The following is a 65015-nucleotide window of genomic DNA, read 5'->3' on the forward strand; positions in this document are numbered from 1 at the left end:
ACCTCCTTGAAGTCCATTGGGCCTGAATTTTGGCCAATAGAAATGGATATTTTATCATCCATCTCCATTCATCCATATGATTGGCCTAACTACTCTTTTTTACACAAAAAAACCTTTCTTTAATCCTTTTCCTAATAAGTTTTAATAATTTATTTATTTATTTAATTTTAATCATTTAAATTAAAAATATAAAATAATAATTTATTTTATGATAGTTATAAATTATAAATTATAAAAATATATTTATTTAATTATATTATTGAAAATTTTAATAATAATAATTTTATATACCTTTTTTAATTTTTAAAATTTAAATTCTGCTTATATAATCATAAATATATTAAAAATATTAATGAATTCTATTATATTAAAATCTAAATCTAAAAATTCTTCTATAATATAATAAAAATAATTTAATAATTTTTAATAAAATATTCTTTTACATATATTTTTATTTTTATTTTTTAGACATCTTTTTTTATTATTATAAGATTAAAAGTGATATTTTTAGGATATAAAATTTATACACTACTATAACAACTATTCTTTATAATTTATAAAATATTATTTTACTTTTGAATTTCTACGCTTATTTTAAACTTTTTTACAATCAATTTAAATATTAATACATGTATATATATTATTTATATAAGAAGACATTATTTATTAAAAATATGTAGAAAATAGTAGTTTTTAAACTAAAAATAATAATGGAAATAATCCACCATATAATCTATTAAAGAATATAATTTGTTAACAAAACAAATAGAAGAAGAAGAAGATTAACTTAATTAGAGCATATACCTATATATTGGCATTATGAGTTGGTAGAAAGAGGTTGGACTCCACCTCTTCCTTATTCTTTTGAGGAACATGTAATTATGATAAGAAGTATTTATTGATAAAAACTAGTTATTGTATTCACTTTGTTGCCTCTCTCTCTTAACAGTTTTAGTATTTCTTGGCTTGTATTAATATTGGATTATTTAACAAAAAATACCTTTGATTATTAAATATAATAATTGTTTAAAAATAACATTGTAATTTATTATTGTGCACCAATAAAGTGGATTTTATATAACTAAGTGGTAAAGTATTTAATTTTGCTTATCATGGTGGTTTATTTTGGTCAAATTGTGTTCTTTATAACATATTATTTTTAGCATTAGTAGAGGTAATTCAACATTATTAACAAAATTAAAATACTATAAATATAATTTTATTGCTATTGAAATTAATCACCTTTTAGTAATAAGTTTATTAAAAATATTTTTAAAAAATTACAAGTTTAATATTGGACTGTAATTTTAGGCATTATAGACTCAATTCTCTATCAAATTATAATCTCTTTGTAGGGCTTCTTTTCATCATCTCTCCATAAAATCAATAACTTCTTTTAAAACACATCCATTGGAATTAAAAAAAAAATGGATATATATATATATAAAGAATTGTGGCATTAAAGAAGAAAATATTTATATATAAGTAGTTATATTTATTTTTTGTTTTTCTAAAAAGTAATTAATAAAATAAAAGAAAAGAAAAGAGAAAATATAGTTGGTTGTAGTTATGGAGATAGAGCTAATAAACTTGTATAAGTATTTGGTACAAGCATCTCTATTTTAAACAACATGCAATACATATTATTCAACTTTTATACAATTTTTGAAGAACTCAAAAATTTATATTTAAATAAATAATATTAGTGATTTCAAAATGTGAAATTTACTTCAAAAAATACATACCAAAGGATGGTAGAGAAGATGGATTTGATTCTAAAAATAGTGACCTTCATAAAGGAGATAAATGTTAGAAATTAGGATTTTAATTATTAATCTTGAAAGTTGATATTGTAAAATACTATCATATATATATTGGAGAATGTTAACTAGATCCGATCTTTTACTAAATTGATCCATCCATGCTAACCATCATGGAAAAAAACAAATAACCTCCATATTCATTTCTTTACTACTAGATCCAAAACCAATGAAAATTAACCACATTCATCATGATTACCATATTCTTCATCATGGATAAGTCGATTTAATAAAAACATGGGTCTATTTAATATTCCTCTACATATATATATTCTTGATAATTGCAAAATTACCAACTCCCAACTCCCATTCTTACTAGCATTATTTATTTGAAGATAAGGAGCTTGTTATCATTTTCCTCAAACAATTTCTCCAAACCCAGGTAAAAGTAGCCCGTCCACTCACAATTCAATCCATTAACGTGGAAAACAGACTCCATCCACGTGGCCGACGCAATTCCACGTCAACCAATTCCAGTGAAAGCGCCAACGTGGCACCGACCCCACCCCGATGGACTCGCCCTCCGCTCCTCACAAGCTCCTCATCCTCGAAAATACTGCGTTTTCTCGACACTTGGGCATTGTTATTGATTCACTGCTGAATTCAAGAAACTCTTCATTCTTTCACTGGACTATGAATTTGAAGTTCATCATGCGAAAGGACGAACTCATGTACTATTATCTGCGATGTAAGAAAACCTAGCTATGAAATGGTGATTGAAAGGGCTGGGCCGAAGAGTCATCTGTATCATGCAAATTTCTGTCTTTTCCAGGAATTTTGTGACGAGACTATGTTTTGTACGTACCAGTCGGTGTAACGATGTCTACAAACATAACCTGGTTCCTCAATAGGTCAGACCTCGAACGGATACTGTGCCGCTTAGCTCTCCCCCATCGTTAGATGCTTCTAAAATGTCGATCAGTTTAGGAAGACCTAAACTAAAACTGCCAATTCACCAGTCCACAAGGTATCGACATCGTGAACATGCAAACCCTGAAGTGGGCACCTGAAACTTTATCATAGTAGTATTTGATGCTCTCAAAAATTAAATCGATTTATGGTCAAGTGAATATTCTTAATAAAGCACAAAAGTGATGTGCTGCTTGTAGAATAAGTTTTTCAGTGTTACTTCATGTCCGGCTCATATACATAACCCTACTTCGAAAAATTTCTAATCTAGGAAAGCTAAGTGCATCCCTAGAACAGCATTACTCCAAGCACAAGGAAACCCCTCTGCATTGCGCACTCAACGCTACGAGAGTGGGAGCACAAAAGAATGACAAATTAACCGAGATCAACTCACTGACCCTGCGAGAACAGCGACAGTGGCTCACAAGCCCCACCCTTGTCCATTATCAGGACGTTGACTGTCATGCGTTCCATGAGGCAACAAACCACCAAAACCTACACAAAGTGTAAAACAACCATCTCCCTCCATCGAAAGTGCGGTAAAGCCGCACCAGTGTTCACTTTAGTGCAACAACGCAATTGTGCGGGTTTTTGCTGCGACTGGCACTGGCCTGCTCGAGGAGGCACGTGGACAGATAGACCACGTAGGACTTAGAAGTATCAACAAATTTAGGAATGTATTGATTTTTTCCTTTATGGCTTTGAAGTCCTCATCCGGAATCGTTGAAGGCGAACGCCGCGTGTTGCGGGGCCTTGCCAAATCCTCACCACAGAATTCCAGTGGCTGTGTAGGCATTTATACAGCCTGCGTTTTGGATATATTTTGTTCTAGGTTTGATTGGATTAGATAAAGAGGTTGGGTGGACGGGCTACTTTTACCTGGGGATATACTTCCTTGTCGCGTTCGGGTTGTGCTTTTGCAGTAGCTGTGGTCTAGTGTTTTGAAATTGATCCGAGGGGTTTACTTGCGGCTTTTCAGTAAGCTTTACAGAAACTGGGTAGAAATTCGATAATGTTACAGTGCTAGAGTTGTTGTTGTTATTTTATTTTATTTTTTCAATGAAGCATCACAACTTAGCCACCCACAGCAGGTTTGGGAGCTCATTTGTGAATCAGAAACTCATCATCCATGGCTGTGTCCCGTCTTGGTCCCGCTCCAAGTCCATCGGCCGTTCAATGGAGTCTCTCCAGCAGGCCTCTCCCTCTCGCAACGAGTAGGTTCAGTGTGGTTCCAGTTCGCGCTTCGAAAAATGTAGAAGATGGAGATACTAGTGGTGGGTGCGCGGCTCTATCACGTCGAGCTTTGATTGCTTTGATAGCTCTGTCTACTCAATTGGGTGGTGTTGCGTCGGCCCGAAACATTAGTGGTGCGATTTCTTAACCCCTCTATCATATTCTCGAAGTTGTTTGAGACATTTGTAGAACCATACTGCCGTATTCTCATATTATCTATTCGCAATTGAAATAAAAGGAAATTTGTAAGGTTTCCTTCTCGAGCTTCGACCATAGGGCACGTGCAAGTGGGTGTTTAGTAAATTTCCGAATCAAATTTCACGGATGTTGTCTCGCTTGTTAAAGGAGTCGAGAGTAGTGTACGTTCAAGCTTGTGCTTACATGAATCGATTCATCTTGACGTTGAATCGTCGATGGCAGCTCCTTCATACCACGCTTGGATTATTCCTTCAATTTTATGAAGATTACTCTGCTAGTTATCGTTGTTATTTGCTGTTAGTTACTTCTAGTCGTAACAACTGTCAAGTACCACATGTTGTTCCTACCAGGACTGCTGTACGTTTTCAGCAGTTATCGCTTTGAGATGTCTGTATGGGTTTTAGATCTTCAATTCTCTTTCTAAGTGAGATTTTACAATTGTCAGGATAATGATTAAGTTGGCATTGAGAATCAATGTATCAAAGGTCTTACAATCAATCTCCGCCCCATTTCGCCAAAATATTTGGATTGTGTGTCTTTTAGGGTACACGATATTTTGAGTCTAGCACGATCTTGCAATGCAGAAATTGCAAAGACTTCTCGTCAAGTTTCGAATGAGTGAGTTGTTGCATTTGGTTAAGTCGTAATTACTTTCTATTGCAGTTTGATCAGCTGATCTACCCTCCAAGTAAAGGAAAGACTGTCGAGAATATCAGTCTGATTTGCGAAAGTTTGCCGTCTTTGTGAAAGATCTAGTGGATGATTGAGGTCTGCAGCCATGAATGAATCGAAAGTGTGTCTGTCTTATCAAGGTCTAATTTCGTCCACCTTGTTAGTGGCTTACCCTCAGAATTTTAAAAGTCGCTGAATGCCAATTTCTTGTTTACTACAGCGACTGAGAGGAGTCGGCTTGATAATTTGCGCAATATCCAGAAACAAAGAAGAAATGTACCTGCTGACGATTCGGGTTTGGATGTTTCCTCTCCTGCCATTGCTGCGGACGTTTCAGGTCTCATAGAGTCTTCAGTGGGCGAGGAGGTGTCCTCATTATCCCTGAGTGCAGTTGAAGTACCGAACACGCCTAAAATCTCTCCAATAAGCACTGACCTAGGGATTATAAATGAAGTGCCAAGAGCTCTTGCGGACAGTGGAGTTGGTGCAGTTGAGGAAAAGATAAACCAGTCAGCATCTGAGGTGAGCAGCTCTCATGCGAGTTACATTATCTGGTCCCTGCAAGTCTCTAGTATTTACAGTTGCAGTCTTGGCTTCGTGATTAACAAATATCTTGATACTCTTAACGGAAGTCAAATCTTCCTGACATTATGTACAAGCCCTCATTTGTGTGTTGAAGGATACTGGTTGTATATTCACGAATCCAATAGGCGCGCAGGGAGAGATTTGTTTTGGAAATTTTGCATCTGGTTCTTCTAATGGGTTGCGGAATTTTCCAATGTATGCTCCAATATATTTGAAATATCCAGAGGATGGGACTTTCTTGATCATTATAAAATTTAAGTGTGTGTCCTCTTTGGGATGCTACTTTGAAGCAGTCATATTTTGAATTGATCACGCGGCTTGAACCGAGAATGGATGTTGGAAATTTTAGAAACCTAACAACTACTTCAAAATGTCTTCGCGCAGGTTTCATCTGGTGGGAGTAATGGGTTTGGACCTTTAAGTCTTGGGGGTATCTTAGGAACCGGTGTGGCGGGGGCGTTGTTTTATAGCGAGCGACAATCTAAAGCTCAGGCTGAATCTGCACTTGATGCTGTAAGCTCTATGTACCAGATTCTTGTCTAGACCATTAATCCTGGTAAGTCGATTAGGTTTGGCCATCCTCATTGGGCGTGTCAAATGAAAACAGTAACCTTGAAGAGTGATTGTCTGGACAGTTGAGACGGATTTGAGATGTTAGTGCTCTCCCAATAGCTTCTTGCTAAATGAACTATATTCATCTTTGTAGAACAAAACACTATTGATGTTGAAGCTCGCATGATTGGCTGAGGTAGTGGCAGATTAAATTTCATCCACGAAGGTCCTGATGTGATCTTTACAGGCGAAAAAGCAGCTCCAGGAGCTTAGAGAGACCTCAGAAGGGCAATTACTTGCAGGTGTGCAGCTGCTCCTCTGTTATACTTTTTCTTGTTCGATTCAGTCTGTCTGACATCTTTTACTAGGATATTTGATTTCAGAACAAGGGAGAGTCTAGGTTATCGATACAATACTTTTAGATTGAGTCTCGCTGTATTGAAAGAATGATATCTTCGACATTTTTCAAAAATTCAAGAGTATTAAGGGCTCAAGTTGTAAAGGTCAAATCAGCTGAAGATTTGAAATGCTCTATTGTGCAGTAAATTTACATGGCGATTGCTCAATGAATGGTCGTCTCTTTCAATAACCATCTGGGTGGTTCGTAGCATAACCTGACTTTAGTTGGTGATTGCTTGCAGAAAAGCAGCTAGCACAAAAGGAGGCGAGCAAGGCCCAGGAGCAACGCACAACGCTTACTAATGAGCTCATGGCTTCAAGATCCTCGGTTACTGATCTGGAAGGTAAGCTTCAAATGGCAAAAGCTTCAGTGGTCGATCTTCAGGAAAGGGTTTCAAGTCTGCAAGTCACTCTCGCGGACCAAGAGAAGAATTACAGTTCACTGAATGGAAGATTTGTAGAGGAAAAAGAAGTAAGTGAAAAGCTACGGAATGAAATTACAACGTTAAAATATACGCTTTCGGACAAAGAAAAGGATTACACATCACTCAATGAGAGATTTGTGGAGGAGAAAGCAACTGCTGAAGAGCTGCAGGAGAAGATTAAAGTATTGAAGATGGACATCGAGGCTAAGGAAAATGAAATTAATGTTCAAACTGCAAGGATCAAAGAAGAACAGGACTCTGTTGCATCGTTGCAAAATGAGCTTCAAATTGCAGGAACACAACTTTCTGAAGAGCGCAGTAGACTGACTGAAGTGAGCAGTAAACTTGCAACTCTTGAGGGTAGTTATGCTGCTTCACAGGATTTAAATACACAGCTGGATCTTTCGATCAGTGATTTGAAACAAAAACTACAGACTACAAACAGTAGAAAGGAGGCGCTCGAGAAAGAGGTGACAAGCTTGAATGAAGTGATAAACTCGCTGAAAGGAACCTTGGCAGAAGAGAATGACAAGAAGGACACCCTGTATGGCCAGCTCAAGGTAACTTCAGGGGCTTTAGAGAAGGCAACATCGGAGGTGCAGTTGCTGGAGCAACGGTAAGTTCTTTATGAGTTTTTAATATGTTTGAATGATTACTTAGAACGTCGTGTGGGGTATGATAGCTTGTTTGAAACAGTGCTCATGCAATGCATCCTTGACGTAGAATAATTTATCGACCTGTGCATACGTGTTAAAGGTATATCCATCTCTATATGTTTTCATGTTCGTGAAGTTGTTCATCCTTAACACCCTTAAATGTTTTTTTTTTTTTTTTTTTTTTTTTTGATTGTAGGGTTACGAATATGTCTGCAGCTGTAAAAGCACTTGAAAAAGAGAAAAATGGTGAGATCAATCAACTTACCAAGGAACTCCAAGAGAGAATTAAGTCACTTGATGTGGCCCAGCAAAAATGTCAAGCATTTTCTAACGAAATATCCACTCTCAAGAGGCAGCAGGCAGCTCTAAATGAAGTAAACTTTCTCGATGAACTTCTAATCTTCGTTCTTTTTCTGAGATTGCGTTTAATTCTGGACTATCCTAAATCCCTATGTTTTTTCCTTATCTGATTCCAAGGCTTCCCAAACGCAGGAGTTGGACAACACAAACAAAGAATTGGAGGCATCAACCGATGAATTTAAAACCATAAGTGAGCAGCTAACAGTCGCTGTTAACTTAAGTTTGAAGCTGGAAACCCAATTAAACGAGACGAGAGCAGCATATCAAAGCGCAAATGTTGCACTTGCAGAGGAGCGAAAGGTAACAGCTGCTGCTAAGAATCAGTTAGCTACAACACAAAGGTCTCTCATAGCGGAAAAGAACAGTGTAAAAGCTCTGCGAGGAAGTGTGGACCAAGCTCTCCAGGCACTTCAGGAGCTCAACCAAGATTCAGTCGCCTTAGCAGATGAGCTCGACAAAGCAAAAAAGAAAATCGCCAACTTGGAGGCAGAGAGTGCATCAGTACGTCAAAAGCTTGTTAAGGAGAAAGAAATGTCTGCTAATTTAAGATCAGGGGCTGCAGAAGCTGAAGGTACTATAGCTAGGCTCCTTAAGGAGAATGACGCCGGCAATAAAAAGGTGAAGCAGTTGGAAGGTGAGGTACTGAAGAGCAAAGGGGAGATGGCCAAACAGAAGGGAAAGCTTTTGGAACAAAAACGTGCATTGCAACAAGCTGAGACACGTCTGAAAATGATCCCTCAGGTTTGTTTACTCTTTATAGAAATTCTAAACCTAGACTATTTTCAAAACTCACATTGTTGTTGTCTCTATGTAATGCACTGTGCACAATCTGTGTCATGTCACTTTTGAGAACCCATGCGGTCACTCAGGCAAGTAGCAGGTATCAGTGTATGTCACGTATACGTCATATTTACCCAACTCAGTGCAAACTGGAGGTTTGCATTTGAAAGGTTAGCTTAACTTTACAACATTTTGCCATTCAGGTTCGTGCGGAGGCTGCATTATTGGTTGAGAAGTACGAGGATCTAGCTTATCAAGAAAAAGAGCAAAAGGAAGCTATAATGCGTGAGGTCTGGTTCTTAGCAGAAGTTGAAATGATGTGAATTTTCCTGTTTGGGCATTTGATAGATAAACCTTCCTCCCTTCTCGTGTTCTTATCGTATAGTCTGATCTAGTCCACCACATTTCTGAGAATCCTCGATGTGGATGGAAGGTTAGACGTATCACCGAGATGCTGTGCTTGTGTATTAAAGTTTTTGTGTGTACCACTTAATATTTTAGCTCAACAATGGTGCCTGTTTGACTGTGGATGCAGAATGAACAGCTGAATAAGTCTGGCAAGACGGTCGGTGCAGACCTCAGTGAGGTTAAACAGGTAAATATATTTTTCTTCCTTCTTCAGAAGAGCCACGAAGTTAAGGCCTCCTCACGAATTTTAATATATCAAAACGTCATGTAAAAGTTTGTTTAGCTGGTAGCTATCTGTTGCAATGTGGATTTGTGAAACGCACTATCACTATCTGTTATGTTTTGCTTGAGGTCCAGGTCTGCTCTACTGAAGCAATGATCTCAATCTTTGTCTGGATCAGTGAAAACGTCTTTCTCCCTCTCCCATAATGCTCCTCATATTCCCGGAGCAGTTTGTTCTAGCGATTAGACAAAGCAATACTTACGTACAAGTCTGATTATATCTGTAGATTATACTCTGGATGTGTCCTAACCTATTGTTTCTGCATGTCCTTGCAGAGCTTAGAGGACGGCAAGGCAGCACGATCTGAAATGGAAGCTGTTTTGTGGGCACTTCAGGAAGTCGTTGCGGATAATTCTAGCTAGATTTATTCATGCCTTGTATAAAGTTCAAGTAACTTTCTCATTAATACTCATCTTGGACAGATTTGCCTTCGTAGTGTTTCTCGAGAGGTTCACTAGATGAGTCGCTTATGTTGAGGTAATGAGAATGGTTGCACTGAGGACGTTTGTAGAGCGTGGAACTAGGTATCGAGGTATGTTTTGGCTAATGTCAGACCACGAAATCACCAGGAATAAGCATACGAGTGCAAGTATTTATTGAGTTCTACACTAAGGTATGCACCTAAGGAGCCTATAGCTCCATTTGCAGGTAGAAACCAGCTTCTGCTTCAGGACTGAAAATGTTTTCAGGAACCGACTTTTCACCAGAGTTGCGTTGCAATATATGTCTCCATCTTGACTTGTCTTCTCCAACTAAGATTTAGTGAAGTAGTGGCTATTTGAATTTGAATGTACTCTAATGTAACATGGTTACATGGGTTATATGGGCATTGTTATTGTAGCCACAATTTTTGCTACTACTAGTACAATCCCCATCCATCACATGCGACCTTTGTCCCAAAAAATTCAAATCAATCAAGTTTTATTTATTCAATACTTTGCTAACCATTTGATTGAACAATCTTTTTGATTGAAATAAAAGAAATTTATTGAATGAATGGCAGATTGTAGTAACAATAGCAAAAGCTTTAATAGTAGCAAAAATCGTGGTGGCCGTAGCAACACCTTTAACAATTCTCAGTTAGTCAACAATTAATGTCAAAGAGCTATAAAAGCTTGTAATTATATGGTAGATCTTAGATCATGCACTACCCACAAATCCATTGTTGTTTTGCCGATCGGCTATACTAGATTCCCACTTCTAATAGATGTACTAACATGTTTTTTGTAAAATTTTGGAGAATTTTTTCCTTTTAGCTTCAAATACCATTCTCATATTTGTTATCTATTAAAAAGACATTAAATTTTTCACAATGCCAAATTGATATTAGATACAAATTGATATTATATAAAAACATATTAGGTAAATAATATCTTTCTAAACAAATATCAAATAAGCTTCTCAGATGCAAATTAGATCCATATATTCTTTTATATATACTACTTGGCTATAGAAACTTTTTTTAAACAATTTTGACTTTTGAAAAGCTACTATTGAAGTGTATAAGTATCATCATACTATTTTATATATATATATATATATATATATATATTTTTTTTTTTTTATATTTGGTGGCATAATTAATAACTAGGTTAAATGTTTGAGGACTAAGTAAGTTATACAATAATTTATTTACATCATGTTAGGATTTATAAAAATATTATTGATAAGTGGGACATTTTTTAAAGTAACATCAATTATAAATTTTCAAGATTATGAGGCACAAACTATCACGGACATACGCATGTACGCCAATAATTACATGTATAAATAAGTAGAAGTAACTAAAAGTAGGTAAAAGTAAGTTAATTCTTTAATATTTACTATAAAAGCTTCCTAGAAGCTTTATAAACAGTACTTTGACTTTATATATGTCTTTAATTGACTTTTTGGATTAGAAACGTGGTCAACAAGTTGGCCATGTGCCACACATGTTATTAGCTTGAAGACAAAGCTAATTATGTGGTCCATATGTAGAAAAACTTGCCTTGTAAGTCAAGGCATGTGTCCTATAAAGTCAACACATATTGGAGGTCCTATAGAATGTCGCCACGTAGCCCCTAGTTAGATAGTATATATAGAGACAAGAGTAAAGCCTTCTTCACTCTTATCAACTCCTTTCTTACTTCTAGTCTACTTTCAAGGGTCTCTAATTTTCTTAGCTTTTGGCAATAGCCATTCTAGTTTCTTTCTTAATATACATATCAAATTATTTCTATTTTTTCATCTTTTTTTGAGAGAAGTCTTACTTATTTATTTATTTTTATCATGTTCTTGACCTTGACAGATTGACAAGAGTATATTTACAATATCAGAGCTTTGTCTAATCTTGATTAAGAGTGGATTACTCTTTTTTCTTGATAAGACATAAGCATATAAGAAGTTATAGATTACCCTCTTCTAAATTGATATTGTCCTTAATATTTTCTTTGTTCTCAAGTCCTCTCTTCTATTTGTCTTGAGTGATATTAGACATCTTCTCTTTTCTAAGTGTTATCATGGCAGAACTTGCTGAAATAAAGAGTGCAATGGTACAAATGCAAGAGTAATTGAAGGAATTAATGCTTGCGATGCATCAACTCAATTTACCACCATAAGGAGCAACAAGATTGGCAAGAAGTGAAGATATAGAAATGATTGGAGCTACTTCAACATTTGCACCAAATCATGTCCCTTCTCCTATAGTGGAATACCCTTTCAATGTTAGAGAAATAAGAATTGTCCTACCCAAGAAGTTTGATGGCACTAGATCAAAGTTTAGAGGATTTATCAATCAAGTACAACTTGTGATTGAACTTCAATCCCAAAGCTATCCAACTCCAGGATCGCAAATTAGATTCATTGGTATGTTTTTTTTAAGTTCAGTATTATCATGGTTTTCATCATTTCTTGAACGACGAGATCCAATATTTCATAGCTTCAATCCATGTATGGAGAACATGATGCAATTCGTGTTGCAACCAATAAGATCCGTATTTTACGGCAAGGCAATCGATCAGTAATGTTGTACGCTTCACAATTTTGACAACTTGTAATTGACATCAAGTGGGATGATGCTGCACTTATTAGCTAATTTCTCTACGGATTACAATATGAGGTAAAAAATTAATGCTCAACTTACCTGATCTTCAAACATTGAGTCAAGCAATTGACTTTGCTGTGAAGTACGACAATTGTCTTTTTGAATTTCGATCTGAGAATCATACAAGTGGACCTCAACAATACTATAATTCAATGGCAACACCAACATCTCTTCAACACATACATTTGAAAGTAGAGGATATGCAAATTGATGCGATACGTTTCAAACTTCTTATTGAGCAAGAAAAGACTCGTCATCATCAGGAAGGATTATGCTCATATTGTGGAGAACCTAAGCACACTGCTCAGAATTGTCCAAAGAAGCGACACAACCATAAAATGAGGAGTACGGTGATCAAAGAAGATAGCATGTTAGAAAAAAAATTTGTCCAGTTACAATAGTGATCGTGCGGCTGGAACCTTGTACAACGCCTAGTGAAGGTCCTATCCTCTACTTAGAACCCTCTCCATGTTTTACGATAAATATTATTCTAGGACCTAAACATCACAAAGCCTTTGCCTTGCTAGATTCAGGAGCCTCAGCATGTTTCTTAGTTGAAGAATTTGCTAAAAGACATAGCATATTTTTGTGAAGAAAACTAAACTTGTTCATGTAGAAGTCATAGATGGTTGTCTGTTGTCTTCAGGAGATGTTACTCATGAAATCCTTCCTATAGAAATAGCAACTAATGATCAAAGTAGCTTTGTAATATTTAATATCATTAGATCTCCTTCTAATCTAGTCATTTTAGGTTTATCATGACTAAAAAAATATAATCCTAAAATAGATTGGACTTCTCGTAGTCTTGACTTTTTTGAAAGTATAACTAAGAGCATAGTTAATTAAGTAGAAAGTCATAAGTCTAGTATAATTAAACCTAAATTTGTAGGTGTAAGAGCTTTTTTGCATGTTGCAAAAGAAGGATCACCTTGTATCATTTATGCCACACCTATTTCTATTGGTGGAAAGACTTCAAGTGGCATTCCAAGCCAATATTAAGATTTTAAAGATGTATTTGAGAAGAAGAATGTGGATACTCTTTCAGAACATCTTTTCTATGACTGCTCAATTGACCTTTAAGAAGGAGTACAACCCCCATTTAGACCAATCTACAATTTATCTCAAAATGAGTTGGCTGAACTCAAGGACTATATTGAAGAAAATTTGGTCAAGAACTTCATATGCCATTCCAAATCTCCAACAAGAGCTCCAATTTTATTTGTAAAGAAAAAAGATAGATCATTGCGGATGTGTGTCGATTATTGAGGACTCAACAAAATCACTATCAAAAACAGGTACCCACTATCTTTTATATTTGGACTCCTTGAGCAGTTGAATCAAGTTAAGATCTATATAAAAATAGATCTACGAAGAGCATACAATCTGGTACGCATCAAAGAAAGAAATGAATGGAAGACTGTATTTTGAACAAGGTATGGACATTTCGAATACAATGTCATATCTTTTGGACTTATAAATGCACCAGCAGCATTCCAACATCTAATGAATGATGTCTTTCAAGAGTTTTTAAATGATTTTGTTGTCTGTTACCTAGACGACATCTTAATCTATTCTAAGAACATATAAGAACATGAACTTCATGTTCATCATGTATTACAAAAATTAAGAGATATGAGACTCTATGCCAAGATAAAAAAGTGTATATTTCATACTACTCAAGTCGATTTCTTAGGATACATCATTTCAAATGATGGACTTATGATAGATCCTAAGAACGTTCAAACTATTATGGATTGGAAGATCTCAAATACGGTAAGAGATGTCTAATATTTTTTGGAATTTGCTAACTACTATCGCATCTTTATCAAAGACTTCTCTCAAGTTGCAGCTCTACTTACATGTTCGACTTGTAAAGACAAACTTCAATGGAATCAAGAAGCAGAAGTAGCATTTGAAGCTTTGAAGACAGCCTTTGTTTCTGCATCAATCTTGTATCATGTCAATTTCTCTAAGCCATTCTTTATGGAAACAGATGCATCAAACTTTGCTTTAGATGTTATATTATCACAAATGGAAATAGATGATAAACTTCATCCAATAGCTTTTCATTCTAAAATAATTTTAGCATCCGAGATCAACTACGAGATCCACGACAAAGAACTTCTTGCAATCGTGGATTCGTTTCAAGAATGGCGCTATTATCTAGAAGGTACTTCTAACCCAGTCACCGTATATATGGATCACAAGAACCTTGAATATTTTATGTCAACACATGTTTTGAATTGTCGCCAAACCCATTGGAGTATGTCTTCATCAAGATTCAAATTCAAGATCACTTATCGACTAAGAAAACAACAAGGTTTGTCAGATGTACTATCAAGGACAAAGACTCGATGAGGAAAAATATACACCAAAAGGCTATCTCGATATAATAAGTCAAAATATAAACAAGTAGGTATATTAAAAGGAAACTGGAATGGCTATTGCCACAAGACAAGAAACTAAAGACTCTTGAACCTGGACTAGAAGCAAGAAAGGAGTTGACAAGAGTGAAGAAGCCTTCACTCTTGTCTCTATATATACTATCTAACTAGGGGCTACGTGGCGACGTTCTATAGGACCTCCAATATGTGTTGACTTTGTAGGACACATGCCTTGACTTACAAGGCAAGTTTTTCTACGTGTAGGCCACATAGTTAGCTTGATCTTCAAGCTAATAACATGTGTGGCACATGGCCAACTTGTTGACCACGTTTTTAATCCAAAAAGTCAATTAAAGACACCTATGAAGTCAAAGCAGCGTCTAGGAAGTTTCTAGGAAGCTTCTATATTAAATATTATACAATTAACTTACTTTTATCTACTTTTACTTACTTCTACCTATTTCTATATGTAATTATTAGCTTACATGATTATGGCCGTGACATTACCCCCCCTTCTAGAGACGAGTTCCACGAGGAGCGGTCATCATATGTTGAGGAAATCTATGATGCGACGAATTATATTCGCCACATACTCTGATCTCTGTTCTCTTCGAATATGATTGATAGGGCCTCTCAACCATCGGTAGTGTCCCATACCAGGGCGGGAAGGCCACCCAGTTATTTGATCATTATTGAGGCCTTCATAACTTCCTTCGAATAGAATATTCGGAATACCATCAGGAGTTGTTCCTACCTCTAGCAAAATCACCAAACATTGGGAGTCCCTTCCCAAATCGTGATACCAAACGCGTTGTATCTCACCATCTGTTCGAGGAAGAACATGTCGTTCTTGAAGATCTTCATCTCGATTGCGTCGTCTTGAAGGTTGTGACAATCGTAATGTCTCGTCCGGCAGGTCAGCAAACGAAGGTTCTTGATTTGAATCTGCTGGTTGTTGGCTCTCCATCTAATTAGCGTCACAAATGCAAAGAAGTTACAAACAAGGATAGGAAATTGAATGTTATCTTGCCTCAATCTTGTCTCTTTTATAAGAGAGATTTTCATCTTGGTTTTGATGGATGTCGTTGATGAAAAACTTTGACTTTAGTTGATGCATTTGCTAGATTCCTGGATGGCTCCCATGTGCGTTCACTAATATCATATCCGCGCCAATGAACAAGATATTCCAGCTTATTTCGGCGCCGCCTTGAGTCTAATATCTCTTCCACCTCAAATTCTTCATTATTATCTACTTCTATAGGAGGCGATGGCATTTGTCTTCTTCCTTGTATATCTACTGTCTTATATGGTTCAAGAAGAGATACGTGGAATACAGGATGGATCTTCATTGACTCTGGTAGATGTAACCGATATGCAACTGGGTTGATCTGTTCAGAAACAGAAAAGGGGCCAAGCCTACGATAGTCCAACTTGTCACAAGGTCGAGTAGTCTTGATATTGCGACGAAGTAGCCATACCTTATCACCGACGTTGATCTGTGGTTGCTCCTTACGATATAGATCTGCGTTTATCTTTTGTCGTTCTTGAGCTTCCTTCAATTGTGTCTTCATTATTGCATGTAACTCTGACAACCGATTTGCCATATCTTCTGCTGCAGGATTATCAACTTTTGAAAAATCAAAAGTATCAAGTCGTGGATGATAGCCATAATTGGTAAAGAAAGGTGTTTGTTGCGTGGAAGAATGTACCGTATTATTATAAGCAAACTCTGCCAATGGCAGAAGGGTTGTCCAATCATCTTGTTGGTAGTTGATAGTACACCTTAAATATTGCTCCAAGACTTGGTTTACGCGCTCTATTTGTCCATCAGTTTGAGGATGAAAAGCCGAAGATAGTTTTATGTCCACTTTTAAAATCTTGAAAAGGGTCTTCCAAAATCTTGACACAAATTGAGTTCCCCTATCCGATATGATATCTTTAGGTAATCCATGATAGCGATAGATATTATCAATGAAAAGCTTAGTTGTTTCTTCACCTGTGATAGATTTTGTACATGGCACAAAATGTGCCATCTTGGTGAAACGATCTACTATCACAAATATAGAATCATAAGATCTTGAGCTTGGAAGATCTGTGATGAAATCCATAGAAACAGAAGACCATGGTTGTTCTGGTATAGGTAATGGCTGAAGAAGTCCGTAAGGTCGATGACGAGGAATTTTTGATCTTGAACAAATATCACATGATTGTACAAAGTCTTTGACTGACTTCCACATTTGTGGCCACCAAAAATCTCTTGATATGAGTTCCAAAGTCTTATTATATCCAAAGTGCCCTGCTGCTAGAAAGTCATGACGTGCTTGAAGAACACGTAAACGTGCTTCTCCTTCTGGAACATATAGGCGTCCTTCAAAATATAATAGATTATTCTTGAACTCAAACTTAGAAGGATCATGAGACTTGGAAGAATTATTCTCGATATCATAAACAAGAGGGTCTGAGGACATACTGGACTGGATTTGCTTGAGAAAAGTTGAATCAACAGTCAATGTTGATTTCATTGCTCGGAGATGAAATTGCTCCGGTTTCAAGAGGACCGTTCTTTGTTGCTCAAAAGCTGCATCTCCTTCTTTTGGTGCAAAATAAGAACGTCTAGATAGGGCATCGGATAAACCTTGTTGTTTTCCTGGCCGATAAGTGATAATGAACTCGAATCTTGACAAAGACATACTCCAACGAGCTTGACGACGATTCAACACGCGTGCTGACATGAAATACTCGAGGTTCTTGTGATCTGTATACACAGTGACTGGACTAGAAGCGCCTTCTAGATAATGACGCCATTCTTGAAAGGAATCCACGATCGCAAGAAGTTCTTTATTGTGGATCTCATAATTGATCTCGGCTGCTGAGAATTTTCTTGAATGAAAAGCTATCGGATGGAGTTTGTCATCTATTCCCATTTGTGATAAAACTGCACCCAAGGCAAAATCTGATGCATCTGTTTCCATAAAAAATGCCTTGGAAAAGTCAACACGATATAAGACTGGTGCAGAGACAAACGATGTCTTCAAGGCTTCAAATGCTGCTTCCGCTTCTTGATTCCATTGAAATTTATCTTTACTAGTCAAGCGTGTAAGTGGAGCTGCAACTCGTGAGAAATCTTTGATGAAGATCCGATAGTAATTGGCAAATCCCAAGAAACATTGAACATCTCTTACTGTCCTTGGAATCTTCCAATCCATGATTGTTTGGACTTTCTTAGAATCCATCATGAGACCATCATTTGAAATGATGTATCCTAAAAAGTCAACTTGAGTAGTGTGAAATACACACTTTTCCATCTTGGCGTACAATCCTGCATCTCTAAGTTTTTGTAATACTTGACGAACATGTATTTCATGTTCTTCGACGTTCTTGGAATAGATCAGGATATCGTCTAGATAGCAGACAACAAAATTGTCTAAGAATTCACGAAATACATCATTCATGAGATGTTGAAAAGCAGCTGGTGCATTCGTGAGTCGAAAGGGCATGACATTATATTCGAAATGTCCATACCTGGTTCGAAACGCAGTCTTCCATTCATCTCCTTCTTTGATCCGTACTAGATTATATGCTCCTCTTAGATCTATTTTTGTATAGATCTTAGCTTGATTCAACTGGTCAAGGAGTCCTGATATCAAAGGTAATGGATACCTGTTCTTGATTGTGATCTTGTTGAGTCCTCGATAATCAACACACATTCGTAAAGATCCATCTTTTTTCTTTACGAATAGAATTGGAGCTCCTGCTGGAGATTTTGAATGGCGTATGAAATTCTTCGCTAAATTCTCGTCAATATATGTCTTGAGTTCAGCCATCTCATCTTGCGATAAACTGTAAATTGGTCCAAATGGTGGCTGAGTTCCTTCCTTGAGGTCGATTGAACAATCATATGGACGATGCTCAGGAAGAATATCTGCATTCTTTTTCTCAAAAACGTCTTGATACTCCTGATATTGACTTGGAATGCCACTTGAAGTCTTTACGTTTTCAGAAATAGGTGCAGCATAAATAGCAAAAGTTGATCCTTCTTTTGCTGCGTGTATAAATGCTTTTGCACCTATCAGTACGGGTTTTACTGTACTAGACTTATAATTTTTTACTTGGTTCGTAAAACTATTAATAACGCTTTTGGAAAAGTCAAGTTTACGCGAATTCCAATCTATTCGAGGGTTATATTTTTCTAGCCAGGATAAACCTAAAATAACTGGATTGGACGGGGATTTAATTATGTTAAAAGCTATGTAGCTATCATGACCGTCTATTGTTACTTTTATAGGATGAGTTTCATGAGTGACATCTCCAGAAGACAAGGGACGACCATCTATGACTTCTACATGTACTGGTTTAGGTTTCTGTACATAGGGTATTTTACGACTTTTAACAAATTGTTCATCTAAAAAACATGCTAAGGCTCCCGAATCTAATAAAGCAGAGGCTTTGTAATTCTTAGGTCCTAAATATAAGTCTATTATAAAACAAGGAGAGGGTTCTGAGGAGAGGATAGGACCTTCATTAGGAATTGTACAAGGTTCCAGCTGCACGGTCCCTATTGTAGCTGGACGAATCCGTTTTCCGACATGTTGTCTTCTTTGACCGTCGTACCCCTCATTTTATAGTTGCGTCGTTTCTTTGGACAATGTTGAGCAGTGTGCTTAGGTTCTCCGCAATATAAACATAATCCTTCTTGACGACGACGAATCTTTTCTTGCTCAGTTAGAGGTTTAAAACGTACCGCGTCAATTTGCATGTCTTCTACTTCCGAATGTACGTTTGGCAAAGATGTTGATGTTGCCATTGAGTAATAACATTGAGGTTCCCGTGAATGATTCTCAGATCGAAATTCAAAAAGTCGATTATCACATTTTACCGCAAAATCGATTGCTTGACTCAAAGTTTGAGGATCAGGTAAGTTGAGCATCAATTTTTTTACTTCGTATTGCAATCCGTAAAGAAATTGACTGATGAGTGCAGCATCATCCCACTTGATGTCAATTGCAAGTTGTCAAAATTGTGAAGCATATACTGTTACTGAGCGATTTCCTTGTCGCAGAATTCGGATCTTATTTGTTGCAACACGAGTTGCATCGTGTTCACCATACATAGATCGAAACTCCGCCAAAAAAGCTTCCAAATTGTCCAATATTGGATTTCGTTGTTCAAGAAAAGACGAAAACTACGATAATGCAGAACCAGAAAGTAGAGTGCCAATAAACCTGACTTGTGATCCTGGAGTTGGATAGCTTTGCGGTTGAAGTTCAATTGCCAATTGTACTTGATTGATGAACCCTCGAAACTTTGATCTCGTACCATCAAATTTCTCAGGTAAGGCAATTCTTGGTTCTCTAGTGCTTATAGGGTGTTGTACAATTGGAGAAGGAACGTGATTTGTTGTAGATGTTGAAGCAGCTCCGATCATCTCTATATCTCCACTTTCTGCTATTCTTGTTCTTTTCTGTGTTGGTGAATTGAGTTGATGCATCGCAAGCATTAACTCCCTCATTTGCTCTTGCATTTGTGCCATTGCACTCTTCATTTCAACAAGCTCTGCCATAATGACACTAAGAAGAAAAATTTGTTTGATATTGCTCAAGACAAAAGAAAAGAAAGACTTGATAACAAAGAAGATACTAAGAACAATATCAGTTTAGAAGTGGGTAATCCGCAAACTTCTAATACGCTTATGTCTTGTCAAGAGAAAGGGGTAATCCACTCTTACTCAAGAAAAAACAAAGCTCTGATATTGTAAGTGTAGTCTTGTCAATCTGTCAAGGACAAAGACTCGATGAGGAAAAATATATACCAAAAGGCTATCTCGATATAATAAGTCAAAATATAAACAAGTAGGTATATTAAAAGGAAACTGGAATGGCTATTGCCACAAGACAAGAAACTAAAGACTCTTGAACCTGGACTAGAAGCAAGAAAGGAGTTGACAAGAGTGAAGAAGCCTTCACTCTTGTCTCTATATATACTATCTAACTAGGGGCTACGTGGCGACGTTCTATAGGACCTCCAATATGTGTTGACTTTGTAGGACACATGCCTTGACTTATAAGGCAAGTTTTTCTACGTGTGGGCCACATAGTTAGCTTGATCTTCAAGCTAATAACATGTGTGGCACATGGCCAACTTGTTGACCACGTTTTTAATCCAAAAAGTCAATTAAAGACACCTATGAAGTCAAAGCAGCGTCTAGGAAGTTTCTAGGAAGCTTCTATATTAAATATTATACAATTAACTTACTTTTATCTACTTTTACTTACTTCTACCTATTTCTATATGTAATTATTAGCTTACATGATTATGGCCGTGACATGTACTCTCTAGATGATCTTACCTTGTACCAAAGGAAAGAAATGTTGCTTTTGATCAACAATGAATAATTTTTTTGAAGCTAGAGCATCTTCATCTTCGAGCAATGAAATCAAAACTAACTGTTGATTCAACTTTCATTAAGCAAGTTCAATCAAGTATATCTTTTGATCCTCTTATTCATGATATTAAAGAAAATCCTTCAAAGTCTCATGATACTTCCAAGTTTGAATTCAAGAAGAATCTACTATATTTTGAGGGATGCCTATATGTTCTAGAAGGTGAAGCTCAATTACGTATTCTTCAAGTTCGTCATGACTTTTCAGCAGCAGAACATTTTGGATACAATAAAAATTTTGAACTAATATCCAAGAACTTTTGGTGGCCGCAAATGTGGAAAGTAGTCTAAGATTTTGTACAATCTTGTGATGGTTGCTCAAGATCAAAAACTCCTCGTCATCGACCTTATGGACTTCTTCAGCCATTACCCATTCCACAACAACTATAGTCTTCTGTTTCTATAGATTTTATCTTGGATCTTCCAATCCTATGTTCTTATGACTCTATATTTGTGATAGTAGATTGTTTTACCAAGATAGCATATTTTGTAGCATATACAAAATCTATCACTGGTGAAGAAACAGCTAAGCTCTATCTTGACAATATCAATTGCTATCATCGATTACCTAAGGATATTATATCAGATAGGGGAACTCAATTTGTATCAAGATTTTGGCACACTCTTTTCAAGATTCTAAAAGTGGATATAAAACTATCTTCGACATTCCATCCTCAAACTAATGGACAAATGGAGCATATTAATCAAGATTTGGAGCAATATTTAAGATGTACTATTAACTACAAACAAGATGATAGCACAACTCTTTTGCCATTGGTAGAGTTTGTTTACAATAATATAGTACATTCTTCTACAAAACAAACACCTTTCTTTACCAATTATGGTTATCATCTATGACTTGATACTTTTGACTTTTCAAAGTTGATAATCTTGTTGTAAAAGATTTGGCAATTCATTTGTCAAAGCTACATGCAACGATAAAGGCATAGTTAAAAGAAGCTCAAGAACAACAAAAGGTCAATGTGAATGTCTATTGAAAGGAACAACCACCATTCCACATAGGTCACAAGATATGATTACTTTGTCGCAATATCAAGACTATTCATCTTGTGACAAGTCGGACTATCAAAGACTTGGACCATTTTTTATTTCTATATAAATCAATCCAGTTGCATATCGTTTACATCTATGGGAGTCAATGAAAATCCATCTAGTATTCCACATGTCTCTTCTTGAACCATACAAGACAATGGACATATCAAGAAGAAGACAAGCTCCACCTCCTCCTATAAAAGTGGACAATAATGAAGAGTTTGAAGTGGAAGAAGTCTTAGATTCAAGGCAGCACCAAAATAAATTAGAATATCTTATCCATTGGCATGGATATGATATTAGTAAATATACATGGGAGCCAGTAAAGAATCTTGCAAATGTAGCAAAGGTGGTAGAGGCTTTTTATCGACGACATCCATCAAAATGAAGATGAAAACCTTTCTTATAAAAGAAACAAGATCTAAGCAAGATAACATTGTACTTTCAATCTTTATTTGTAGCTTCTTTGTAGTTGTGACACTGAGGAGATGGAGAACCAACAACCAATAAATTTGACTCAAGAGCCTACATTTGCTGACCTACCGGAGGAAACATTACGATTGTCATAACCTTCAAGACGACACAATCGAGATGAAGATCTTCAAGAATAACATGTTCTTTCTTGAATAGATGGCGAGATACAATACGTTTGGTATCACGACCTTAGAAGGGACTTCTGATATTTGGTGATTTTACTAGATGTAAGAACAATTCTTGATGGTATTTCAAATGTTTTATTTGAAGGAAGTTATGAAGGCCTCAACAACGATCAAATAACTGCATGGATTCCTGCCCTAGTATGAGATACTACCAATAGTTAAGAGGCCCTATTAATCATCTTTAAAGAGAAAAAAGATCAGAGTATATGGCAAATATAATTTGTCGCATCATAGATTTCTTCAACATATGATGACCGCTCCTCATGGAACTCGTCCCTAGAAAGGGGGGATAATGTCACGGACATATGCACATAAGCCAATAATTACATGTATAAATAGATAGAAGTAAATAAAAGTTGATAAAAGTAAGTTAATTCTTTAATATTTATTATGGAAGCTCCCTAGAAGCTTTACAAACAGTGCTTTGACTTTATATATGTCTTTAATTGACTTTTTGGATTAGAAACGTGGTCAACAAGTTGGCTATGTGCCACACATGTTGTTAGCTTGAAGACAAAGCTAACTATGTGGCCCACACATAGAAAAACTTGCCTTATAAGTCAAGGCATGTATCCTACAAAGTCAACACATATTGGAGGTCCTATAGAATAATGCCACATAGTCTTTAGTTAGATAGTATATATAGAGACAAGAGTAAAGCCTTCTTCACTCTTGTCAACTCCTTTCTTGCTTCCAGTCTAGTTTCAAGGATCTCTACTTTTCTTGGCTTTTGGCAATAGCCATTCTAGTTTCTTTTTTAATATATATATCAAATTATTTCTATTTTGTCATCTTTTTTTGAAAGAAGTCTCACTTGTTTATTTTTTTTTATCATGTTCTTGTCCTTGTCACAAACATACATAGATTATTATTTTTATTACATAAATATAATTATATTTTAAAAAATAAAATTTGATTAAAATACTTTAGCTTTTATTTTAAAAATTAAAAATATTTGTTATAATATATATCTAATTTTAGGCAATTATTATGTAGTAAAAAAATTTATTCAAGAAGAAACTTTTTTATATCAATAACTTGTTCTTTTCTAAATTAATTATCTAAAAGTAAAATTTGCAACTGTAATCTTTTGCTCTACAATATGCAGCTATAAATTGTGTTTTATGAGATGTTACAATGTAGTTAAAGTGCTTCATAATTTTGTAAATAGACAATAAATCCTTGAATCTAAAGAACAAGGTAAATGTTGTTCTAATTTTAAAATTCTTGTCATTTCTAACACTTAGAGAAACTATATTACTCAAGTATAAAGAAAGAATATAAGAGAGGGTTAAAAGACAAAGACAAAATATAATCTTGAATTAAATTAATAAGGACTAGAAATATTATATTTAGAGATATTAGTGCTAAGAAAAATAAAGGCTAAACTTATAATAGTGTCATTTAAGAATATAAGAAGATTAGAACATATATAGATAGTTATAAAGACGAAACTACTATAAAAATTTGGTTCAACCTTAGAGGTGCATAGTTAAAGTTGTTTAAAGATTACATTTATAAAAACCAAAATTATTTAAGACAATTAAAAGTTTGATTTTGAAATAAAATCAAAAAAATTGTTTAGAAAGGTATACATAATATTATAATTAATATGTAGAAATCCAAATTGAAAAAAAAGATGTTCAAATTTAGAATTTTATAGCTGAATTTGTACAAAGATCAATATGTATAACAACCCTAAAGTGTAAAATTTAGATACTTCACAAATATGTCATGATTTTTAAAATAATGGAACCAAAATAAATGTTTTGAAAAAAAATAACATGAAAAATCTTTGTTCAAAACAGTTGTATTGATTTCTTTTTTATAAAACCATTAATTTTGTTACAAAAACTAAAATTATTTAAAAGGTATATTAAAATTTAATTTTTATATTAAATTATATATAAATAAATAAAATTCATTAAAAGATTATAGATTTTAAAATCTCTATTTATAAAAAATCTTGATCCTATATATAAAATAATTAAGTTCTTATATTTTTTTATTATTATTTAGATAAAATTTAAATATACAATTGTAGAATATTAAAATAAGTAATTATGTCTAAAAATTATTAATCTATAAATATAAAACTTTTTATTTAAAATAATATTTTAAAAAAACTTCGTTTCTTCAAATTTTTATTATTTCTATAGATACTTTCTTCACAATAATGTAAAAAAAATTACAAAATTGTAAAATAAAATTTTAATTTGATATTTATAAGATTTTTTAAAAAAAATTATGAATTTTATGAATACTAAAATGATTAATATATCTAATTTATTAAGAAAATCAAAGAAAAAAATTAAAAGTAAAATTTGATATTTTAAATTAGAAAACATATTATTATTTTTAATATATTTTAATTAAAAATATATTTACTATTACTTAATTATATCTTAATTAAGATAATTTATAAAATAAGATATTAGTTGACCTTAACTTTACTAAAGTAATACACTATTAAAATAATTTTATGTTATCTAGGAATATTGTTTGTAAAACTTTCCAGCACCCTTCTTAGATATTTTCAGACTAGAACATATTAATATGATTTCTATGTAAAACAAATATAGCTAGTTCAGAACCTAAATTTTATCTAAACAATATATATTTCAAAAGATTTCGAATTTCGAATAAGATGAATTAATTATATATACAAAATTTGAATTTATACAATAAAAGTTTAAAGGTGTTACATACTTATGAGTTTAATATTTAACTATTCTGGATCAAAGAAAATATTTCAAAGAGTGAGACATGGATTTTAATATTTTGGAATATAAATTAATTGACTGATTACATCATTCCTGAGTTTGACCACAATAGAAGCTAGCAATGATACCAAAAAGTAAGTTTGTATTTGGAATCCACATAATTCAAAATGTCACTGTTAAGGTTTTTCTTTTTCTTATTATTAGCACAAAAATAAGAAAGTTTTAAAAAACTAATTCATTATTGTGTGTGCGTTTTTTTTTTTTTTTTTTTTTTTTTCTAATCTTTATAGTTATTTATATCACTTGTTTTAAAACTGCCACATATCTTGGTATACATTGTTTGTATATGTATAGAGATATCTGAACTTTGATCTTGCTTTGTGCAAGCTTTCCATGCACTAAAAACATTAAATAGTTATTCAAGAGCAATGAAACCTGGGTCCATGCATTACAAATTGTGTTGTTTATTATTATTATTATTATTATATTTTGATGGAATCTATTCACTGCATTCATTTTTATCTTTTTGAATGAGAGCTTATTTCTATATGATTATGTCACTTAAATTTTAGCGGCTAGCCTTTGTAAACTACTACACATAGGCTACCTGGTTTCTATACATTGATGTTTTCAAGGAATGAAATTTTTCTTGTTTGATGATTTTGTGACTGTGAGGCAGTTTTTGGATGTTCACAGTAACCAAAACTTTTAAATTGGGAATAATTCAACAAAAAGAAAAAGAGAAAGGAAATTCATATCACATTTCTTGTAACATAATGAATACTAGAGAATATGATATGAATCCTAACCACCTTTGATGGAAAAATTTAGATATTTTTTTCTTCAAGATACATTGGGTTTTCAAGGGGAAACTTTGTAATCTCGTTTATTTTATTTTTTTACGAATAAAAGAAATAAAAACTATTAATAAAAGCTTGTATTTTTATTAAATGAAAGAAAAAAGATCCAAACATCTTAATCCACAACGTCTCACAAACATCTTAGTCTTTCTCTAATATTCACAACACAAGAAATATAGATATACATATATATATATACACACACATACATACATATACACTAACAACCTTAGGCTGGTGTGCGAAGCAATCCTTTATCCACAAGAGATTATATATATATATATATATATATCTGTGTGTGTGTAACGATCATCTCCCTTCCTTGAAAAATTTGTACAACACCGTATACTTGAGTTGCCAGATTCACACATCTTCCTTACATGGAAAGCCTGTCGTCGCAAGACTCACTCGTTGCTCACGCATCGAGCCCACTCGTGGTTTGGCGATACGATCGAGCCATACGACCAGCGTCATCTGCAGAGACCGAGATATCCCACTAGACTGACACCCCAAATGGTGTGAAACAAAGAATGCGTGGGACATGAACTGGTGTGTGGAGATCGGTGTTTCTGGTTAAAGGATCCACCTGAGCTGCAGGACTCCTTCCTTGGTTCCTGGTGCGTCGCCACGATCAATGGCTCGATCCTCTTCAAACGTCAGAATTCCACCACCCCTAAAAGCCAGCAGTGCGTTGTCTACGACACCAACATCATCCTGAGAACATGGGACGAATCCCAGGGTCTTGATCAGAATTATCGATGCCATCCTCAAACACTAGGTTTGAGATTCTCCCCACCATGGCTTTCCTATGGATATGCAGTCAAAACAGTGGGAAGAAAATGCGAGGATGCGGAAGCTGGTGGCACGACGTTGATGGAGGTCATTGCGCCTCGCTTTCACTGGAATCTGTCGTTCATTCTAGCCATCCTGGGTTATGTGAGTGGGGTCTGGGTATTTTAGCGCACTCCTCCGTCTTGCGGGCTGCAGCTAAGCATGTGAGCTTAGAGTCTAGTCTCCCAGCTGGTTGCTCCTGCACCTCATCAGGTGGTTCGAGGAGAAGCAAACCTTGGAGCTGCTGGTGTGACACCCCTGTATTGACGCTGAGCTGGTCTACCGCAGCTCTGAAAACAGCTTGGTAACGATCTGGAGCTCCTAAAATGGGACACAGGAGACATTTGACTACTTATAAGGAGCTTCGCTTGAAGGGTGTCAAGTAGCACTGCTATCTATCTACTCGTGGGTTACATCCATCCGAGATCGCTTGCGAAGGTATAGTTTAAGGGCAATGAATAAGTACCATTGATTGTTGGACTACTAGCATCTGAATTTTTGGCTGTTGTCAATGAGTTTTTGATGTTGAGTACGCTGAGTAGCGTGCTCAAAGGGTGAGATTGAGCTACTGGAGATCGCTTGCACTAACTCATGATTGTTGACAATAGGATTGCTGATGGTGCAGAATGTTTTCCACTTTGTTGCTGAGTTTGTGTTTAACTAGTCTGTTGTGCAACTGGCGCTTGAGTACTCCTCAAATCATGCTACGTCCCTGCTCCAGATCCAAGTTGCTTCATACTGATCACCGCCATTCCGATGGCGTTACTGATATTTCCCTTCTCATCGCTGCCATAGATTTAAAGGATTAGTTTTATTATAAAATTTTCAACTTTGAACTTTTCTCTAAGTATTTAACCCCGTAATGGATTGGTTTTGTCGGGAAAAGGATATACTAGGAAAGCAGCTGCGACCATAAAATGCCTCAGTATTCTGCTAGTTTGCTTAACCACAGTGGTGACAGTTACCAGTGCAGCGGGGTCGCAGTAGAAAAATCCCTCGGCTACTTTCATATTCGGAGATTCCCATGTAGATTTGGGTAACAATTACATCTTTTCTTTGGCTGCCTCAAATCGTCAGCCATACGGAATTGATGGGAGTGATCGTCAAGCGACTGGCAGATTCTGCAATGGCAAAATTATACCAGATTTCGGTTGTAAATTGCTTCACTGCATGCTCCAACATGCATGACATCGTGTTTCTAGAAGTTGATCCATTGATCTGTACGTTGCGCAACTATGTGAAATCATCTGATGTGCTGTGAAGGTGAATACCTAGGGACGCCTTCCCCCCTTCCAGTGCTCTCACCCGAAGCACGAGAACTTTCTCCATGGTGTCAACTACGCTTCGGCCGGCGCGGGCATCCTTGAAGATACTTGCTCAATCTTTGTGCATATCCTTGCTCTTCACAATGCAGTTGCCCAATCTGTTGAGAAGATTACAACATTTCATTTAATTATTTAATTATTTATGTGTTTTGCCTGTTGAGAATTCTTGCGCCTTGGAACACTGTGCAGATTGGGCGAGTCACAATGAAACAGCAATTTTCCTATTTCGAGCAGACCAAGAAGCAGATTGCACAGATCATTGGGCAACCGGCGACTGACGATCTGATCCACAACGCCATCTACTCATTCACAATCGGGGGGAACGATTTCATCAACTACCTAGCAGGCGCAACAAATGCCAAGAATATGTACACGCCGCAGTAGTACCAAGATCTTCTCATCAACACCTTCAAGAGCCAGCTCAAAGTAAGCCCAACTCGATTCAATTCCACACAAGCTTCTGGAACGTGAATTGGGGAATTTCTTGACTTAATAATTTGCAGTACACAATTTTTAATTGGATTAAGGTCGCAATTGCAGACTGGCTACGATTTGGGGATGCGGAAGTCCATCATCTCCAACATCGGTCCCATTGGGTGTGCACCTTCAGTCCTGTCGCAGAGGAGCCAGAAGGGGGAATGCGTCGAAGAGGTGAACAATTACGCCATAGGATTCAATGCCGCCTTGAAGCCCATGCTGGAGAGCCTGGGAGCCGAACTTTCCAACTCCATCTTCCTCTACACTAATGCCTACGCCGTCGTCAAGGCCATCATCGATAACCCCTTGCAACACGGTAAATCCAAAAAAAAAAAAAAAAAAAAAAAAAAAACTGGTTTCCCCCCTGAAATGCAATTCTCAGACTCTCCTCCACGAACTTCCACACAGCCAACCATCATCCATCATCGTTTCGCTTTCTGTGTGCAGGATTCACAGATCCAGTGTCCACGGCCTGCTTCGGCGTGGGCAAATACAACGGCATCGACAGGGCGTGCCGCACCATCTCACGCCCGAGCCCCGACAGAACTAAGTTGGTGTTCTGGGACGCTTTCCACCCGAAGAAGGTGAAGAAGATTTGCAACGATCAGTTCCTCTTCGGTGGCCTGCACGCCATCAGCCCCATGAATGTGAAGCAGCTGCTGGCCATGTAACACGAAGCCCACAAACACGACCCACTTTAGGAAAAGAGGCTAGGATCGATCAGCGCATGGTGTATTACCGATTGAGCAATTCTAGATTGTGGTGCCCTCATCGCTAGCTGGTGGCGCCGTCATCTTGCATCCACGCTGGGCGCGGCGTTAGCTTTCCTCACCACCACGAATAATCTACCACAGTGGCCTTTTGGGAATGAGATTCCTTCCATACAGGTTCACATGTTGCCTCCCAGGCAAGCTCATTTGCAATAAAACAATACAAAAAACAGCCTTCGTAGTGTGAAATTCCATCTCTCGTTATGTTACAGAATAGTCAAGGTGGAGAGGATAATTTAGTTCAAGGTTTGAATGGAATTCAGTCTGGGAGTACTGTTTCGATATGAGTGAGACCCATGATTGATGCGTACTTACAGCAGAGTGATAACTTACCCAGTATACCACAATTCAGAATTTAATAATACAAGACAGAAGGATTTATTGGCACACAATTTTAGTTGATAGATCGGCACAGCACGAGTCCGGTGAGCCTGTCACGGGCTTTGATGTCTGTTCGTTAGCTGCAGATAACCCCACTACAGCCAAGTTTGCAGGTGACGCTTCTCCATCACAATTAGATGAGTTGCCGTTACTATTCCCACAGTATCCAACTGCCAGCTTCACAGCTTCATTTGTAGAACCACCTGAATTCGAATCCTTGCTTACTTCTGTAATAAGTGACATCACATTCCTGTTTGAAGAAACCTTGCAGCTATCACTTGAGCAACATATAGAGTATGTCGTAATAGAACTGGGGCTACTGCGTTGATTTGAATCCTCCCTGACTTCTAATGTAGATGGAGTCTTTGTGGATGAAGAATGTTTACAGCTCCTAATTGAGCAATATTCTGAAACTTGCTCCTTGTTGACGACGCCGGAATGGCCCATATTATCCCTTCGCTGAGATTTAGTTAAGAGCCTCCCCTCACAATTTTCTTCACAGAAATCTGCCTCAAGAAGAGCACCTTGAAATAGTGTGCTTCGGCTGTTGCAAGTGTCACTAGAACAGCACCCAGCATCTTTCTCTGAAGTTCGTGGCATCCGAATAAATTCAATGTTCTGGACTTCTATCTCTTCTGGCAAACACTTTTTGATAGGATCGCAATCTTTATGCATAACCTGAACCGTCGGATCTAACGGGACATTACTACAACTATGGCTCTCGCAGAAACCCGCACTTATTCTTTCACCCTTTGTCCTGTCAAACCCTCCAACATTGTTTCCATGCTTGTGCCCTTTCCCTCTAGAAGTAAGAACAATCTTCTCACATCTGGCACTAGAGCAACATGGAGGTCGGTATTCCTTATCTGCACAACAAAAATCGTCTTCCTCACATTTCTCCTTCTTTTCATGGTGTTGATGATGGAGGTGGTGGTGGTGGTGATTTTGTTGTTGATTGTGTTTGTGCAACCAGGAGAACCTTACTTTGGGCTTGTGTGAAATAACAGGGGCCTTTATGTTTGTACTTGTAAAGGCCTTTTCTTCCATATTTCCTTCCCCTTTTACACAGCAACCACTGTGATAGCTTTTGGTTTCCTTGTCAAACGCTAAATTTTCTGAAATACAATTATCTGCAGTAATCAAAAAATGAATTTTGTAAATTTCCAGGACTTGATACTACATACTTTTGCCTGTCACAATGTAACTCCACAAGTCTATCCATCATCGACTATAGAGCCATAGCCTCAATCTACGACAACCAGGCCGTGTTTAAAGAACACAAATTGGGCACAATAACTATCTAATATAACCTCGTGCAATTTACAGATGCATTCTGGCAGTGATTCCGCACTAGATTGCAGTCAGCATCAATGAATTTTTTTTATGGAGTACATGACATAATCACCGTGTCAATTTCAACTTTGAGAGAAATCGTGACAGATGCTGCTGTGAAGGAATTGGACAGATTACCTTGAGCCTGGTGCTCGACTTTCTTCAAGATACGTCTGCTGTTGAAGATGACTGCCAGACAAGTTCCTACATCTGCCACTACCCCACCCCACAAAGAAGCATATCCTCCCGCCACCAGACCGATAATAAGCAATTTAGTCGCGAAACTGAAGGTGATGTTTTGCGCAATCTTCCATCGACAGTCCAGTCCCAGCCGCACTGCAGCTGCCAGCTTTCGAAGATCATTTGTCATCAAAGCTACGTCAGCAGTTTCCATCGCAACAGCCGAGCCAGCTACACCCATTGCAATTCCCACATCAGCGGTTGCCAATGCAGGTGCATCATTGATGCCATCCCCCACCATTGCTATAGTACCATGATGTTTTAATTCTTTAATTATCCGAACCTTGTCCTCAGGTATCAATTCTGCGTATACGTCCATTTCACCAATCTGAATCGACAAGAGTGAACGAAGTCATTCGTAAGATTTTAGCGAAAAAAAACAGTCAGAAGAGGAAATTGCGGACGAAGCGAAAGATCACGACATTCAACACATGACTTCTCCAGCTTATAACAAAAGATCCAGAATAATTAGCACTTTACCAACAGCTTTACTTACCTTATTTTGTACTTTAACAGCAGCTGCATTGCTGTCACCAGTAAGCATTGCAACCCGAATACCAAGTTTCTGTAATCAAATACAATATCACAAAAAGTCACATCTTCGTTCGTCATTTAGGAAAGCATTGTATGAAATAAAAGCCACTTATGAACGAGACTCTTTGCGGGTTCAGTTCCCGAGTGCTCTTAAACTTCAAAAAATCTTTGATAATGATAAAATCGTTTTCTAGACTTCCATGAAGGTGAATTTCCGAACTTGTAATCGTATGTCGTTCAAATATATAATTTGATGTAAGTGTAAATAAGGATGTTTCATGGAAAAAAGGTAAAGACGCCATTCATGCAAGTACAAGATCACAGGTCTTACTTGACTGCTACTGAATTGAGATGGACCACCCTTGTTTTAGTCTGGTTGAAAAGAATGATGAAGAATAAAAAACAAATGGACCAGAGATCTCATGAACTGTGAAAAAGAGGACTTCAATTAATAGCTTCTTTTTTAGTCGCTTTTATCAGTTGAAAAAATGTCTTAACAAGAGTAAATCGACTACAGTTTTGAGCACCTTCAGTTCTCTGACCGCTTCGGCAGCTTCTGATCGTAGTTTGTCTCCGACACTGAAAATTCCGATTGCAATTCCGTCGAGACCTACCCAACCAACTGTTGCTCCAGAACTGCTCCAATTCGCTAGTGTTTCGACAGCAGCAGCTGCAGAATATTGACAACCTACCTCAGTATTGGTTAAATGAGAGTACAAATAACAAACGGATACTAAAACTGAAAGGAATGTACTCTAGTCTAAGGCGACACAAAATTGAAGCACAGACGCACAACAAAAACTGATGAAAATTACTAAAATTTGCAAAATAAAATAGATATTAAATGCAAACCCAAATAGAGAGGTTCCAGTGTACAAAGCAAAGAAATGTAATTCTCAATCTTATACTTGATTCAAAATAAACCGAAGGAGACGCTTACAACCGATTCAACTAGTTTAGTAAAGTTAACCGTCTTAAATAATCATAAGGTACAATGCATTGCACATTTTAAATGGAATTAGATTGTCATGACTCCCTGTGATTTCTCCTTGGACTACACACCTGTATCCCACCCAAATCGAGCTGCCATTCGCGCATTTCCTATGTGAATGGTATGCCCATCAACTTCTGCGGAAACTCCCTCTCCCGCAATCACCTCAAAGTTAGCGACATTTTCTGACGGTTCTACCCCCTTGAGGCGTGCGTAGGTAACAATTGCTGCTGCCAATGGATGACTTGCTTTATTTTCTACACTCGTTGTCCTGGGGAGTCAAAGTTAGAAGAAAACCATTTTCATATGGTGTTTGAGACCCTTGCAAATCAACCTTCGTAAAATTTATTTCCATTTCTAAAACCTCAACACACTAAAAGCAAGCAACAGGAAGCAGCCATATCTTAAATCAGCAGCTTGTGATGGACTTCATTCTCCACGTTAATCTTTGACTTTGGTTCAAAAGTCGAGGCTTAAGAAATAAATCGGCATTTCTTACCAGTACAAAACCTCTTTCAGAGTGGAGATACCATCAATAGGGAGCATACTGTATACACAAAACTGGCCTTCAGATAAAGTTCCAGTTTTATCGAAGGCCATAACTTTCAACCTGCCAAGTACCTCCAAATATGTACCACCTTTCACCAACAACCCTAAACGCGCAGCCTGGGCAATTCCACATGTGATAACCACAGGGGTTGATATGACCAAGGCACAAGGGCATGCCACCACAAGAAGAACCAGTGCGAGATACACATAATGAGTAGGATTGTGAACTCCACTCGCCCAGGGAGCGATTCCGATTACAAGAGCCGCTATGACAACACCTGCAAAGACGAAAAAATTAATCTTTGGTAACTCATGCATGAGTCAAAACGCCATACATGAATGAAGAATTCGACAACATAATGATAAGGTAGCTTAACCGCATAACAGCCCAAGCGTGAGGCTGTATTATTACTCAGCACCATTTTGCACCAGCGCATACAAGTTATGCACGTTATACATCTCTCAGGGTGGAACCACTTGGAGGAAAAAATACCGGGGGTATAGTACTTCGCTATTTTCTCCACCAGCAATTCAGTATTGGAGCGCTGATGTTGTGCCTCTTCCACAAGCTTCACCATTCTTGCCACGGCAGAGTCAGCTGACAGAGCTGTGGTTTTGATTGTCAGATATCCTGCAACAGTCAACCAGATGTCGATCTTCTTGACATCAGGAGCTGACACTAATAATATATTATAATCAATGAACTAAGATATTGCATAATTCATGCCAGAATAACAAGCTCAACATCAGTTTACAGAGAAACTCAAACCCTCAACCATTTTCAACAAAAAAGATCAGGTGTGAGAAAGCAACAGAGAATTAGTCACTAGGTCTCATTCAGTTTGTTGCCAAAAGTCACGAACGAACTTCAAGTATTTACTTCCCCAATTATCAACCCTTATTCGTGAGTTGGTGTTGTGTATATGTATCTCCCTTCTAGCACAGACCTGACAAGATCGTTGTTCCAGCCCATACAAAGGCTTCCGTCTCTTTCTCCACCGGTACTGATTCACCAGTCAAGCTACTTTCATCCACTAAGCCTCGACCTGATAGGACTTCTCCATCAATTGGGATCGCCTCTCCGGTCTTTACAGAAAGTAAGGTTCCAACTGCCACCTCCTCCACACGCACTCGCATCCCTCCATCTACCAGCATGGCATTCTGTGGTGCACGATCAACTACAGAAGCTATTGCCGAACGAGCCTGGATGATGCGGTTTTCAAATATAATCGCTTGTTATAGTCCCTCAAGACGATAAGGACTTTCATTAAATCCAATGGGTTATCACAGAAGCTCAGAAAAAAATTACAGTCCTAAGATTGTACCGTTTGATCACCAATATCACTTACTAGGGGCTGTTTCTATCATAAGCCAAGGTGTGTATGGCTCTATGTTTAGTGTTACATGTATCATCAATCGACGCCATTAGCAAACATCAAATCCAATGTCAGTTTCTAAAATGTACTAGAGCTTGTGTTGTTCAGAACTTGAGCTTGTTACAATTTATGAAGCATCAACATATTACCGATTTATGTCAACATCTTATCAATGCGCTTTGGGTTATATTCTGAGGGAAAAGAACCTTAGATGTAGATCTTGTTTCTAACCACTCTGCGAGCGTGAACAGAAAGACGATGGTGCCAGCCTCCAAATAATCTTGTAATGCAATAGCCCCACTTACTGCACATCATCATTCAAAACTTGGTTGACCGAGATATTGGCCTCAGACGTGCAGCTCATCTACAGAGAAATGCAGAAATTTTGCGCACCAAAAAAAAGAAAGATTGTTGAAATTGATAAGGGCCGTCAACTTATTGTACAGAGAACCTTTCTAATGATATAAGATGCTGACTCTTTTCCGGTTGCTGAGAGCGCGAAACAATACACTGGATCCGGAGAATATCCAACTGAATGAGACGTTATTTCAAGGCCTATGCGAGGAGTATTACCTGCAATAAGCATGAGAATGTTGATGTCGAGAAAAAACTTCCTTAGTGCGGCAATTGCCTTCACAACTATCGGTGGCACTCCCACAGCAACAGCCCCAAGAGCAACCCAATGCATCGGTTCGTATAAGTACTTGAAGAATGCAATCGCTAATAAGATACCAGAACCTAGGCACCATGGACTTGGCCAGTTGCGACCACCTTTCAATTCACCACGCTGATGTATACTGGCATCCAAATGTGCTCCGTTCAGAACCTTCACTGAAATAATCGGAAAACCAACATTCACAAATTAAAACCACAACGACAATCAGCAGCTGCAGATTGGTCGAGTCACACCGTTCGAAAGTTAACAAAAGTAAATGGGAAGCAAAGAGTTGCAGGGAAGCATAGGGTTAGATTTTGCACCAAGCTGAACGTCCGAGATTAACAATGGATCATGCAGAACAAGCACAGTCTTGGCTGTGACGTTTACAGAAACGTCCTCAACACCAGTTAGTGGGGCTAACAATTTCTTGATCAATGGAACTTCACTTGGACAGCAGATTCCCATGACATCGAGCTTCGTTTTACATAACGCACCACCAAAATTAACAGGAATGTCCACCTTCGTCATGCCTTCTTGAACTAGGTTTCGCCCTACACTAGCGAAAGGCATGAGTGTACATTTTTCGTCCAACTGTCCTTTCGCAATTGCAAAACCATCCCTCTCATGGGCTTGTACATCTTCAGCACATTGTGGAAGGCTCTCGTAACCTGTCTGCTTGGGACTTTCGTAGCTGAAGAGGTCCACAAGAGTCGGCCGCAGTTTCAACTTCGCTACAGTTTTACCTCTGTTGATTAATCGACCGTGTTCAATAAAACCGCGCTCATGTCCATTTTGAACTTGAGGGTGACTCAGAGAAAAAGAACCGTCGTTAAGAGGTACAAGCCAATCAAAATGGTCTCCGTGACGTATCTGAGAGTGTCCACAGCCCTCTTTATGCTCATGGTCTATGTCGACCACTGGTAGTACTGTCTGACATAGGTCTGACAGCTCGCGAAGTACAGGTAATGCACAACCCGACTTTTCCATGCAATGCTCGTCGATACACTGCAAATGTAACTTTCCACAAGTTAGCTCTCTAGAGCGTTCAGTCTTTGTTAGATAGTGACCATAAAGAAAATCTTAAATTCTTTTCTCGAGAAGTTTGTGACTCCTGTTCGGACATCTCAGATAATCTACTCTCGTAACATCTGAGACATGCTAGCAGAACAATCATGGAACTCCTCATCATTCAATTGAACACAGCACAGGGCCATTCACCAGAAACGAAGTTTGTGACTCCGTCGAAGTAAAATATCCGCAGGTGACGCGGGAAGCATAGCTAACACCCATATAAGACGAACCATGATGCCCTTGGAACTGTGACACTGTCATGAAAAGCCGAAGAGACCAACATTTTGCTATGGGCTAATCGTGAATGGCTATAACAGAGATGAAAAATTCTGAGGATTTGTAAGTGCTCATTAAGAACAGTGGAGCTATACAGTAGAATAGCAGCAATCTTTCGCGCAACCCCTATCAATAGGAATCAAAACTAATAAACGAGAAGAATCGATAGCTAGTGTACAAATCGGTCGAACCAAATGCCCAAATTAGAGGTTCAAATTTCAATCGTGCGGGTTGAAACCGTAATCAAATATTTTATTTTTTCTGTATTCAGAATTTTGTGGCAATAGCCGAGGCAAACCGTTAAGCTGTTGGTTAAGTATCGAAAGCATGGAATCTTGGCTGGTTCTACCAACATTTCTTCCCATTCCCTTAACATTGATGCAACCAAGGGCCTGATAAAAATAAAAAATAAAAAAAAATAAAAAAAAATACGATATCGGTTGACAGAATGAACCTGTTCCAATGGAATGTCCTGAATGTCCTCGCCACGGTGCACGTGTGGGTGGAAATACCCTGCTTCCTGAAGATAGCACACGCCAGCTGAGGCATCCTGTGTCCTGTGATCTTTAAAGCATAGTTCCGTACTTTTGATGGAGTCTGCGTATTCTTGTGGCAAAGAAACATGTTGAGGTCGTCCATTTTCGTCAAGCACCACAAAATGCTGACCCTCGTTGTAATCCTGCGACCCTCCCACAGAATCATTTACTAAGTTCAATGACGCCGATTCAATTCAATCCAGAGACGTACCACTAGTAACACAATCTAGCACGAAAGAAGCCATTCACAGGTTACGGGATCGAATTCCAACCAGCTGTCTACGTCAAAAACGAGACACAAATTCGAGAGCGTTCTAAAGACAGCAAAGAAAATACACCAGCTACAAAATTCTAAAGTCTAGCGACGCAATTTTCCTCATGGGGTCCGTAATCCATCGAATGTGGTGTCTCCATCTTAAAACTCGTAAACACGAGTTCAGTGCAAGAAATGAAGCAAAGAAAATTCAAATTCAAAAAAACAGACACGCACCACGCACGAAGGCAGCGGGAACTTCCCACCATCAACCAAGGCAACCGACTCCATCACCGTCACTCCGAAAACGACTCTGACAGAGCACCTCCTCGCAATACTTGAATGAAGCTTACGTTCCCCTCACCGTAGAGCCCCTGGACCTCAACGCACAATGAAAGGTCTCATGGATCCAAACTGTCTGCAACTATATATCAATGCCAACCCCTCGTCGTCTCCAGAACCAACTGAAATCATTACCCTTGCCATAATCGCAGCGCTTTCGTATTCACCAGAGTCTTCGCCGCTTTCTGAGTAAGATTCTCTATAGCAACCAAAACTTGGTCGCGTTCACGGATATCTCGACGAGACCGAATTGTACAGCTACTCTCTCAGATCAGGCGCCCATACTTTTCTCGCCGCAGTCAAAAGGCTTTTGCTCTCTCTATTATTTCAAAACACGTTGTCAAGAGTTCATACACAGCATGTGATTAATGACCAGCACACAACCCTAACCCTCAGCCATGCTGATCACGCGACACGCTGCAGCGGCATGGGCAGTGACAGCTGACACTCCCATGTCCAGTGCAAAAGGCGTGAGGAGCAACCTCGACAGCCCCGAGCAACACTCCAAGATTATCGTCCACGGAATCCCGCCCCACACGTATTGTGGGTCAACACCCCCCTTCGCCTCCCCCCCCCTTTGCCAACGTTCTAGCTTAACGAATAAAACGAAAACTGTGCAACTAAATGTCCCTTTCTCCACGCAGTGCCTTGAGCTTTTTTCGAGACGTGATTCCGCATCTTCTTTAAATAGAAGATTCCACGTCTGTGATACGTCTATGAATGGGACAGAGACATGGTTTTAGTGCATTCGTCCAACCTGGCGACTAAAAGGGAGGAGTCGACTTCTTCTGAGAGGAGGGAGAAGATGAAATTTCCTCCCATTCATTCTGAAGGGATTAATTATTGGAGGCCTGCAAGAAAGAGGTTGTTCTTAGGGAGTGGGACTGGGTGAAAAAGTTTTTATTGGAATCTATCCATCCATTGGAATCATACCCACACATGAGAGCTTTGCAGAAATTGCGTTAAAACTAGGGGAATGTTCAACCGACTCCAGCTTTTACTAAATCAACCCACCTATCAAAACCATTATTACATCCATCCCTTGTCTTTACCCCTCGTCACCAGTTTTTATTCCCAACACCCACCTCTTGTCTTGACCCCTTGTCACTTGTTTCCATTTTATATAAAATAATATACAACTTTCAAAGCAATTATTGTTTTTTGCTTAGGAAACCAACCTTAATCCCCAAAGCATTTAACCAAGGATTTTACACATGATGTCTATTTCAAAAGATTTGTACATTTAAAATTTCAGATAGAAAATTTTAGATTCCACATGTGTGGATAACACAATCAAGTAATCCACTTGTGTTCAAATTGAAATAAGATGTATTGTCTTTTAATTGCAATTAGAAGATTGCATTGCAACATCAACAACATTTTAGTCATAAAAAGAAATTACAATACAGCATCTAAGTTCAAGGCTATTGTTGCCATTCACAAATATGCAACATGAAACAAGGGGTCATGATGGAGGATGGGCACTAAAAATGGGGATGAGGACTAGGAATAAGGAGAACAGGGACAAGGGATAGGGGAGATAGTTCTGATAGGTGGGTTGATTAAGTAAAATCTGGTGTCAATTCAAACATTCCCCTCAAAATAAATATATAAATAAATAAAAATTTGTCCAAATTCCTTCTGTTTTGATTTTGGTGCACCGACTTGGACCAATTCCAGTGAAGCAAGATTGGATTGTCTAACTAAATTTTGTTGGTGGAAGTTCCTTTGAGGCATTCCTTCATTTGATACTCCCAATCAACTTTTGTAAATGTGAAAAGAAGAGCCCTATTCTATTGCAAATGGATCATTTAAAATATTGTTCTTCAAGAAAAGATATTTAGGTCTTACACTTGATTGTGTACAGAATGCATAGGGACATGGTGATGTTTCTGATGTGTATATAACCCTAACACAAAGCAAGTGCCATGCTTCAATTATTTGTCTCACAAATAAACAAACAAACCATAAAAATGAAGAGTTAAAACCCTAAATGAACCTGAAGTGTGCATGCATAGGGAGACCAGGAGGGTTGGATAGTGTGCCAGCAAGACAGGATTCTGCAGTGAATCTATTTGGCACATACAGAGATGGGACCAGGATGGATACCTGTGAACTTGGAGACTATGTGTGAGTCCCAAGTGTGCATAACTTGGAATTGCTAAAAGCAAAATGTTTTCCTTGCCTTGGGCCCCTCTCCTGCCTTTGCTTCCTCCATGCTTCTGAGCCATGGCACATGCAAAATGCAATGACCTCCATTGTTGGGTCTCCAAGGAGAAAAGGACCCTGCCCATTAGATATACTTCACTTTGCAAGCAATCCAGGTGGCAGAATTCAATCTACAAGTTAATGGTGTGTCTGTAGTTTATTTATTTATTTATTCCATAATTTGTGTGATTAAAAATACAATAAAAATTAATGACATTGGCACTCATTTGAAAAGCCACAAAATTTCTATGAAAAGTTAAGTACGAATTATTAAAATCATTGTCATTATTTTAGAAAAAAATATAATGCACAATTTTATACCAATCAATACAAGATAGACATTATCAAACTGCTTTTTCTACCAATTAATCTTACCTTATTGACTTTGTAAGTTACATTTCAACATTATGAATTTATATTTTAATTTTTGAAATAAAATTCTCATACGTTCATTATACATTGCAAAATTTCGTCAACGGTACTCATCAACTACTCGTAGTTGATAAATGACCAAATACTAGACTGAAATAATGAATGAATAAATATGCGACTATGTGACATATTCATCCAAGTACTTTGATCCATTCATTTATATAGTCGGTAGGGTTTGTAGGGCAAATGGTCATCCTCACCGATTGGACAATGCGGCTTTAGCGAGAGCTGGTTCAGCGCAACACCTTAAATAGCTAATATGCGACTGAAATGTGAGTAACACTTGTTTCTCGATTTAGCCGTCGAGCTCCGTGTCACGCATTTGAAATGAGTTCACTCTCGATTCCACAGAGTATTACTAACTCGAGTCATAGAGAGAGGATCTGCAAGATAATGCGAATGTTTTGGTGAGGTGTTATTAAGATTTCATGATCTGAAGAGTGCGAGGAGCGGAGAATAAAATTACATTGGAATGATTGCAGTTGCCAGCTTAATATAGCGCATCCAAGCACTGATATGGTTTCAGGCTGTCTGGGGAGGATCCCGATGACCTATCAGCAGCTGGCGTGATGCTGGCGACCAGAAGCGATTTTTGATGTGCTGCGCTTTGTTCGATAAATTAAATTAACCGCAAAAAGATTTTTTTTTTTTTTTTTTTTTTTTTTTTTTTGGCGCTCATGGAGAAAGTCGCAATGTTGATTTCTGTGCTGGATGCCGGGGCATGGCGTGCGAGAGATTGGAGTATGGAAAGGGTCTAGGTAAATGAAATTTACAAGCTGAATATGGCGTTGAGGATTGTATCTGGGGATTGTATTTAGATTCCTTCCTCTTTGTTTTTGGTTCCGAATGCACAATGCTGTTGTTTTAAATTTTCAGAAAATGAGTGTTGTGTTAAGTGACAATGAACGGTGTAGTTGTACTCGACAATGCGATGATATAAAGGCTCTCGAGGGAGCTGATATAGAAGGTCCAGGTTTTTCGAGCAGGCATCGTTTTCGAATTAGGGTATTGAAGGTGTCAGTGCAGAATATCTGCCTACATTGCCTTAGCATGAGCCTGAAAAATGGCAATTGTTCAGTAACTGCATTGCTGATTCTAGTCTCGAATCACGGACATCGATGGATTGATTGGTGTGAATGATAGGATTTCGCATGAGACACTTGCTTCACCGTCAAATTCTTCATTTAGGGGCGGAGGAAGTTGACCCTAAGTTTTTAGGTTGCTCATATTTCATCTTAATCTTTTTCCTGTATTCATACTTTCGTTCTTAACTAGACTGCAGGTTATGAGATACATGATCAAGATCGCTACATGCAGGAATATAATGTATTGGTAGCAATTACATGGAAACCAAACTACACAAAAAAAAATTGGTTCAAAGTTGAACTGTTAATTTTTGGGGCATTTGATCTTTAAGCAGGGGTGGACTTGTGAATCACCAGCCTATGCTTAAGGTTTCAACGCGGATGCACATTTTTTTCTTGTGGAAAATGATAGATCGGTACCGATACATTATATCCCTAGCCTACTTGGGAGTACGAAGATGTCTCCATGTTGTAGAAACTAGGGTATTTTGTTGCATGTTTAAGGCATTTTAGAAGGACAAAAAGCTCTGAACGAGCCTTGACATAGAAGGATGCCACCAGGTATTCACTTCTATGCTGAGACTTTTTCTGTGTCATTCACAAACAAGAGTATCTGTAAACCTTCGTATTTCTTCTTGCATTCAAAACTATCTCGCCTTGGACTGGTTCAATTTGGTGACTGTTTTGGGTCAAAGAGAGACAGATCGCGGTTATCAAGAGTGGAGAGTGCTGTGGAGGGGATGCTGAGTGGTTTCATTATTTGGTTTGCTCATTAATAAGTAGACTCTTCGATTATGATCTAGAAAAATGCAGCACCCGTCGTTTTTCTTGGCCCTACAAATGCCTCTCCAACTTGCAGAGCGCCAACAGGCAACAATCGCACAAGGTGCTCAACTAAGTCGCCGTACCTCCAAATGGCCGGCTGTGGGACTTCGACCACACGCTCCATTTAGGGGTGCTTTGTGTCAATTGTCAAAACCTAGATCATGAACTATTTCTGCGTTTCTTGTAACCAAGTATGAATGGCTATGCATCCGGGCCCCAGAAATTCAGCAAAAGGAGACTGTGAACGCTCCTCTTCAATGCTGTTCGTGACCTCGTATACGATGACATTGGAAAATGAGCTTGGATCCGGCCGACTACTATTTCAGGAAAACCGGGAACAACTGCCCTTGAGCTTCCATTTCGCCTTGATCATGTATGTGTGTGTCATATACGCAGGCTACTACAACATGATGATCATATACAACAGCCCATGTTGTATTTCCAATATTCCCCATCGCCTCTGAAACAGGCTTTGAAGAGTCGCACCGTCCAACTCTTTCACAAGAGTCTTAGAATCAGTTCTGCAAATTTTCTTACAACTTTGTCTACTACACATCAGTGTTTCCACAAGGATCCTATCAACCGATTCGTGCGTCCAGCCTTTGAAAATATGGTCGATTTTTTTAAACAAGCTTGATGAACTTATTCCAAACCTCATTGAGAAGCTCTGGTGATGAGAAATGCTGGGTTGTCGACTTGAAAAATTGTGCCTGAAGATAATGACAACGCATTTCTGGGTTGTTTAAAAGGTACTCATCGCTTGTAATCTGAATTACATTCATGATGTCGTTGAGGTTGTGTTTCAAAACATGTCCTGAAATTACACAAGATGTCTATTTCCGATTTGTAGGCTCTACATGTTCATTTCTTGATGTGGAAGCCTTGCACGTGAGCAATTCGGATTGCTGTTCTAGATAATAACACACGATTCAGGCGCAATCCTGTGATCAACCTCAATCTTTTGTGGATGGAACTTTCGACGATCTCATGCTGCAACAGGGTGGTCTTATTGTGCTGATAGTGATGAATTTAACGATACCATTTCCATCCCTTGGTTCTTACTGAGGACGCTAGAACTGAAGACATCGCAGATAAGAACGTACAGTGAGGCAGAGCTAGAAATCCTTATTTTCCGTTCGGTTTGACTGTGTTGGTCTTCAAGCATGCGGTTGAGAACAAAACTGCACGTCTGGCGAACAGATTCTTGTCAACACGTTTGAAAGCCTGGACAGTTCTTTCATTACACTGTCCAGAACTGGAGCTTTGAATTCTATATTCTACTTATTGCTTACAGCCTACCAAGCGTTTTTCAGCAGCACAAAAAATGTAAGTAATGAGGATGTATATGTTTTAGTGCATCAGGAAGTGATTTGAACAAGTTGTGGTATGTCGGAAATTTGAAAAGAAAAATACTGGATTAGATTTAACGTTCGTTAACCTCATGTACTGTACGAGACAGATGCAGAAATTACTTCGATCACTTCGACGTCACCAGTGGCTCCAAAGAAGTGCTCGATGATTCTCGCTGATGGATGAGACCCCCCAATCCCACAACTCTGTTGCGACAACCGCGTGTAGGGCTTGACCAAGTATTCTACATTCCCCGAATCTATGGCTCCAGACAGAGAGAGCTACGAGAAACAATGGAAGAAAAGATCCTGAAGATTTTACTATCTAAAATTCTCACCTGTATGATCTTGTCACATCACGTGCTAAACAACCACCTTTTACTCACTTCAAAATTCGTTCGTGAAGTGCGTACTCCTAAAGATATTATCCTTGTGATCAAGCTGCTAACAAAAACAAAACAGTTTCAAATAGGATGTGAATAGTACAAATCCTTCTGAAAGACAACTTTTGCCGATTGTGTGCAAAAGAAACCAGAATGATCTATGTTTCATTTACTATCGCAGGTCAGGCACGACAAGCTTCGTAGCACCCAGTATCTGCTCAGCTCCTGCTACAATTATCTTCTACATGCTCCATGCTGACAGAATACTGTTGCCATGAAGAGCTTCAGCACACTCCCTCCATCTTTATGTGCTCGAGCAGGCGTGGAAACAAGCAGAAAGGGTCAGGACATGGTCTCACGCGCGAATGCGAGGCGCAATCTGTCTTTTGTTCGTGGTGCGCGTCTCCAGAATCAGCTCCATCTCTGTCACCGTCACCATCAGATATGCTTTACTGTTAGTGGGCTCACCGGAGAATGCGTGCGAAATTATGGTACCTCTGACAAACCCTGAAAATATAGTCGGAGGCTCTCATGCATCAGTTTTTAGAATCACCTGGCAACCTCTTCGACCCCCTCAACTGAATGCATGGGCTGAAAAGCAGGAAGCCGCGCTGGCTCTGCGCTGTGAATATCCATGTTGAGGGATTGCTTGAGGAGTTTTCAATCAGCTTGTAAGAAGATCAAGCATTGAATTGATTGTCACTTATTCTCGGCATTCGCATGCTTTCACCAACCTTCGTGAGACCTTGTCGAAGAATCTGAGATCTCAGAATGATTGCAGACTCCTGGTAGATGATGCGCAAGATGAAGGATATCAAATGGTGCTTCGAATTCAATTTTTACGTGATATCAGTATTTGCATGCAATGTCACAAGAGAGATTTGCAGAACATTTCGTCGTTGACACACACAAAACCATTCGTTTATTTAGTTATCTATGGGCATTAAAGAATAAGCGGATTCGTCCATGCTGGACTATGGTTGCCTAGGTTTTGAGGAAAAGACTGCGATATCTCGGAACTTCAACCGTAGATTTCTCCCTGAAACATGATGTCTGTGCGGCCAATCGAGAACCCTCCAGAGACCTAATCCCTTGGATTCGCACAACCCAAGTGATCAGACTCCAGGTACAAATACTATTAGGGATGTGAATTCTACAACTGTGATCGGGGGCTGCTGGTAATGATGCCCCGCAATCGACTGTTAGCACTGGAAGCTTCTCTTCATAGATTCCTCTGTGGGACATTCTCCCAGCCGATAAGTAATTGGGATATTTGTCCCAATTTCATGGTGATGAATCTTTTGGAGCTTCTTGTAAGATTCCGCATCGCATCACTAGCTTTCTGCTCGGCATCTTCAAGAGAAACACATGTGGAGGATCGTACAAATTACTTCTACTCTGGTATCGCCAGCTTCACTGAGTATGCTCGATATCTTCATGGTTTGCTCTCCTGGATTTTGGACTCAAATCATCGATCTGGTACTCCGCACGCCATCGTCGACAATCGTATGGTTATGTGCAGAAGCAAGATTCTGGCAAGGTAGTTTCGGTTCTCTTTCTATTAGCTCAGTCTGCCATTCCTGCAGCCATTTCAAAGAATGTCTTAGGTGAGGCAGCTTAATGATGTCTCCCGCCTAAACTGGCTGGTACATAGAACAGAATTCCCACCATATCCTCCTCAAATCTCGGACAAGCATTGCACGCTATTGGTGGGGAAGAACTCGCTACATTCGTGGACCCAAAATTTTGTTTAGTTCAAGAACTGAAAGACTGCAGTTAATCATTGCTTGTCCACACAAGGATTCCAGTATGATTAGTGAGATTTTGAAGTTCTTCAGTCTGTGCATGAAAATTGAGCTTGCGTGACTGAGAGGAACAGATTCGAAGTGTGAGAAGTTGGGAGTTTCCTACTAAGTTTTTATGTCTACACAACAATCGATGACAGGTTTTCGATGAATTCCCAAACTGCAGCACTGCTGCTACATTACACATGCCGCTTGAGAATGTCTCCTGGAGCGGGTACGGTTCTAATATGGCCCAATGTTTTAGAGAGTTTGTTACGGTAACCACCGCAACTGAAATTTGTCATCTCCAATTCATAAACCAGATTCAAGAACTTCAACAACGCTGTGACTCCCATCTCATGACACTGATCCGTCATTAAAAGAATCCACTTAGACCGCACCACAACGCCTCGATCGCTTGCCGCGCTAGACCTGCAGCATTGACAATCCACGAGTGCTTTCTAGTACATATTCCCCGAGGACATCCCAAATGATCTTTTCACCACCGAAGAAACAAGACATGCTCGTGTTACTTCATGGAACCTAAACCAATGCAACATGCTACGACTCTTACATCGCATGAAAACCGTGTACAACTCAATGTTGCATCTCAATTCCAACGTAAATTTAGCATCAGATAACACCGGCTGCTGCAGCTAGTAATGCCGTCGATTTGAAGACGGTATGTTGGAGCGGGGTGGATAAGGCGCCACCAACAGATACTTGTGGGTGCGCTTTCACAGGGAAAACAGATGGCCGACGGTGGCGATGAACGCGAAACGTGATGCAAGCTCATCACGTCGCGGTCGTCGTTTTATGCACTCATGTGACGAAGTTTTCTTCCTGAGTAAGGCCACAAATCACACACGCCACAAACAAATCGTGCTGTAGTTTAATGTGTGCGTGAGGGAGGCCTTGCGGCAGAACAGTCCAAAAAGCCTCTCTCCCATTCGAAAATAAATACAAAAAACTTGGCCTGAGTTCTTTCCGAGAAAGGAGACATGCTATTTCCGCTATTTCCCCATGGCTGCTCTATTCTTCCCACATCAATTTACATTCATCCTAGTGGATGAGGTTTGGGGGAGGGTAAAGCTAATGTGGATTTCATACCATAGTCTTCTTTCTTTTTATTCCACAACTAGTGGAAACCTGTGCCCTTGGCCAGGAAAAAATATTTACTACAAATTACAATTGGGAGCTATTGAGCTTCATGCCTAGTGAGCTTGCAATGCTACTCTTGGCAATCTGCACCAACAACATGTAGATTTTTATTTATTATTTTTTTTTTATCTCTTATTGATTAAAAGTTGAATGATTGGTTCACTTTTGCTCAAAAAAATAATTAATTTCAAAAATCAATATGATATCCTTTTTTGAGGTAGAATTATATGTGTTGTAGAATTATATGTGTTGTTAAGGCTCCATGAATCTGTAAACCTTGTTTTGTTAAAGTCCTATCAATTGCTGCATAATTCAGCTTTTTCTTCACTTTAGATGAAAATATTGAGATATGTAACCAATCAAAGATGGTTTTTGTCTCCTCTAGTTTATTCCATTGGTTTATCCCTCTTGAAATGTTTTATATAAGAAATGAGGGTGGGCCTAAGAGAGTGTTATCATAATACACACAAGTAACTTACTTGGCATGGTGTGTGTCTTTCATGCATAGAATACTAGTACCCCTTGAGCGTGTGTTTTCCGCATTTCATTTCAATTGAAAAAGGAACGGGTTAACCTCAACTTGTGCATATTCACACAAGTCAGAAAGGAGTGGGGGGGTCATCATCTCCCCCACCTGCTGCTTACTTGAATGGATGAATGAATGTGGATTTGGTCCTTGCTCTTGAATGGATGAATGAATGTGGATTTGGTCCTTGCTCTTGAATGGATGAATGACTGTGGATCTTTCGTTTCCTGCACTCACTGTCTGGCATACAAAACTGGTTAGCTATCAAATAAATAAAGTTCCTTTTGAAATGAGAGAACCGCAAAAAGGAAAAAGATGGATGGACGAATGGATGGATGGAGGGGAAAGAGTGTAAAAAAATATGTATAAATATGTTCATACATTTATTACTGAATGGTATGTGAAAATAAATTTATTTGTAAATTGTGTTTGATTTGCATGCATATAAAATTTTGATGTGTAATGGATAGCTATTGATATATGTGACCACATAGGCATTGGTTTAAATGGGATTGCTTACATTCACCATATTGTGGGCTAACCATGATTTGTATTCACATTGTTTTTATTGTTTGATTTGTTACAATTTATGTTTGATGGCATAAAATTATACTCCTACAAACTATGAAAATATCAAAATATAAAAATAGCAATCAAAAGGAGGAGAAGTAAATTTTTAATATATATGATGATAGCTAGTCTGTTAAATAATGTGATATATTAAAACTTTTGACAATCAATAAATAAAATAAAATAAAATAAAAATCCGTTGCTTTTATTTATTTTTTTAAAATCTGTTGTTGAAACACATTTAGACAAATGATCATAAGTACATCAAATGGAGCATTGTTTTATTCAAACACATCTGATGGCAATAGACTAACAATCAAAAGATGTAATAGCATCTCAAACCATAAAATTTGTACTCAAATATTTAAAGGTTTTACTTTTATCTAAAAGAAAAAAAATGTATACTACTTGCATTTGAAGAATAAATTATCTAAAAACATACAATCTTCAATTTTAAATTTTTCTTTAATTTATCAAGTCAGATTGTCTTTCAAAATTTCAAAAGAAAAAGAAAAAGAAAATACATGTGTTGAAAGCTACCTTGCACTTGGTAAACTTTTATCAACGTAAAAATGATAGTATATATTTAATTAATTTAATTTTTATTAGCTCTCTTAACTTCAAATAATTTAAATCAATGAAAATGTTGATAGAAGCTTACAAATACAAATGCTACTTGAGCTTCTTCATTGGTAAATTCACATGCAACAAACATACTCTGTAATATGAAAGAAAGACTTTTTTACTCAAATTTTATACATACATACATACATACATACATACATACGAGCGCACAGAATTGTACGCCACAGATTTTGTTGAATAAAATTAAGAAATCAAAACAATAAAAATAATTGTATTCACAGATTCACTTTTTTTCTTTTTTCTTTTTTATATTTAAAATTTAGCAAAAACCGAAATCACAAGTTAACATAAATATATATACATATATATATATATATATATATAAGAGAAATGATGTGGTAGCTGATGTCGAACATCATGTCACTGTTATTTTCACTTTTATTTATTTATATATATGTATGTTTACATAAATTAATCGTTACAAAATTATGGATTTGGGGCAAACAATCATACAGTAAATAAATGCACCCAAATTTGGATGACCAAGATAACATACAGGTAGGACAAAATTTTCATCTATTTCGATGATTAAAAATTTCCTGCCACATTGAATAATATAGTTTATAAAATATTTATAATTTAAATAGAAACATTTTATCATATTTTATTTTTTATTTTTTATTTTTAGATCAGTATTTCATGAATTTTATAAGTCATTAAATTTTGTCAAAAAGATTAATACCCTGATGATAACAATTTATTTTCTTAATATGTGTACACATACATATAAATATTACATCAAAATTTTAGTTAAAGTTCAGATAAATAAGACATTTTTAAATAAGAGGTATCGAAATTCCACAAACACGTTGAATTTTTTAAGAGATTCCATGAAAAACATTAAAAGCTCGAACATCACATTTATACCAAGAGAACCATCGAATTAAAAATTAATTTATTAAATTGTGACCCATAAATAGTGTCCAATGTAGATTGTGACCCATAAAGCCAACAAAAAGGCTTTCAATGCCAACATCCTTAAAACCCTGGAGTCACATGGACTCATTCACACTACCCGCACTCACAATGACGTGGCACGAAATTCCAAAGGGAAGCTCCACTTGGCAATGGAACGAGAGCTGTCCGCAGTTCTGAACAAACTCCAGATGGACAAGGAAGGCCCTCATGGGGAACGAATGGGAACGGTCAGGGAACGGTCAGGGAACTCATATGGACTTCCACCGAGGGCCCTGCGAGGGAACAAGGGGGGCACGTGGAGGGAACCATGGGGAACGACGACGGTACAGAGAAGGCGTGGGAGAGGGAACCGGGGCACACGGAGCCAATGAAGGGGAAGAGGAAGGGGGGAGGGGGGGCGGGCCGGGTGGAAAGTCCCGGCGGAGGGGAAAGCCATTAAATGAAGCAGGAATTTGAGTGAGACGGAAGAAAGGCCGCCAGGCTGACATATGTGAAGGGGAAGGGTGGGGTGGGGTGGGGTGGAGGGCGACGCTTAATCCCGCTTTGGTGTAAAGATTTGAACATCCTCCCCCCCGCCCTTCGCTATCCCGGCCAGCCTAGCATCCCGTCAACCAGACCGGGAGGAACTCCTCCCGCCCCCGCCCTCGGAGTGCTATGCCCCTCCTCCGCTCTCTATTCCCATTCACCCTTTTCCGACCCGTTCTCTGCCGTGCCCCTGCCCCGCCCCGCCCTGCCATGCGCTCTTCTCCTGGTCTCTGTCTATCTGTTTCAGTGCGTCCGTTTCCAAATTTCAATTTCAATCGGCTTGCCTGGCATCAAAAACGGCCCAGAACGGATACTTCGCCGGTCGTCGTATGTGCTCTTCTCAACCCCTATCTATCACCCTTCGCCTTCCCTGATCCAATCGATTCGAGTGTCTGTCTCCAGGCTTTCGCTCTGAATTTCTTGCAGTGTCTCGCCAAGTTGAGAAATCACCTAGAGCGAGAAGAGCGAGGTGAGGGGGGAGATCCATAGGAATAGGATTTGTACTGAGATGTCTCGATGTTCTGTCTCTCGCAAGAACGTTCTGTTTGAGGTCTTGCTGTGGTGAGGATTTCCGCATTGCTCGCAGCAGAAGTCGGGGAGCTGTTGCTTTCACTCTCCTTTCTGTCTGCTGTGGATTGGTGTGTGGTTCAATTGAGTGAGGTTAGGTTTCTTTCATGGTCGCTTTGATGTGCGCAATCGGGTCGCGTTCTTGCACTCTGTCTCAGACCTGTGGTGATTGGAACAATTGTGAACGTGTATTGGCGACTGAGTATTGGGCGCAATTCTTGCACTCTCAGCAATTAGGTGGGTGCTATACCGGGCGGCCCGCAGGCAATTTTTGCTCTCGTCGAAAAGTCGCAGGCTAGTACGCAATACACAGGAATGCAACATTTCCAGTCCGCTGCCAGTAGGGCAACTCTTTTTGGCGATCCGAAGCCCGTTCGTAGCTTTGTTTCCAGCCGATCAAACGCCTTGAGAGGACTAAAACATTTTTCCTGGATGCGATAATAACAATCCGAGCGAGTGCCTAACTTCAACTGCATTGCCTCAGGCACGTCGTGACCCAACGTTCTTCTTTCAATTGTTGTGATACATTGCAGTGGTAGCTCCAAAAGCATCCAGCACATTTGATGTGCAATTCATAGAGTCCTGTAGTGCTCGTTTAGGGGTTGCAAGGAAGCGCCTGGCGAAATTCGTCATGCGTGGTTCACCGTAGTCTGCCGCTGCGTGAGGCTGTCCGGAGCCCAACATTGCGCGAGTTGAGGATGACAGGTGGACTGGATAGTGCAAGACTGTTGCGCCCGCGTCCTCCTGGTTCTGTCTCGGGGACGGCCTCGGATGAGGCGAGGCGAACGAGAGCAGCAGCCAAACGCTCGGCCACGGAAGACAGCTGCTCGAGACCTGGGAGTAGTGTCGGCAACTGTAAGAAACCCGTCGGTGCGCAGCCGGTTAGGAAGCGTGCCGCTCTTTCGGACATCTCGAACCAGTCGAATGTTGGTGGAAGTGGGAGGCCCATCGGTGGGGCGGGTGACGGAAAGGGCGTGGATTTGGAAGCTGCGCAGAGCGGGCAAGGAAATGAGAATGTGTGTCCCGGAAAGGTGCCCCAGGTGTCCAGTAAGGGAAAGGAACAGGAGGTGGTGTTGGTGTGTGGGACTGATGGTGCTCCGAGGGGCGAGTCGGAAGCGATAGCGTCTTTGGAGAGGCGAACTTTGCAGAACCTGCGCTTATCCCAAGAGGCGAAGGATCGGACGAAGCAAGGTACTGGCGACAGAGGAGTGTGGAGTGTGACGACGTGAGATTGTGGGATTGTGAGATTGAATGGGGGATGTCGGTGGTGGGGTGAGATTGTGGTGGTGATTGGCGGTGCGTGGTGTGTGGGAATTGAGAATGTGGGATCCTGTGGTGAAGCAGGGGACCTGTTCGGCGGGAAGAGACGCACGGAATCGCGAGAGCGGTCGAGCGGGGGATCGAGGTATGAGGACATCGACAACGATCACTCGGACCCTCAGATGTGTACTACGTACGCGACGGACATTTACGCCCACCTGCGAATGGCGGAGGTGAGAGCCTAAACCCTGGACCCCGCGGGCAGTGGTTGGAGAGCAGGGTGTGGGCGGAGGGCTCAGAGGGCATGGTAGTGGGTGAGCAGAATGACGGAACGGAGAGTGCGGTGGTTGCGCAGATGAAAAGGCGGCCATCGGCGAACTTCATGGAGTCGATGCAACAGGACATCAACCCGAGCATGCGAGGAATTCTGGTGGATTGGCTGGTTGAGGTGAGGATGTTGGGGGTGCATTGGTGCGGAGTGGGTTTTGATGATCGGCGAGCGGCGCATTGCGAATTGTGTGGTGTGTGTGTGCGTGGTGGTGGATTGTGATGCTGAGGCGGGGTATTGGTGCACAGGTTGCGGAGGAATACAAGCTTGTGCCCGACACTTTGTACCTGACGGTGTCGTGCATCGATCGATACCTTTCTGCACATGTGGTGACCCGACAACGGCTTCAGCTGCTGGGTGTGGCTTGCATGCTGATCGCTGCGTGAGTGACACAAAACTGTTTGTGGATTGCGCGGTTGCGGTAGGAAGTGGGTGATTGGAGGAGAGTGTGAGGCGAGGGGATGGTTGCGTTGTTTGTTGATTGGTGTGCTGAGAGGTGTTGGTGAGTGGTGCTCAGAAAGTACGAGGAGATATGCGCCCCCCAAGTAGAGGAGTTCTGCTACATCACGGACAACACGTACGGGCGCGAAGAGGTGGGGGTTGTGAGTGATTGGTGATCGATGATTGGTGGGATGAGGTGCGGCGCGGGTGATGTGGGGGTAGATGATGAGTGGTGTGATGTGGAGGTGTGCAGGTGTTGGAGATGGAGAGGGGAGTTCTCCGGGTGTTGAAGTTCGAGCTCACGACTCCGACGATCAAGAGCTTCCTGAGACGGTTCATCAGAGCGGCCCAAGCAGGTTGCGAAGCTCCGGCGCTGGTGCTGGAGTTTCTGGGGAACTATCTGGCGGAGCTGACGCTTGTGGAGTACGGGTTCTTGCCATTCCTGCCGTCTATGATAGCCGCGTCTTGCGCGTATTTGGCGAGAGTGACGCTGGACTCGTCGAGACGTCCGTGGGACGCCACATTGCAGCACTACACGGGGTACAGGCCATCAGAACTGGAGCAGTGTGTGAGGGCCATGCACGAGTTGCAGTGCAATACGAGGGGGTGCACACTTCCTGCGGTTCGAGAGAAGTACAGGCACCACAAGGTGGGTTAGCGGCGTAGGAGGTTGGCGTTTGTGCGTCGGGTGGGTGTTTGCATGGCGGCGGAGTGGTCGGAGTGAGGCGAGAGGAATGTCGGGGACAGACGGTCTAACGTGAGCATGTGTGGGGTTTGCAGTTCAAGTGCGTGGCAGCCCTGGTTCCACCAGCCGTGCTTCCAGAGGAGTACTTCCGGGAGCTGGAATGAGAAGCGGGGACGAGTAGGGTGGCGGTGGAGGTGCGGCGAAGAATAAGAGCATAGATCCACCAAGGGGGAACGGTAAGACTAGGATTGTGCATATGCGTGGATGTTGTGAGAGCGCCGAAGATGGCGGCATTGTTCACGAGCGCGATCGGGTTGTGGAGCGTGCGCCCTGGAAAGAAGCACGTCGCAAGCTCCAGGGTCGGAGGGTGGGGCAGCGGGGTGAAAGAAAGGGAAGCGGTTGGAGGGCGGGTCGTGGTGAGTGACGATGGAAGTTGTGGGCATTGGAGGGGAGCGGTTGTAGATGTCACGCCCGCGGCACATGGGAGCCTGAGGTGTGGCATGCAGCCATGCAGGCCAGTCAACGGCGGACGAGAGGACGCAGCGTTGGCTTGTGCATTTGGCTGGTAGTGGTGCTCCAGTTGGGAGGTTGGTGGCAGGCAGCAGAATGTAGCACCACAGCGGGGCAAAAGGCCAGAGTGTAATAATATGTAAACTCCAGGGAGAGCATTTGAGAAACATTTTTTTTTATAAAATTGATAGTGAAAAGCAGGAATAGATTTTGAAATGAAGGTCACTCGAGTATTTGGGGCAGGGCGAGTGCAGGCTGGGTGTGTTCGGATTTGGAGGTGAGCGTTTGGAGAGATGAATGATGCGGTGGCTTGAAATGGGGAGGGTATGTGTGTCTGGTGCTTGAGGCAGAGTTGGCGGTCGATTTGGTAATGAATGGTGCGGCATGCACACGTTGTCGGGCATGGGATATGCTGTTACTGGGATTTCATAGTTTTCTGATCATTGGACAAGCTGCCCTCAAGATACAGTGGGGTCTGAGCCTGTGCATGCATGAGGTGAACTGGTGCTGGTGTATGATGAGTCTTGTCTGTTGAAATGGTTTGGAACTGAGAGAACTAGTGGGTGTGTGTGTAAGATGGAATATATCTATTCTTGTGATTGTGTGGAAATGTGTACATAGTGAGGATAAGTATGACAAAGCTGCACATTCCGAATGAATATTGAGAAGGAATCGTTTTGTGACGTGAAATTAAAATAAGTAGTGAAAACCGTTAGTACGTTTTTCGTCTTGAAATGTGATATTTTACCTTGCTTCAGCTGTGCACTTGTCCCCTTTAGATTTTACTTGTGGCTTGCATTAGAGTTTCTATGGAAGTTCTGTTACAGATGCACTGACAGCCGAAAGTTGTAAGAGATTGTCCTTAGTCTTCTCCCAGATAGTGACATTGATTTGCTGTCACTGTGGGTCGCTCAGCTATTTATGTAGGCGTTCAATATTGTTTTGTGGGCCTTGCAGACATGCATTGTAGTGGATGTGTTATTGGTAATCCAAGTTTTTTTGGAGCGGCTGTTTGCGATAAGATTAGACCTCTTACTTAACTTTTTGTGAACTGGTTTAGACAGACTCCCATTAATATTCCAGTGATCATTAGGAAGAGGATTGATGAATTTTTCATGCCAGATGTTTGAGCTATTTTTGTTTAGTCAATGAGAAACCTTAATTGGACCACTCTTCTTTTCTTCTATTGATAGTACCAGATTTGTTACTGTAAGTTGGATGGTTGCTTCTTGCAGGATATGGTTCTTAGATTTATTACTTATTTTCTATTGTGCTTAAGTGGCGTATGGTGTGTTTCAGAGAACAGCATTGCTAAATTCAGTCGTTCGCATTCAAATACTAATCGTGGATTGGCCAAGTTGGAAAAGTGAGGTACTCAGTAATTTTACATGTAAGGACAAGATGAGGTGGTCATAGGTTAAGAGTTGTGTTGCAGGTCCTTGGTTAGAATATGTGACAAAGAGTTTGTATAGATGCGGTACTTTATATTTTAGGTGAGGTTTGGACAATACGGTGAAGATAGTGTGGTGATGATAAGCTAATTACATTTCTGTGATGTTAACGACATTTGTAATTTTAGGTGGCGACCCAAGAATTATTACTGACTTTGATTCTAAAGGAAATAAGTTGCTGAAGTGATGAAATTAAGTCTTTGATAGTTAAATTAATTAGAAAAAAGAAAAACTCTCGTTAAGAGATTGTGTTTAATTAAATTTTTATTGGTATTTGAAATAGAAGTGTTTCTTCATTGTTTTATGAAGTTTGCAAGTGTTCGATATTCTTTTGTTGATAAACTGCATTTTATAAATTTGAAGTAGTAGAATGGTATGTTTTGATGATATATTGTGATTAAACAAGTACGTGGTGTGCTTATATAAATTAACATTTGTAACAGTCCAATGTAGAATTAAGAAAGAGAGTCAAATGGTTTGGTTTGGATATCATTTACAACCACACAGAGTGTTGTAAAAGTTTTTGAGTACTATGTCTTAAAAAGTGATGATATCAAATCATTCCATCAGAATCATCTACTTTGAGATAAGATAAAACTCAATACCGGTATGAAGAGTTTTTGCTGATGCATCAACTTTGTTTGAGATTTCACATGACTTTAACACAATTTATAATAAAATCTTCATTAGTAACTAAGAAAGAGCTCAAAATAAACTTAAACATAAATCTTCAAGACTTTGCTTAGATCTAAATTAGAATAATAATTTAAGATTTGGAACAAACTCTAATTTCTAGTTAATTGGTAAATAGATTTTTTAAAACAAATAATATAAAGGAGTACTATTTAAAAATTTTAATACTCCTAAATACTTGTTGTTTACACTAAAATCTTTGAGCATTTTCAATTCAAGAAAGTTATTACAAAACAAGATTTTTTAATTTATATTTGTTCATTGTAGCAACCAATAAGAACAAATTGCAAAGTTTTTGGTTTTATTCATCACAAAACAATGTCACACATGTTAAGAAAAATCTATTAACTTAACCATCTATGTATATTGTGAGAATCTATATAAAATGTAATCTATGATTGTTTATAATTCTAAGATTCTATATTTTATATGGATTTAGTTGATTTATAGGTATAAAATTATATGAAAGCCAAATAATTAATTTTAATATTGTAATTTTTATTAATGTATTAAATGATATTAAATCAAATATATATATATATATATATATATATATATATATATATATATATATAATCTAGTAGAATTTTATCTAACTTAGTATACTATCAAGATGGATTAGAAGATAAAAAAAAAATAATGTTATAATTAAAATATTTGTACAATTATATTTTCTATTTTAAAATAATAATTTATAATTAAAGTTGATATGTCCAAATACATTGTTAAATTAAATTATTAAAAATAATTGTTTTAGTTTATCTTTTAAAAATTATATTAAAAAGTATTAAAAATATATTTATTAATTTTACTAAAAATACTTATATTTTTAAATTTAAACTTTAAAATTCTAAAACTTATTTTAATATATATATATATATATATATATATATATATCATGCATAATAATTATTATTAAAATAGTAATTATAGACCATCACTTATCTATTATAATTATACATATATAAATTATATTATAGAAGAAGAAAGTGGTAAGCAACAGATGTCAAATTCTCTATAGCTGCTAGATTGCTTTTAGATGCTTCAATTGTAATTTCAATTATAATGATTATTTCATTTCACCATTTTTTTGTTTAAACCATATGTAGAAATATGTATAAATTTAGGTCAATATTTATATGTCTGATTTTTATTGAAATTGTGATTAATTGTACAAACAATTGACTGTCAAATGTTAGTTGATTTAAAATATTTATGTAGATGGACAATCTACTCAAATTCTCTTGAATTTTATTACAATTAAGTGAATGCAATTGGTGGCACAAAGTTGGGAGTAAAATTTTTATGCCATTTTTTTTTTAATCAAATATTTTTATATTTTTTTATAAATATTGGTTGTTAATATTTTATTAAAAATTATTTGTTTTTGATTTGGTATGTGCTACAAGTAATAGTAGAACAACATGTAGCTCTCTTCATTACATGTAGCTAGATAGAATTTGATTTTTTTATTGACTCATTTTAATCTTTGTTGATTTGCCAATAGAGTTACATTCCATTCAAACAAGATTTTGTAAATCAAATATTTCAATTAAACTTCTAATAAGATTTTATTTTTGATATATTTAAATTTATACATATTTTTTATTATAAATTATATAATATTATTATGGATATACTTACAATTATCTAGATAATATGAATAGATAGAAATAGGTAAAAGTAGATTAATTTAATAATATTTGGTGGAAAAGCTTCCTAAAAGCTTCATAGAAGCTAATGATATGGCGCACTTATAGAAAACTTGCTTTACAAGTTAAGACATGTATCTTGCAAATTTGACATGTGTTGGAAGTCCTATAGAACATTGCTACATAACTCTTAAATAGATAGTATATATAGAGATAAGAATAAAATCTTCTTTATTCTTCTCAACTTCTTTCTTGCTTCTAGTCTAATTTCAAGAGTCTTTAGTTTCCTAGCCTTTGGCAATAGCCATTGTACTTTTTGATTGAATATATTTACTTTCTTATTTTTAATTTATCATTTCTTTTTGATTTATTTTTTACTTATTTATGTATCTTCTTTGAGTTCTTATACTTGATAGATTGACAAGAGTACTAATACATAGTTCTTACATTGTTTTTAGAAGTGAGTAGATTATTCCTCTTCTATTATTGTATTTCAAAGGTTGCAGACTAACTACCTTGAACTAATATTTTTTGACACTAATTTTTTCTTTACAGAGAATAGATTAATCCTTCTAGAAGTTCTCATTTGATATTAGAAGTTATAGATTATCCTTTTCTAATTTGACTTATAGATTTATTAAATTATTTGAAATCGAAAGAAAAATTATAGATGCTATACTTGGCAGAAGTGAGAATAGCTTTGCAACTATTACAAATCTTCATGATCTTGTCAATACTCTTAAGGTGGAAATTTCATGCATCACCAATGCCAACCACAAAAGTACTATTCCTATATCTATGAAAGAAGTCTAAAATCTATGCTAAGAAGTTACATAGTTGAGAGAAGCAAGTAGATTGACCTCACAACAAAATTTGAGAAGTCTTACTTTTATAAGCATGAGAGAGACAAAGATTAGTATGCCTAAAAAGTTTAATGGAACAAGATCAAATTTTCAAGGATTTTTGCAACAAGTCAAGTTCTATCTAAGATTTCATTTTTTCTAATATTCTAATGAATTTATTGAAGTTGGATTCATAGATCCACTTCTATTTGAGAGCATTCTTTCTTAGTTTGCATGTTTGATAGTAAAAGATTCATGGATCCTTTATGATTTAAATTCATTCTTAAAAGTATTTACAACCACATTCAAAGAAAGTATTTGAAAAAAATAGCAAAGATCAAGCTTTTATCTTTACAATAAGGATTACAATTAGCTACCACATATATTGTTGAATTTTAAAATCTTGCTTTTGATATGGATTAGAATGACAAAGCCTTTATTAATCAGTTTTAATATGGATTAAATGATAATATCAAAGATTTATTATTAATAATACTAAAAATAGATTATTTAAAATAATTTATTACTTAAGCCATTGCATGTAACAATCAATTATTAAAAAGGTATCAAAAACAAAGATTTGGATGGAGTAGAATAAATCAAGTAATGACAACAGCTCCTAAGTTTTCAAAAATTTATTTGTTAAGGTTATAACTAGTGGAAATTGATATGGCATATTTTAAACTCTTACTAAAAAGAAAAGTTTGAACATTGTCAAGAGGATTTGTATCTATATTGTAGAAAAACTAAGCATATTACTCAACATTGTCCAAAAAAATAATGTAATTATAAAATAATGAGCATAGTTGCTAAAAAAGACAATGTATCAAAAAACGAGTTTTTTCAGCTATAATAGAGACCATGCAATTGAAATCATGTATAATATCTAATAAATATTTTATTTTATTTTTAGATCCTCCATCTTATTTTACAATAGATGTATATTTAGAACCTAAAAATTACAAAGTCTTTGCCTTATTAGATTGAAGAGCCTCATCTTGTTTCATAAGTAAAGATTTTGTCAAAAAATATAAAATATTTTTTGTCAAGAAAATTACATCTATATACATAAAATTCATAGATGGTTGTTTGTTGTATTTTAGAAATATTATTAATGAGACTATTTTTTTAGATGTAGCAATTAAATATCATAATAGCATAGTAATATTTAATGTGATAAGATCTCTCTTCAATCCATTTATTTTAGGATTATCATGGTTAAAAAAATTATGATTTTTAAATAGATTTGATTTTTTATAACCTTCACTTTTCTTATATTTTAATCAAGTTTTTTTGTTAATTAAGTAAAAATACTTAAGTCTAATATATTCAAACTCCTATTAGTAGGTGCAAGAATTTTTATACATGCAACAAAAAAATATTCATATTTTGTTACATATGCCATATCTATTTTTAATGATAAAAAGATATCAAGTGATATTTTTAGGTAATATTAAGATTTTTAATTTTTTTTTGAAAATAAAAATATAGATATTTTTGTAAAATATTGATCCTATGATTATTCAATTGATCTTTAAGAAAGAGCTCAATTGCCATTTGAACTAATCTTTAGCTTATCATAAAATGAATTAGTTGCATTCAAGGAGTATATTGACAAGAACTTGAGTAAAAACTCCATTTGTCATTCAAAATCTCAATTAGGAGCTTCTAAATTTTTTGTAAAACAAATGGATGGATCTTCATGGATGTGCGTAGACTATTGAGGACTTAATAAGATCACCATCAACAAAAGGTATCCTTTATCTTTGATTTCAAGATTTTTTGATTAATTCAATTAAGCAAAGATCTATTCAAAAATAGATTTACAAGAGACATACAAATAAATATACATTAAAAAGGAGATGAATAGAAAATTGTATTTTAAACCAAATATGGACATTTCAAATATAACATCATATTGTTTGGACTCACAAATGTACCAACTATATTTTAATATCTAATGAATAAATTTTTTAGTAATTTTCTTGATGACTTAGTTGTTTATTATCTAAACATCTTAATCTAATCTAAAAATATTGAAGAACATGAACTTTATGTTTGTCGTGTATTACAAAAATTAAGAGATGAAGGATAATATATAAAGTTACAAAAGTATATATTCTACACTATTCCACTTGACTTCTTAGGATACATCATTTGAAATGATGGTCTTATGATAGATCCTAAGAAAGTTCAAACTATTATGGATTAAAAGATTTCAAAAATAATTAGAGATGTGTAATATTTTTTTATTATTTATTAATTATTACTAGATCTTCATGAAGAATCTTTTTTAAGTTGGGACTCTTCTTATATATCAAATATGTAAAGACAAGTTTGAGTAGAGAAAAGAAGCTAAAGTATCTTTTGAAGCCTTGAAGATAACATTTATTTCTACACCAATCATGTATTGCATCAAATTTTTGAAGGCATTCTTTATAAAAACAAACACATCAAATTTTGCTATGGATGCAATTTTGTCACATATGAAAGCATATGACAAGCTCCACCTAATAGCTTTTCATTGCAAGAAATTTTTAGTATCTAAGATTAACTACAAGATCCACAATAAAGAACTTCTTATAATCATGGATTCATTTTAAGAATGACATCATTATTTAGAAGATATTTTTAGTCTAATTATTGTATATACAGATTACAAGAACTTTAAGTACTTCATATTGGCATGTGTTTTGAATCATTACCAAGCTTGTTGAAATGTGTCTTTATCAAGATTAGTTATTGATTTGAAAAATAATAAGGTTTATTAAATATTTTTTATAGATATTTGTATGTTGTATCAAAAGAAGAAAGTGTAGATTTTAATCAATAAAGAATGATTTTCTTGAAGTCAGAGCATTATCATCTTGAGTAATGAAATCTATATTGATTATCAACTCATCTTTTTTCAAGCAAGTTCAATCAAGTATATCATCTAATCTTCTTGTTCATGGTATTAAGAATAATTCTTTTAAGTTTCATAATACTTCTAAGTTTGAATTTAGAAACAATCCATTTTATTTTGAGATAGAATTATACATTCTAAAAGGCAAAGCATGATTACATATTCTTTAAGCTTGTCATGACTTTCTTGCAACCAAATATTTTGGATACAACAAGACTTTAGAGCTAATATCTAAAGATTTTTAGTGGCCTCAAATATAAAAAGTATTTAAAGACTTTGTACAATCATTTGATATTTATTTAAGATCAAAAACTCCTAATCATTGATTTTATAGACTTCTTTAGGCATTACCTATTCCAAAACAATCATGATTTTTAATTTCTATAGGTTTTATTATGGATCTTTCAATCTCAAGTTTGTGTGATTTTATATTTATGATAGTAGATTATTTTATTAAGATGGCATATTTTATACTATATACAAAATCTATTATATGTAAAGAGATAGCCATCTTTTTACATAAAAACATCTATCACTATCATAGATTATATAAGGATATTATATTCAATAAGAGGATTCAATTTGTATCAAGATTTAAAAAAATCCTCTTTAAGTTTCTAAAGATGGATATAAAGCTTTCTTTAACTTTTCATCTTCAAAATGATAGACAAATGGAGTATGTAAATCAAATTTTGGAGTAGTATTTAAGATGAACTATCAACTACCAATAAGATGATTGGACAACTTTTTTGCCATTGATAAATTTTGCTTATAATAATATGATATATTCTTTTATATAATTTTTTAAAATTATAGTTATCATCTATAATTTAATTCTTTTAATTTTTTAAAAGTTAATAATCTTATAGATGAAGATTTGATATTTTTTTTTTTTTTTAATCTAAGGTCTATAAAACTATGAAGGCACAATTAAAATAAGCCAAGAATAACAAAAGACCAATGCAAATATCTATCTCTAGGACTGATCTCAATTCTATGTTGGTAACAAGATATGGTTATTTTATTACAATATCAAGACTAGCTGCTCTTGTGACAAATTGGATTATATTATGCTTTAATTATTTTCTATTTGTCAATAAATCAATCCTATTATCTATTGATTAAATCAATTAAAGTCTATGAAGATCCATCTTGTATTCCACATGACTTTTTTTGACCCATATAAGATACATAATATCTTAAGAAGTAGAAAAATGCTATTTCTTCCTATAGAAGTGAATAATAATAAAGAATTTGAAGTAGAAAAAGTCTTAGGCTCAAGGCAATATCAAAATAGGTTGAAATATTTTATTCATTAGCATAGATAAAATATTAATGAACGCACATAGAAGCCAATAAAGAATCTTACAAATAGAATAAAGAAAGTTGAGGCTTTTTATTGATAATATCTATTAATACCAAGATAAAAGATAATAAATCTTTGCTATAAATGAATTGTAGTTTAGAAAATATTGCATCCAATTTACTATCCTTATTTTTAGTTTTTATATATTTGTAGAACTAAATGGATGAAAAACCAACAATCTGCAAAGTTAATTCAAGAGCCATTATTTATTGACTTATTGGACAAGATAATGCAATTATCATAGCCTTTAAGATGACATAATCAAGATGAAGACTTTTAAAAATGTTATGTTTTTCTTCAAATAGATAGCAAGATACAATATGTTTGATATCATGATCTTAGAAGAAACTTCCAATGTTTGGTGATTTTATTAGAGATAAGAATAATTCTTGATGGTATTATAAATGTTTTGTTTGAAGGATGTTACAGAGGCTTCAATAATGATTAAATAACAAGGTGATCTTTACATCTTGAAATGAAATATTATCAATGGTTAAGAAGGCCTATCAACTACCTTTAAAGAAAACAATAATAAAAATATGTGACAAATACAATTTGTTGCATTTTAGACTTCTTGAACATGTGATTGTTGTTCCTTGTGGAACTTCTTTTTAGATGGATATACCTATAGTTACTTAGATAATTTAAATAGATAGAAATCAATAAAATATATTAATTTGATAATATTTTATGGAAAAGCTTCTTAGAAGCTTTATAAACATAGTTTTATTTTTATACATATCTATAAGTTATTAATAGGTTAAAAACTTAGCAAAAAAATTAGCCACATATTACATGTATTAATAGCTTGTGATATAGGTTAACAATGTAAAACTTGTAGAAAACTTGCCTTGCAAGTTAAGACATTTGTCTTGCAAATTAGATATGTGTTGGAGGTCCTATTGAACAATGTCATATTACATGAAGTTTACTTGAGAATGCATCAGATATCTAGTTGTGGAAAGAAAAATGAAACTTGTAAGAAGATGATCTTAATAATTCTAATAGAATCTTAAAGAAACTTCAATTAAATTATAATAATATTAATTAATCTTTAACTAAATCCAAAAAGAGTTTAAAAACTTACAAAAGAAATATGAAAAAACAATAAATTCACCTAAATAAAATATATATAATATAAAAATCTTAAAGAAATATAAAATAATAGATACCTTAATTGAATCCTAATAAAGTCCTAATATAACCTTCAAAAAATCTTAATAAAATCTTAAACCACTTCTAATCAAATTTGAAACCAGATCCTAATAAAATTCTAATGAAATTCTATTTAAATTCTAATTAGATTTTAATAAAATCTTAAATAAATTTTAAGTAAATTCTAAAATTTTTAAATTAAATTCTAAATCTTAATCAAATGTTAAATAAATCCTAAATCCTAATCAAATCCTAAATCAAATCTTAAGAAAATTTCAATTAAATCTTAGTCAAATTATAATAAAATTTTATATTCTAATAAAATTT

At 37.0% G+C, this 65015-nt stretch overlaps 3 protein-coding genes and 1 long non-coding RNA gene across 7 annotated transcripts; 2 read left to right on the forward strand and 2 right to left on the reverse strand.

Moving 5' to 3' along the window:
* Positions 1-3843: 3843 nt before the first annotated feature.
* LOC112276974 (uncharacterized) lies at positions 3844-10032 on the forward strand. 2 transcript variants are annotated; one of them, XM_024508843.3, is made up of 10 exons: positions 3844-4096; positions 5053-5354; positions 5802-5930; positions 6217-6271; positions 6611-7409; positions 7646-7823; positions 7942-8550; positions 8793-8879; positions 9125-9184; positions 9556-10032. In XM_024508843.3, exons 1-10 carry the CDS (start codon positions 3859-3861, stop codon positions 9640-9642), a joined length of 2544 nt encoding a protein of 847 aa, XP_024364611.1. In that variant the 5' UTR covers positions 3844-3858; the 3' UTR covers positions 9643-10032. The 2 variants fall into 2 exon arrangements, with proteins under 2 accessions (XP_024364611.1, XP_024364619.1); XM_024508851.3 differs by having other exon boundaries at positions 5170-5354.
* A 20068-nt stretch (positions 10033-30100) lies between these two features.
* On the reverse strand, positions 30101-38970 carry LOC112275278 (cadmium/zinc-transporting ATPase HMA3). Of its 2 annotated transcripts, none has more exons than XM_073532304.2 (13): positions 38318-38970; positions 37746-37970; positions 36265-36949; positions 35860-36117; positions 35493-35590; positions 34858-35071; positions 34404-34541; positions 33861-34188; positions 33433-33632; positions 32898-33040; positions 32333-32401; positions 31735-32164; positions 30101-31394 (listed from the first exon to the last, which is right to left on the reverse strand). In XM_073532304.2, exons 1-13 carry the CDS (start codon positions 38369-38371, stop codon positions 30262-30264), a joined length of 3975 nt encoding a protein of 1324 aa, XP_073388405.1. In that variant the 5' UTR covers positions 38372-38970; the 3' UTR covers positions 30101-30261. The 2 variants fall into 2 exon arrangements, with proteins under 2 accessions (XP_073388405.1, XP_024361292.1); XM_024505524.3 differs by having other exon boundaries at positions 34858-35113.
* A 5398-nt stretch (positions 38971-44368) lies between these two features.
* Positions 44369-47440, reverse strand: LOC149989702 (uncharacterized). Of its 2 annotated transcripts, XR_016498420.1 has the most exons (4): positions 47063-47440; positions 46089-46284; positions 45258-45489; positions 44369-45127 (listed from the first exon to the last, which is right to left on the reverse strand). It is a non-coding gene; the product is annotated as an uncharacterized LOC149989702 (long non-coding RNA). The 2 variants fall into 2 exon arrangements; XR_016498424.1 differs by lacking the exon at positions 47063-47440 and adding an exon at positions 46616-47051 and having other exon boundaries at positions 45258-46284.
* A 3686-nt stretch (positions 47441-51126) lies between these two features.
* Positions 51127-54844, forward strand: LOC112294815 (cyclin-A1-4). The gene is made up of 7 exons (XM_024545692.3): positions 51127-52591; positions 52745-52893; positions 53016-53108; positions 53237-53370; positions 53506-53581; positions 53683-54078; positions 54210-54844. Exons 1-7 carry the CDS (start codon positions 52099-52101, stop codon positions 54276-54278), a joined length of 1410 nt encoding a protein of 469 aa, XP_024401460.1. The 5' UTR covers positions 51127-52098; the 3' UTR covers positions 54279-54844.
* Positions 54845-65015: the final 10171 nt, after the last annotated feature.

This window comes from Physcomitrium patens, chromosome 2, assembly GCF_059467195.1.
Source record: "Physcomitrium patens ecotype Gransden chromosome 2, ASM5946719v1, whole genome shotgun sequence".
In the NCBI taxonomy this organism is placed as follows: domain Eukaryota; kingdom Viridiplantae; phylum Streptophyta; class Bryopsida; order Funariales; family Funariaceae; genus Physcomitrium; species Physcomitrium patens.

Bases quoted from the DNA above. Each gene is read 5' to 3' on its own strand.
- LOC112276974 (XM_024508843.3), top strand. From the start codon at position 3,859: ATGGCTGTGTCCCGTCTTGGTCCCGCTCCAAGTCCATCGGCCGTTCAA. The intron at 4,097-5,052 runs GTGCGATTTCTT...TGTTTACTACAG, and splicing joins GTCGGCCCGAAACATTAGTG to CGACTGAGAGGAGTCGGCTT. The intron at 6,272-6,610 runs GTGTGCAGCTGC...GATTGCTTGCAG, and splicing joins AGAAGGGCAATTACTTGCAG to AAAAGCAGCTAGCACAAAAG.
- LOC112275278 (XM_024505524.3), bottom strand. From the start codon at position 38,371: ATGGAGTCGGTTGCCTTGGTTGATGGTGGGAAGTTCCCGCTGCCTTCG. The intron at 34,542-34,857 runs GTCTGTGCTAGA...TGACTGTTGCAG, and splicing joins TGGAACAACGATCTTGTCAG to GATATCTGACAATCAAAACC. The intron at 33,041-33,432 runs GTGTGTAGTCCA...AATATTCTGCAG, and splicing joins TCGATTTGGGTGGGATACAG to CTGCTGCTGTCGAAACACTA.
- LOC112294815 (XM_024545692.3), top strand. From the start codon at position 52,099: ATGACAGGTGGACTGGATAGTGCAAGACTGTTGCGCCCGCGTCCTCCT. The intron at 53,371-53,505 runs GTGAGTGACACA...AGTGGTGCTCAG, and splicing joins GCTTGCATGCTGATCGCTGC to AAAGTACGAGGAGATATGCG. The intron at 53,582-53,682 runs GTGGGGGTTGTG...GGAGGTGTGCAG, and splicing joins ACACGTACGGGCGCGAAGAG to GTGTTGGAGATGGAGAGGGG.